The 72,089-nt window shown below is 38.1% G+C and overlaps 5 protein-coding genes and 1 non-coding gene across 13 annotated transcripts; 3 read left to right on the top strand and 3 right to left on the bottom strand.

Moving 5' to 3' along the window:
- Nucleotides 1-14,264: 14,264 nt before the first annotated feature.
- LOC121753155 lies at nucleotides 14,265-16,530 on the bottom strand. The gene is made up of 2 exons (XM_042148352.1): nucleotides 16,275-16,530; nucleotides 14,265-15,806 (listed from the first exon to the last, which is right to left on the bottom strand). Exon 2 carries the CDS (start codon nucleotides 15,794-15,796, stop codon nucleotides 14,468-14,470), a length of 1,329 nt encoding a protein of 442 aa, XP_042004286.1. The 5' UTR covers nucleotides 15,797-15,806; nucleotides 16,275-16,530; the 3' UTR covers nucleotides 14,265-14,467.
- Nucleotides 16,531-16,831: 301 nt separating this feature from the next.
- LOC121751872 lies at nucleotides 16,832-21,574 on the bottom strand. Its single transcript, XM_042146664.1, has 2 exons — nucleotides 19,847-21,574; nucleotides 16,832-18,814 (listed from the first exon to the last, which is right to left on the bottom strand). Exons 1-2 carry the CDS (start codon nucleotides 21,545-21,547, stop codon nucleotides 17,015-17,017), a joined length of 3,501 nt encoding a protein of 1,166 aa, XP_042002598.1. The 5' UTR covers nucleotides 21,548-21,574; the 3' UTR covers nucleotides 16,832-17,014.
- Nucleotides 21,575-21,777: 203 nt separating this feature from the next.
- LOC121753469 lies at nucleotides 21,778-21,884 on the top strand. Its single transcript, XR_006040443.1, has one exon. It is a non-coding gene; the product is annotated as a small nucleolar RNA R71 (small nucleolar RNA).
- A 5,147-nt stretch (nucleotides 21,885-27,031) lies between these two features.
- LOC121750491 (replication protein A 32 kDa subunit A-like) lies at nucleotides 27,032-30,011 on the top strand. The gene is made up of 10 exons (XM_042145028.1): nucleotides 27,032-27,172; nucleotides 27,251-27,361; nucleotides 27,672-27,769; nucleotides 27,858-27,899; nucleotides 27,989-28,066; nucleotides 28,751-28,829; nucleotides 28,928-29,005; nucleotides 29,101-29,180; nucleotides 29,628-29,696; nucleotides 29,779-30,011. The coding sequence occupies exons 1-10, from the start codon at nucleotides 27,089-27,091 to the stop codon at nucleotides 29,858-29,860; spliced, it is 801 nt and encodes a 266-aa protein (XP_042000962.1). The 5' UTR covers nucleotides 27,032-27,088; the 3' UTR covers nucleotides 29,861-30,011.
- A 3,063-nt stretch (nucleotides 30,012-33,074) lies between these two features.
- On the bottom strand, nucleotides 33,075-35,791 carry LOC121750716 (U4/U6.U5 small nuclear ribonucleoprotein 27 kDa protein-like). 8 transcript variants are annotated; one of them, XR_006039925.1, is made up of 3 exons: nucleotides 35,142-35,791; nucleotides 34,835-34,905; nucleotides 33,075-33,476 (listed from the first exon to the last, which is right to left on the bottom strand). XR_006039925.1 is itself a non-coding variant. In XM_042145309.1 (2 exons), exon 1 carries the CDS (start codon nucleotides 35,738-35,740, stop codon nucleotides 35,162-35,164), a length of 579 nt encoding a protein of 192 aa, XP_042001243.1. In that variant the 5' UTR covers nucleotides 35,741-35,791; the 3' UTR covers nucleotides 33,075-33,476; nucleotides 35,142-35,161. The 8 variants fall into 8 exon arrangements, 4 of the variants coding, with proteins under 4 accessions (XP_042001243.1, XP_042001247.1, XP_042001244.1 ...); XR_006039928.1 differs by having other exon boundaries at nucleotides 33,075-33,420; XR_006039926.1 differs by lacking the exon at nucleotides 33,075-33,476 and adding an exon at nucleotides 33,802-34,088.
- A 13,211-nt stretch (nucleotides 35,792-49,002) lies between these two features.
- On the top strand, nucleotides 49,003-52,062 carry LOC121750988 (probable receptor-like serine/threonine-protein kinase At5g57670). Its single transcript, XM_042145693.1, has 6 exons — nucleotides 49,003-49,573; nucleotides 49,664-49,821; nucleotides 49,910-49,989; nucleotides 50,065-50,200; nucleotides 50,305-50,454; nucleotides 51,703-52,062. The coding sequence occupies exons 1-6, from the start codon at nucleotides 49,153-49,155 to the stop codon at nucleotides 51,910-51,912; spliced, it is 1,155 nt and encodes a 384-aa protein (XP_042001627.1). The 5' UTR covers nucleotides 49,003-49,152; the 3' UTR covers nucleotides 51,913-52,062.
- The last annotated feature ends 20,027 nt before the right edge of the window (nucleotides 52,063-72,089 follow it).

Below are 72,089 nucleotides of genomic sequence, written 5' to 3'. Positions count from 1 at the left end.
AATATTATGGAAATGTTTTTGTTTAATTGAATTTTATATTAATTGTGCTCGTCCTTGCGGAAGAGCACAGTTGTGGGTATTGTGCTCTTGCCAGAGAGCAGGCATGAATAGTACCGCCCGGGCCCACAACCGTGCCGCTGGCAAGAGCACGGTTGTGGATGCTCTTATAATTAATATATATAAGAATTGACAGTAATACCCTTTAAATTTAATTAATAATTATATAAATTTAAATATAATACACTTGACACTATTTTAACCACTAGATCTTCTAATCTAATGGTTAAAAATTGATCTCAATTTTAGATTGGTAATTAGTTAGCCATTGATCATATCTCATATTACTATACTTCAATTTTATTATTTTGATTAAGAAATAATTATTTTAATTTGGTAATTTTTTATTTTATCGGGTAATATCATGTTTAAATCGTATAATAATATCATGTTTTAGTCGTTATCGTGTCGTGTTAAGCTAACTTACTATCATGAACAGATGATTGACTTTTTTCCTGGGTGCACGATAACACGCACGAATCCTACACGAACCCGTTGGGTTGGGACACGATAAGAACCCAATGATTTCGGGTTGGGTCGGGTTTGACCTTATTGGGTTGCGTCGATGGGTTGACACGATAACGACCCAACCCGCACGATAATATCCCATATTACTATACTTCAATTTTATTATTTTGATTAAGAAATAATTATTTTAATTTGGTAATTTTTTCCCAACATCAAATCTTCTAATCAGTTAACTTACTCAAAAGTTTGAATATTGCCAGAACAGTAAACTACTTTTTCCGTTTTTTCCGTTCTAAGAAGAATATGCACTTTCTTAAAAAGAAAAAATATGTGTTGTGAAACGGATATATTATTATTACGGTGGAACCTTATAAATTAAGTCAACAATCCAATTATTAATTTACGACAACCAATGCCACTTGGAAAATTGACAACCTATTTTGGAAAATCTGGACTTCAAATTTAATTGGTTGCTTTTACCCAATTTTTTATATTTCTCGTCCCTTAGGTAACTTGTCGCAAAAATCTTTACGTAAGCATCACATTCATTTGACGCAGGTTTAGTATTGTTCGTTTTGATTTATATATTTAGTTTGATTCTAATGTATTAAAAAATATTATTTAAATTTTTAATTTTACAAAATTCATAAAAACAGAGTTCGATTTGCTCGTTTTCTCTATAATTTTAAATAAATTAATAAAATAACAAATCAAATTTTGATTTTTATGAATTTTATGAAATTAAAATTATTAACAACATTTTTAATGTATTAATATCAAATTATATATAAATCAAAACGAACAACATTAAACGTGCATGAAATGAGAATGATGTTCAGTTGTTCACCTAAAGAACTCACATAAGGGATGCAACATATCATTCCTTACTATCACATAGCGAACTAAACAAACATTTAGGAAAATATTCCTTACATATATCATCTAACTTTTTAAACATTTTACATTGAAAATCAATTTACAAATATGAATTAACTTGAAATAAGTTACATACTAATCAATTTAGGAAAAGTTTAATAAATTAAATATCTACAAATTTTAAAAAATATATTATTTTAATTAAATGATGTATAATTATTTTGAATCCAAGTCGATTCATGTGAAAATTTGTTATGAATTTTCCATATCACATTCTTTTGAATTGGTATATAATAATATAATTCAATTCAATTTAAAATTTAAAGATTTTATATACATGTATAATTTATACTATAATTTATCTTTATTTTTTTATTTAATTATATTTTATTATTTTAACTAATATGCCCTACTATCATTTGAAATGAGATACTACATCATACTATTAAAATATATTAAATTGAATATAGATAATGTTGAATAACTAAACCAGATAATACGGAGGATAAATAAACAACGAACAAAACTTAATCCCTTCGTTTCAAAAAAAACCATTAAATATAAGAGCATCTATTCTTAGAGTTTAGTATACTAAAATCGCTTTTCGAGTGAATGAATATTGTAAAAACTCTTATTTTATTTTTAAATGAATAAAATAGATTATTTTTTTGTCATAATATTGTTATGTTTTACATTTAATGGTTGTTTTTACATATTTAAATTTTATAAGAAACGTAACAAGTCAAAGTCTTTGTTTTGGTAGACCGGCTATAGGCGTCGTCCACTTTAAGGTAACACGGTCAGTTTTGAAAAAAAAGTAGAATTTCACAACTCAGATAGGCCTTGACTACCCATAGCGAAAGGTTGCAATGTGAGTCCGCATATTTCTAAGCCTTGTTGAAATAAGATGACATTGGTGTGGTATAGCACTAAACGGATTTAACAGCAAGACATGTATTTATGCTATCTACTGAATGACGATGGCTTGATAGATAATTACTCCCTTCGTCCACGAAAAATAGGACACATTATTAATGACACGAGTTTTAATGTGGAATTGGTAAAGTAAGAGAGAAGGGAAAAAAAATAAGAGAGAAGTAGTGTTAGTGGAATGTGTGGTACATATTATTAGTAAGAGAGAAGGGAAAAAAGTAAGAGAGAAGTAGTATTAGTGGAATATGGGGTACATATTTATAGTAAGAGAGAAGGGCAAAAAGTTAGAGTGAAGTAGTGTTAGTGGAATGTGTGGTCCATATTATTAGTAAGAGAGAAGGGAAAAAAGTAAGAGAGAAGTTGTTGAAAACTTTCATTTTTTAAATGTGCTCTATTTTCCGTAGACGGATGGAGTAGTTCTTAACCAATATATTTAGCATTGAGCATACGTTATTGATTATGTATTACTTTTGATTTATCAAATGGTGCGGGTTTTTTCGCAATCCAATAATCCTGATATCTTGGTAGTGGTGATCAATATCTAGCAGTGTTAGTATTGCTATTGTATCAGATCGCGCGCCTGGTGTGTCTGGTTTGATAATGTCATCAAGAGGAGCTCGAAACAAGGTTTTATTATTCGGAACCTAGCTAGTTGGAATTTAATTATTCCATGAATAATAAATAAGTGTTTCTTGTTGAGTCTACTCTTGGAATTAAAAAGAAGTTAATTAATTACCTACATAGCAAACAACAATTAATTAACTGACATTTATATCTTAAGGGCGGGAAATAAACTTTTAAAATGAGGAATCCTAGATTACTTGTAATTTCAGATTTGGATGAGTAGTGCAATATTATTACTATACTGGCTAATAATAATATTCCTATATAAATTTGTATTAAATTGTTGGTTCAATTTAATTAGAAGAGTTAATTGGGGGAGGCTACATCCAAACCTCCATAGGTCCCTGACTGGCCCAATAATAATAATAAATGTGAGTCTTATTTGACCGAGTCTTCAAATTTAATTAGAAGAGTTAAATTGTTGTATTAAACTCGCAGTGTTGCAAAGTCATTGGCTAATAATAATAAAGCATCTACTTCCTCTTATTTGACTGAGTCTTCAAATTTATGACATTGTAGATTGGGACATGTAAATTCAAAAGCCATTAAAAGATTAGGAAATTTAGATTTACTAAAGGCTAATGAAGTGGATTCCCAAGATAAATGTGAAATTTGTCTTGAAGCAAAAATGACTAAGTTGCCGTTTCACTCGGTTGAACGAAGCACAAAACCCCTTGAATTAATTCACACAGACGTATGTGATTTAAAGATGGTGCAAACTAGAGGTGGTAAAAAGTACTTTATCACTTTCATAGATGATTGCACAAGGTATTGCTACATTTATCTTTTAAGAAGTAAAGATGAAGCAATAGAAGCGTTCAAAAATTATAAGAACGAAATTGAGAATCAACTTGGTTGTAAAATCAAAACGATTTGAAGCGATAGAGGAGGCGAATATGTAGCCCCGTTTGAGGAGTTATGCAACGCAAGTGGTATAATTCATCAAACAACTGCACCATATTCACCACAATCTAATGGTGTTGCAGAACGCAAAAATCGAACTCTAAAAGAGATGATGAATGCACTGCTTCTGACTTCAGGATTACCACATAACATGTGGGGGGAAGCTGTTTTGACAGCCAACTATATCTTGAATAAAATCCCTCTCAAAGGAAAAGATGTTACTCCTTATGAGTTGTGGAAGGGAATGAAGTCATCCTACAAATGCCTCAAAGTGTGGGGGTGTTGGGCTAAGGTGATGGTTCCTCCGCCCAAAGAAGTTACAATCGGACCTAAAACGGTTGATTGCATCTTCATTGGATATGCACTTAATAGTAGTGCATATCGATTTGTTGTTCACAAGTCTGAAATATCGACTATTACTGTAGGAACAACAATTGAGTCAAGGAATGCTGTATTTCTCGAAAATACATTTCCTTGCAAAGACAAGGAAAAAGTCTTAATCAATTCTGAGACGAGAATTGAAGAAGAAGCCACTAGTTCTAAACCAGTGGAGATTGAAGCCACTAGTTCTAAATCAGTGGACGAGGAACCTGAATCGCGCAAACGTGCAATGCCCGATCCAAATGATACATTACTAAGACGTGGTAGTAGGGTCAGAACACCAAAAACATTTGGTCCTTACTACATTGCTTTTATGTTAGATGAAGAACCGACATCTATAAAAGTAGCATTTGATGGCCCAGACGGGCTACATTGGAAAGAAGCTGTTCAAAGCGAAATTGATTCAATTTTGCTAAACCACACTTGGGTGTTGGTAGATCTACCTGAAGGTGCGAAACCTCTAGGTTGCAAATGGGTACTTAAAAGGAAATTTAAGGCCGATGGAACAGTGGATAAGTATAAAGCCCGATTAGTAATAAAGGGTTTTAAACAAAAGGAAGGACATGACTTCTTCGATACCTACTCACCTTTAACAAGGATTACATCTATCCGAGTGCTTCTCGCTATTGCTGCATTGCACAATCTTGAGATTCATCAAATGGATGTAAAGATCGCGTTTCTAAATGGTGAACTAGAAGATGAAATTTATATGGAACAACCCGAAGGGTTTGTAGTACCTGGACAAGAGAGAAAGGTATGCAAGCTCGTAAAGTCTCTATATGGACTAAAACAAGCGCCATTGCAATGGCACTTGAAGTTTGATAATGTGATGTTATCAAATGGGTTTAAAATCAACGAGTGCGACAAATGTGTCTACATCAATAGCACTAATAACGACCATGTTATAGTGTGTCTATACGTTGATGATATGTTAATCTTGGGTAGCAACACTCAAGTAATTAACGATACAAAGGCTATGTTAAAGAGAAACTTTGACATGAAAGACATGGGTCTAGCCGATGTAATTCTTGGAATGAAGATTCTAAGAACGTCTGATGGAATCATCTTAACACAATCACATTATGTTGAGAAGATATTGAATAAATTCAAAGCCTATGATAGCGCGCCGGTTAAGACTCCAATTGAACTCGACGTTCACTTGAGCAAAAACAAAGGCGAGCCAGTTGCACAAGAAGAGTATGCACGGGTCATCGGATGCATTATGTACTTAACTAATTGCACTCGACCTGACATTGCTTGTGCCGTGAACAAGTTGAGTCGTTACACGAGCAATCCAAGCAAAGAGCATTGGAGAGCTCTTGTGAGGGTTTTGAAATATTTAAAACATACTCAAAATCATGGGCTACACTTCTCGAGATACCCCCCGGTACTTGAAGGGTACTGTGATGCAAATTGGATATCCGACAATAGAGACTCACTTTCAACAAGTTGATACGTCTTTACTATTGGGGGTGGTGCTGTATCGTGGAAATCCACAAAACAGACATGTATAGCCCGATCAACAATGGAATCGGAGTTCATTGCCTTAGATAAGGCGGGTGAGGAAGCCGAGTGGCTTAAGAACTTCCTTGAAGATATTCCATGTTGGTCTAAGCCAGTGCCACCAGTGTTGATCCACTGCGATAGCCAAGTGGCTATTGGAAGGGCAAACAATGGTTTCTATAATGGTAAGTCTCGACATATACGTCGACGACATAACACCGTGAGACATTTGATCACAACAGGGGTGATTACAATTGACTATGTGAAGTCAATAGATAATCTAGCGGATCCGCTAACCAAAGGGTTAAACCGTGATCAAATGAATGAGTTGCTAGAGGGAATGAGTTTGAAATCCACAAACTAAGAATTATCATAGTGGTAACCCAACCATGATGACTGGAGATCCCAAGAACTTGGTTCAAAGGGACAACTAAGCTATGAGAGTTCATGAGAAACACTCAACCATATCTATTCCCTAGAAGAGCAATAGAGTGTTGGAGAACTTGCCTAGTGGTAAAGGCTAAGTCTATGACTTTTAATGGTCCTTAAGGATCTCAAAGAGATGGAGTTCTCAAAGAGACCAAGTATGGCAAGGTACTTGACTAAGAATCACCTATGTAAGTGCGAAGTGTGGTCGCTTCATAAAAAACACTTATGAATCCAAAGTGGTGTCCAAGACAGCAATGGACACAAAACGTGAGAACGGATGAGGTTGAGGTGTTTAAGCGTTAACACCATTGTCTCGGTGCACGCCATGGAGGATTAGTTCAAAGCATCGCGCTACTAAGCTGCCTGTGTATCCGATGGTGTCGACTATGGAGGGTTCAAAGCCAACAACTACCTATCCTTATGCTTATATACCTCTCGAGGGTTAAGCTTGTGTCTGCATGCATATGCATTCGGCTATTTCCACTCATGTGGGGGATTGTAAAAATCATGGATTAAATATGTCCGGTCAATGGGTTTTGACCAAACAATAAATGTGACGAGACATTTAATTTTATGAAATTAAATGATATAGCGTCGATCTACATTTTACGTAGATAAATGTAGTATATTCACCTTCTCTAATCCGATTTCCGGTGAGTGAGAAATAGTGGATTAAAGTTGGGCATAATTAGCTTTTAATTAAAGCTTTAAGTTAGAACTTAGAGAATAATTAAGTGACTAATTAAGTTAGCTCTATATCCACATTGGAGAAGTAACACATCTTTTAATGTGTTTAAATTAAGTGACTTTATGTTACTTGATAATTATAATGGATCAAGATGGGTGAAAGAGCCCACACAAGCGCACACGCGCGCCGCCCGCCCGCCCGAGCCCGTGCTCGTGCTCGTGGGCATCGGGCCCGGTCCCGGTCTCGATCTTGGACTTGGACTTGGATCTTGGCAATTGGTCTTTGGGTGGTCTTTGGGCTTGGGTCTAACGTTCAACGTTCGGCAGTTACACTCTCGCAATGATGACAGCCATCATGACTGTTGACCCCCCAGCAGTGGACTGAGCCTATAAATAGGCTAGCCATTCCATGCATCTCTACACAACATTCACAAGCATTTGCATCATAAGCTCTTTTCCTCTCTGCATTGTCTTTCTGTCGAAGCTCTGCCCTCTCCTCCATCCATTTCGCCGGAGCTCTGCTGATAGCGGTGCTGCTTCACCAGAGACGTAGCCGTTTTACCTTTGGGGACGACACGCCAAACCGAGAGCACTACCGGGGTGTATCTCGTCTTGCGGGAAGAGGCCTCCTCGACTCGGCTATCAAACTTCACGGTTTAGTTGTTTCAATTTCTCAGTTGTAATTTCAGTTCAGTTTTCCATTTGTATTCTTTCTTTTAGGTTGTATTACGCCCTACTGTTATCTCTTGTAATCCAGAATCCAACATTGACAAGGTCACAAACCGAGCCCGGCGAGGATGAGGGTGTAAGTCGGCTAATCTGGATGGGTCCGACGCCGGTGTGAGTGGGATAGAAGGCGGTTCACGACGTCGTCTAATTGGGACGAAGGTGGCGAAAGCTAGCCGTAGGCGACGACAGACATACTCATAAATATTTTTAAAAAAATGAATGGGTTAAGGGATGAATGAGTACAGTTGTTCCTTAAATAAGGAATGAAATTAAAAATAGTTAAAAATGATGTGGAGAGGGATGGCTACTGTGAATTCCGTTTTGTACAAGACACTTGAATTAGTCAGCTTCGTCACATTTGGATCTGACCATAATAAGTTAAGGAATACGATCTTATTCTAGTTAATTTATTAAATACTATACTACTCATTATTTATTATAATGTTATTCAAGAGCTCTCAAAATATTGTCATTGTGAAATATTTATCTTTAATTTCAATATTACTAATTGAATTAATTGTTGCAATCATTGGTGAAGTAACTAACTGTAAGAAAAATCAAACAAGCACTAATCGTCAAGGCACCACTCAACACTTTAACAAGTACTATCAGGTATGCCATCAATTTTTTTGTTACCTGTGTTGTCAATATTGTACTTTTCTACTTTTCATAAATTATTTGACTAAATACATATTCTTGACTTCAACTTGTCTATCGATAATAATAATAATAATAATAATAATATTAATAATTTGTCAAATGCAGCAATTCTACGATGCTTTGAGAAAATTTTGTTAATAGCTTTTCAATGTTTCCGTCAAATGAAACTGAATTGACCAATTTATATGTAGGTCACCAAGTGTGACTATTGTTTATTTATAATACTCCCTCCGTCCCGTGCTACTCGCACGTTTGCTTTTCGGCTCGTCACAAAGTCCTTACACTATTTATAATTTAAGTTAGAATTAATGCATTTAATTAATATGTTAGTTTAAGTTAAGAGCTCTTTTATTAAGTGATGTCTCATTACACCTAAAATTCTTTTTTAATTACATAAAAAAATCAATCCCAAATTTACGGCCTAAAATGAAAAGTGCAAGTAGCATGGGACGGAGGGAGTATTATTTTTTCCACTTAAACACAATATGAAGATAACGTGTTGAAAATTGATGAATATACACGACGATGATTCCGATTCATGCGCATACTTTATATTTCGCAATCTGTAACCTCTAAAGTTCAATTAAAATTATATGATTACATCAATAAATAAATGAAGTAATACATCTCACGGCCAATTAACATAAATTAATCATGCCAATTTTGACTAGTTTTAACACTTTGCAAGAATCATATTATATATTATGGAAAAGAACATTAATGTATAGATTAATATATATGGAAAAGAACATTAATGTATAGATTAATATATATAGAAATGGTCAAAGCATAACTTGATGCAAAACTACTCAACAAATTTCAGCCACACATTATCTTAATTCTAAAACAAAATAAAGCATCAAATTTTATAATTTTTACTATTTAAAACTTGACCAAGGGCAATTATGGAAATCACTGTTTAATTACTCCCTCTATCCCACCATAAGTGAGACGCTTTATTTTTGCACTCATTTTAAAAAATAATTAAAGTAAAGAAAATGTAAGATAATGAGAGAATAATATAGAATATATCTACTTAATTCAACTATTTTATAGTATCATCTATACTTGTCTATTAGACTAGCAAAAGACAGAAACTATTGGATAAATAATGGTCTAATAAAATTTAAAAAATATACTAGCTTCCCAAGTCTTGAAAACATAAAATTTTTAAAAAATGCTGGTGAGACGCGTCGCTACTTGGGTCATCTCCTTGACATCGGGCCTTAACTATTTAAGTAAGTAAATGAATAAAGAACTTGAAAGACTTTAATGAAGGAGAGTGAATCAATATATGTTTATAAGCTCCTAGAAACAATCAATAAATTGGTTATGATAGACAACGATCTAGGATATAAAGCAACTCATTTAAAAACTCATACGTTAAGTGCCTGGAAAATTTGAAGCAAGAATAGTGTCTCCCGGGAACACCAAAGAACTCTTATAGGAGTATATGTTATTTGTCGAAGTTATGAGTTCTCTTCAAGAACAAGAGCAAAGAAGGATATCGAGAACATAAAAAAGTTCAGTTCGCAAATATTTTGACAAAAGTAGTAAATTCTAAAGTGTCCAATGAAGTTCTTGGCGAGTTGAGCATCAGAGATGTCATACTCACCTTGAGGAGGAGTGTCTGATGTGAATCAAATTGTAGTCATTTATTGCATTATCTTAACATACTTTTTAATGTGAAAAATAGACTCATTTTGATATATTGTAGGACAAAAGACCAACCTGAAAGAGAGGGAGGAGAAAGGAAAAAAAAGTCTGAATCTGAACAGCAATCGACCCTTCAAGATTAAGTTAAAATACTTCTACAAGACCACCATTGCATTCACCTTCGAACGAGCTTTGCGTGGATACCTCGCACTCCTCAGTCGGAGTCCGGTGGACGAAGATATTGTTGATTTACAAAGACTGCGCATTGCAGTGAAAAACGCGCAGGTCGGGCGAAAATTGCCCAACGGGGCAATTTGGGGGCATATCGCGATACAGAAAAAAACCTGACTGGTGATTTTTTAGCAGAAAAACGCCCGACCGGGAAAATGTTACCGGGCCTGTTTTTTAGCCCTAACTATTTAAATAGCTAGGGCACGACTTTCAAAGCATCTTTTGGCGGTTGGAGGCAATTTTTAGAGAGGGAAATAGGCTTGTTGTCCATTTTTGGGAGAAGAAGAAGAAGCTTGAGGCTAATTCTTCCCTAATCTTGCCTATATGTTAGCATTTACTTGTTTTCTTGTTGTTGCCCACTATGAGTGGCTAGATTTTAGGGATTACTCCTAGTTAGTTAGGGAAGTTTGTAAATATGAATTCATGATTATGTTTTGATTGATTTTCATATTTTGGTTCTTATCTATGTCTTTATTTCAATCTGTGTTGGGTTTTGCTAGCAAACTTAATCAGGTAATGGCCTTATATTAAATGTCTCTTTAACTTGGGGCAGGGAGCTAACATAGATAAGAAAGCCTATGCTAAAACTGATCAGGGGATAGTCCGAGGTGGATCTTGTGTGTTGAACGTTCGTAGAAGCCAATCCTGAGCTTACTATCCGATTGTAGGAGTGAGGGATTGGTGAGTAGAGCCTAGGTGACGTGATCAGCTTATCCTAGGTGTAAAATTCCGCGACTAGTGATCATGAGCTGCGTGAGAGTGTAAAATCAATACGATCCCGATAAATAATGGAAAGTAATTAGACTTAAGGATTCATATGAACAAACAACCGGAAACAAGCTAGAAGTAGTCTTCCCTCTTTATCGTGATTCCCTCAGGGCACCCGCAACGCTGTGCCGTTGCGGTTCCTATGCCGTTCCGGCGGAACGGTTCCGCGGCGGCACGCGTTGCGGGGTGCGTTCCGTCGCCGTTCCGTGCCGTCGCCGTTCCTATGTCGTGCCGCGTTCTGTTCCGGAGGAACGCGGAACGGAACGTTCCGCCACGCGCCGAGGCAACGTGGCAGCCTCCCATTCGACGCGTGCAGCCCACTCGCTGCCCCGCGAGTGGGCTTCGTCCGGTGACGCAATAATTATTTTTTTTAAAAAAATTCGAATTTAATAATTTTTTTTTGCAACGGTAATGAGACCGTTTTTTTTATATCCGTTTTTTATTTTTTTTTAATTTTTATTTTATTTATTTACTCTATAAATACTCCTATTTCATACTCATTTCAATCACAAACACACATCTATTCCTCTCTATTTCCACCCCAATTTTCATCTCAAATCAACTATATTTTCCTTCTCCCAAATTTAATCAAACTAATGGATCCTTATGAACAAATGCGTCAAATATTGGAACAATCACTTGAAGAAGATCGACGACGGGAGGCGGAAGAAGCCGCGCCACCCCAACGACGCTCCCGTACGTACATCCATGACTCGTGCTAATTTAGTATTCAAAAGCGTCACCCGCAAGTGTACGAGTTAAGTAGCACGTGGTAAGCTAAATTATCGATCCACGGAGACTAAAAGCCGGTTTGAATACTATGATGTAACTTTGAACACTATCTAGACTAATAAAATGGGTTTTTGGTTTTCTTAACTAAGATCAAAGAACAAATAAGCTAGTAAGACAATTAACTAAGAAAAACAAACAAACAAAGATAGGTTTTCACACAAATTGGGAAAGTATAGGGAAATGGATCCGTTAGAATGGATCAAGGATTTCATCTATGGGTCATGCTCATCTATTGGGCCTCAAATGCGGTTAGGAAAGTCGGGATAATCGGTTAGACCCCCTCTCGGGTGCATCTAACACGTGGGTCAATCTCTAGTGTAGGAGTCTCGTCCATACAATTCGAGATTGACTCCAAAGCACAACGGACCCAAGCCCTCTCTCTAGCTTATGCATCTCTCGATTACATATAATGCACGGAGTTGTTGATTACACATCTATCCTAATCTTGTATTTCTCAATAACATCAATTAGGTACAAGATTTATCTAATTGGTAGCTAAGCAATTAGATATTAAAAGACCAAGGTTCAACAAAACCAACAAAAGAGATAGATACGCATTCAACCATAGATTCAATCCATACAATCCATTCAAACTTCACCAAATCCCTACTAAAAGCTTAGCTACTCATAGTCAAAGCTAACATAAAAGCAAAAACAAGGAAAACAAAGCTACACATAATAGAAATGATACTAGAACTCCCTATGGTGGAATTGATGGTGGGGGGTCTCCTTCCTCCAATCTCTTGGAAATGGGAAGCTCCTTGACTTCAAATCCTCTCAAAACCTTACTTTCTTGCTAAGATTCGTGGTGTGGGAGTTAGGGTTTGGAAATGAGTGAGAACCCTTTTATATCCGGAGTAAGAAAGAGGCAAAGTTGGCAACAGTGACAAATCGCCCGGTCGGGCGATCTGTAAGTCGGAATATGCCCGGTCGGGCGATCTGGGTAAATCGCGATGAGGCTTCAAACGCCCGGTCGGGCGTTTTGTTGGATGAAAAACGCCCGGTCGGGCGAACTTTCTGTTTTCTTCGGCTTGCGCCCGACCGGGCGTTTTTTATATGAAATTCGCCCGGTCGGGCGAACATTCTGTGGTCAGCCCGTTCGCTCCGTTTTGCCCGTTTTAGACCTGTTCTTGCATCAAAACTCCGACAAACTTGTTAACTCTAAAAAATAGCTGAAAAGTGGGTGAAACATATACTTTATACCTCAAAAGATTCAACAACATGTGTTAATCACCCATCTAAACATCCTAAACTATGAGTTTGTCAACTCCCCCAAACTTAAACATTTGTTAGTCCTCGAACAAGAAGAAAGAAACAAGACATACAAACTCATGCAAGGATGTGGAGTGTCATCATTGCCTCAATAGAAATAAAATACGACAAGTATCAATGGCCTCGGATGCATGTAAAGTATTATGAAATATAGCTTCAAGTTACTATCATGTACTCAACCTTGCCAATTTGCCCTCTCAAGGAGAAAATGCAATGTGCATTTTAGAAATTTCACTCACTCTCAAAGTATATAAACTCTTGACATAACTCTCAAATCATCAAAACATGCATAGTTTACCATAGGCTTGCTCGAAATTTACACTCTCCTCTACTATGGTGTGATTAAAGATATAAGGTCCGAAAGGTCTTTTCAATAGGTTGTAATGTAGGCTCTTTGGATAGGTGAGGCAATTTTCGGCTAAAGTGACTTTAATTCCCAATATCTTGCTCAACTTCACCAACTTTCTTCCCCAATCTAGCTAGTTCTAGGCTTCCCTAGACTCTTCTCATCTACCAACATTCCACTTTTGTTCTTCACCTCTTTTTCAACCTTCACACACCCTTTCCAATAAATGCCAATTATTAACTATTTCTCACTTTCAATTTTCTTTTCTTTTCTCTCTCTTTTTTTTTTCTATTTCTTTTCTTTCTTTTTCTCCATGCTTTGCATGGTAACATCACTATTCTTTCTTTCTTTTTCTTTTGTTTTTCTACCTCAATAAGCTTCTATTTCATTTGCTAATTCCCCCTTTCAAACTTTCATTTCCTTTTGATTTTTCAAAAATAGAACACAAGAAATCCAACCCCATGGTTTGTCAAAGGAAAGGTTATTGGCTCAAAGTGGGCTAACAAAGATTATTAACATGATAACGGGTAAAAGTAGAATTTGGCTAACAAGGATGGCCTAACGTCCTCCCTTATCTCTATGATCACTATGTAGACTCAAAGAAATCGCGAGCAAGTTCTAGAAACATACGACATGTTTGAGATAAATCACACATTTAGGAACAATATAGGCTCAATTCTCACAAGGTCATTTTGGCAAAAGACAAGGCACCATGTAATTCACTTTAGGCAATTTGAAATGAAAAATCACATGTTCTTTAGCCATATCAACAAGGTTTTCGAAAGTTTTTGCACAAAATCATCATTGGCAACTCCTCCATCATGTCTCACACTCGTTCAAATTTCAATTTTTCTCAACCCTACTATCATCCTAGCCAAGGGAGATAATTCAACACAAAAGGAAACAAGAAAAACAAACCTAAAAAGAAAAACAAAGACACAAACACAAGTGGAACAAGGAAACAAAACCACATAAGTTTACATGCCCACATATCATCATCAAATATCATCAAAAGAATAGGGGTACAGGCCGGGGTATCATCATCAAATAAAGAGGGAGAGAGGTAAAAGAGGGAATCCACTAGACACCCCGCAAACTTATTCCAAGCAAAGCTAGGATAAGTTTGAAAGAGAGTGGATCTCCCATGGACCTTCACTGCGGAGGAGGAGGCGGATGCTGCCACTGGCCACGGAATTCATCGAATCGGGCATTGATGTTGGCCCACTGTGCATTGTTGAAATCAGTGAATTGGGTCCAGTTGGTTTCGAACTGGTCCCATCGCGCTTCATTCTGGACCCAATATTCCTGCTGACGCAACTCCATCCGTGTCAACCTCTCATTGATCGAGCCGTAGTCCTCCTCTTGTCGCTCTTGTCGGCTTCGTGTCCTCTGCGTGCTTGTCCCGGCTTCATCTCCCCCTTGGTAGGTCGGTTGATCCTCACCTTCCTCCTCATTTTCTTCTTCATTCTGCTCGTCCCCCATCTCGATCTCGGGAAAGCCCATGTGGGGCGCTTCATCAACACTCGAGCTCGGGCTCACATCCCTAAATTGCAAGTTCCGCGGATTCACCGCCGTGACTTGTTCGTGGACCGCAGCCTTCATCTTCCAGTTTTCCTTGTGGAAAGGACCGTTCACATAGGTGTTGACGGTGTCCGGGAGGGGGTAATGATCTGCTGCCCTCTGTATCAAATATATCTGCCCTCGTTGGTCCACTCCGACCAGCCTTGTTCTTCTCAGAAAGCCGAAGTCCATCAAGTTGTCACCAATATCGGCGACCAAGCCCCTCGTCGACACTCCCAGATGGAGTGCAATAGCTGACACAACCGCACCGACACAGAGTGTGCCGGTTTTCTTCTTCGAAGCCCTCTCAAGATGTTTGATCATGAAGTGGCCCAAATTCAAGGGAGCCTCCTTGTGCAAAATAGTCCATAACAGGAAGAGCTCGTCTCTCTGCACACTCCCATGCTCATGACGAGCGAAGGGGTAACATACACACGCCTTCTGGAGTAAGCGCAAGGCTGGGTTCCTAATGAGAGAACCCTTTGCCCTGTTGGCGGCGAAGTTGTCATCAACGGTAGTGATGGCCTTCCAGAAGTCATTCGCATTGTGACTGAAGTTAAACGGCTCTCTATACACCTCCCCTGAAAATCCAAAGATCTCCTTGAATTGTGCCATCGTCACTGTGTACTCAGCATTCCTCATACGAAACTTGATGGCAACTATCTCCCTCCTGTTCATGATTACCTCAAGGGTAGACAAGAACTCCAGTGTAAGCCTCTGATAGGAAGGGTTCCTCTGTGCCATGAAGAGCCCATTTAGTTGCCCCTCTTCACATAGCTCATTGAAGCACTGCTCAATGCCCAACCGTCGGATTGTGATAGGGCATGGATATCTAGCTACCCGGTAGGGTAGTTGTGAGAGTTCGGCCCATTTCTTCTTCTCTTCGGCATTCAAATTAACTCCAGAGTGGTTGGGCGCCATCGTTCACTACCTAAAAATTGAGAGTATTAGATCAATTCGACAAGAAACCACAAAGATGCATTAATGTAGACACTCTCCCCCAAACATACTCTATACTAAAAGAACTTCTCATTCATACATTTATCGAGACTAGAATCAACCCCCCATTGTGTCACACAATGTCTCTTCCACAACAATAAACCTCAATCATGCTTAACTCAAACATTCCACCAACATGCATCACTTATCTAACATTGCATCTATGTAGACATCAACAAATCAAAGCATGCTAGTTCCCCACACTCAATAACCACAAACCCATGAAGGAAATTGCACAATTCATGCTCAAAGCAACCATTCAAACCAAATTCATCCTCTAACTAGCAATTAGTCAAGAAATCTCCAAACAAACGAAAGACATGCTAGTTTCCAACCCTCGATTCACCAATAATCATCTAAACACCGACATAAGTAAGAGAAGAATGAAAAAAAATCATACCTTTCGGGCTTAGAGTGATAGAAAACGGATTTCTCTCCTTTTTGCTTGTTCTTGAGTAAATCAACCGATTAATCGGTTCAACCCTTGAATTAGATGGATTGGGAGGATGGTATGTGTGTGAAATCAGTGTAAGTGGAAGATTTGAAGGTGGAGGGGCGAGAGAGAGTAGAGAGGAACGAGAGAGAAATGGGGGTAGGGTTTTGAAAGTGTAAAAACTGACCTGGTTTGCGTCTTTAAATCGCGCAAAGAAATCGCCCGGTCGGGCGATTTGCACTTTGAAAATCGCCCGGTCGGGCGAACTTTCTGGACAATCCCGATTTCATCAAACGCCCGGTCGGGCGATTCGTATTTTGTACATCGCCCGGTCGGGCAATCTTGATTTCTGGAAACGCCCGGTCGGGCGATTTGCACTTTGCAAAACGCCCGGTCGGGCAAACTTTCTGGACAATCTCGATTTCTGTAAACACCCGGTCGGGCGATTTGCACTTTGCAAAACGCCCGGTCGGGCGAACTTTCTGGATTCCAAGTCCATTTCGCCATTTCTCCAGTTTTTTTTTTGTCCGCTTTTCACCCATCAAAGCCTATCTCCTGTTCCACTTAAAACACACAAAACACACCAAAAACAAGAACAAAATAAAAACACACCAAAAACACAAAAGCTATAAATTTTACCTACTAGGGGTTGCCTCCCCCATAGCGCAATTGTTTAACGTCATTTGCCCGACGCTTTGCAAGCTCCACTACTCAATCAAGGCAACCACAAAGACCTCGTCTTGTTGCTCCTTGGTAAAGAACCTCTTGAGATTTTGACCATTTGCCTTGAACGTGCTTCCATCGGGTCCTTTGAGCTCCATTGTGCCATTGCTCATGACCTCCTTGATAGTGAAGGGTCCCGACCACTTAGATTTTAGCTTGCCCGGAAAGAGTCTCAACTTGTGGTTGAAAAGCAACACGGCATCCCCCTTGTGGAATTCACGCCTCTCAATCATCTTGTCGTGATACGTTTTCATTCTCTCCTTGTAGATTGAGGAATTAGCATAAGCTTCATTCCTAAATTCATCAAGTAAATTGAGGTGAAGCTTCCTTTCCTTACCGGCCTTGGTGAAGTCCATGTTCATTTGCCTCACCGCCCAATATGATGAGTGCTTCAATTCAACCGGGAGATGGCATGATTTCCCAAAGACCAATTGATAAGGTGACATCCCGATTGGCGTCTTGTAAGCCGTCCTATACGCCCATAGAGCATCGTCAAGCTTGAGAGCCCAATCTCTACGGTTAGCATTGACACTCTTTTGCAATATTTGTTTGATCTCTCTATTGGCCAACTCGGTTTGACCATTAGCTTGTGGATGATAAGGAGTTGTCACCCGATGCTTCACTCCATGCCTTGCTAAGACCGCCTCTAGCCACCTATTGCGAAAATGAGACCCTCCATCACTTATGATAGCCCGAGGTGCGCCGAATCGCGTGAATATGTTCTTTTGAACGAATTTAATCACCACCTTTGAATCATTAGTTTGGGTAGGAATGGCTTCCACCCACCTTGATACATAGTCAACGGCTAGTAGAATGTATTGGAACCCACTAGATGGAGGAAAGGGCCCCATGAAGTCAATGCCCCACACATCAAACAACTCGACTTCAACAATTGTCGTCAATGGCATCTCCTTCTTCTTAGAAACACCCCCCATTCTCTGGCACTCGTTGCATCTTCTCACGTAGTCCTGGCAGTCTTTGGTGATGGTTGGCCAAAATAGACCACTTTGGAGCACTTTCATAGCAGTCCGGTTAGCTCCAAAATGCCCCCCACTAGGTGCGGTGTGGCAATGCATAATAACGGACTCCCACTCCTCTTGAGGGACACATCTTCTAATCACCATGTCGGCACATCTTCTAAAAAGACAAGGCTCGTCCCAAAAATAGAACTTCACGTCGTGGAAGAACTTCTTCTTTTGATAGTCCTCAAGTCCTTCGGGAATCACCTTAGCAACAAGATAGTTCACAATATTGGCATACCATGCCACTTGACCCTTGGCCACATAAAACAAATGCTCATCCGGGAATTCTTCATTGATGACCAACTTCAATTTTTCCTCTTCACTAGCATGCTCCAATCTTGAAAGATGATCCGCCACCACATTCTCACACCCTTTTCTATCTCGGATTTCCAAATCAAATTCTTGAAGGAGCAAGATCCACCTTATAAGCCTTGGTTTTGCATCTTGCTTAACAAATAGATGGCGGATGGCGGCATGGTCAGTAAAGACAATAGTTTTGGCCCCAATTAGGTAAGGGCGGAACTTGTCAAAAGAGTAGACCACCGCAAGCATTTCCTTCTCGGTAGTGGTGTAGTTAGCTTGAGCCGAATCCAATGTCCTACTAGCATAATATATCACCCGGAATATCTTGTCTCTCTTTTGTCCCAAAGCCGAGCCTACCGCCACATCACTTGCATCACACATGATCTCGAAAGGTTGAGACCAATCGGGGGAGATCAAGATTGGGGCACTCACCAACGCCGCCTTGAGCTTCTCAAATGCCTGCGCACATTCAAGAGTGAAATCAAATCTTACATCTTTAGCTAGTAAATGGCAAAGGGGTCTAGCAATATGTGAAAAATCTTTGATGAAACGCCTATAGAACCCCGCATGGCCTAGGAAGCTCCTCACGGCCTTCTCACTACAAGGATGTGGCAATTGCTCAATGGCAACTATCTTGGCTCTATCCACTTCAAGTCCTCCGGCTGAAATTTTGTGTCCCAACACGATCCCATCACGGACCATAAAATGACATTTCTCCCAATTGAGTACTAGATTGGTCTCCTCACATCTCTGCAAAACTTTGGTTAGATTATCCAAGCAACTATCAAATGTCATACCAAAAACAGAGAAGTCATCCATGAAAACCTCCATAATATTCTCAACCATATCATGAAAAATGGACATCATACATCTTTGAAAAGTAGCCGGGGCATTACAAAGCCCAAAAGACATTCTCCTAAATGCATAGACACCATAAGGACACACAAAAGCCGTCTTATGTTGATCCTCGGGAGCTATCAAAATTTGGTTATATCCCGAATAACCATCGAGAAAACAATAATACTCATGTCCGGCTAACCTATCCAACATTTGATCAATAAATGGAAGGGGGAAGTGATCTTTCCTAGTGGCCAAATTTAAAGCGCGATAATCAATGCAAACTCTCCACCCGGACACCACTCTAGTAGCTATCAACTCATCATTTTTCCCTTTCACCACAGTGGTGCCCCCCTTTTTAGACACCACTTGAGTAGGACTCACCCACTCACTGTCGGATATAGCATATATCATACCGGCATCTAACCATTTCAACACTTCTTTTCTAACCACATCTTGCATAATAGGGTTTAGTCGCCTTTGGTTTTGTACCTTAGGCTTATACCCCTCGTCTAAATGAATTCTATGCATGCAAACGGTTGGGCTTATTCCCTTAATATCCGATATGGACCACCCAATGGCTCTCTTATGCTTCCTAAGAACTCTCAACAATTTATCCAACTCGAAACTAGAGAGAGAAGATGATACAATTACCGGAAAAGTGTCATTCCCTCCAAGAAAGGCATATCGCAAGTGTAGTGGAAGTGGCTTCAACTCAAGCTTCTTGTTTTCCCCATCTTTATTGCTATCTTCACTTCCACTCCTAAGAGGTAGAAATTGTGGACGAAGTGATCTAGGGATTTCTTTAGCCGAGTCCAAAGCACCTACAAATTCCAACAACTCGGGGTTAGCATCCAAAACATCAAAAGAATGAGAAGAATACATGGAATGAGAAATGCATCTCTCTAATTGATCATCCAAGTAAGAGGTCGGTGTCACTCCTCCAACACACTCATCCATCACGGTCACAACATTGCAATGTTGTAGGCTTCCTCCCGGTTCCGCATCATGCCTCTTTAAGGCCTCATATATCGAAAATGTCACGCTCTCATCATTGAGACGAAGTGTAAGTTCCCCTTTTGAAACATCGATCATGGCCTTCCCGGTGGCAAGGAACGGTCTTCCCAAAATAAGAGGTACAATTCTATCCTCTTCCATGTCCAACACCACGAAGTCAACGGGGAATATGAACTCATTCACCCTCACCAATATATCTTCTGCTATGCCCGAGGGATATGCCACCGATCTATCCGCCATTTGCAAAGTAATGCTAGTCGATCTCAATTTACCAATATTCAACTTGTTGAAGAAGGACAATGGCATAAGATTAATGCTAGCCCCTAGATCGCACAAGGCATTCCCCACAAAGCAATTTCCAATAGTGCACTCAATAGTGAAGCTTCCCGGATCTTGCATTTTGGCCGGCAACTTCCTTTGAATAATTGCACTGCAACTCTCCGTCAAGTTGACCGTCTCATAGTGCCCCCATTTCCTTTTTTGTGATACCACATCCTTGAGGAACTTTGCATAACTTGGCATTTGTTGAAGTGCTTCAACAAGAGGGATGTTAATTTGAACTTTCCTAAAGATATCCAAAAATCTTGAAAATTGTTCATCCTTCTTTTTCTTTTGCATCATTTGAGGGAAAGGAAGTTTAACTTCCGTGGGCTTAGGAGGAACTATTGTCTCGGCTTGATCTTTTGGTGGGCTCTTCGTTGATGCCTCCACTTCTATTGTCTCTTCTTCTTCGGGTTGCACAATAGCTTCCTTTTCGGGCATAGGGGGGCTCTTATAGCTTGTTCCACTCCTCAAATTGATAGCCTTGCAATCCTTTGGGTTAGGAATGGTGTTGCTTGGGAATTGCCCCGGTTGATGAAGTTGGCCCACGGCTTGGGCAATTTGACTCATTTGATGCTCCAAAGCCCCCATTCTCGTGGTGACCTCCACTACCGCCGTCTCAACCTTATCAATTCTCTTAGTAGATTGTGTCATGATTCCATCGGTCTTCTCCATTAGAGCTTTTAGAAGCTCATGGGTGACATCATCACTTGAAGGTTTAGAATTGGTGGGCACATTAGCGGCCCCACTTGTCGACCCACTAGGTGTAGGGAAACGAGGTGGTGGAGGTGGTTGGATAGCATTGTTTGGATTGCCATAAGAAAGGTTTGGATGTGCATTGAAGGGTGAGCGATAGCCTTGGTAATTACCACCCCCATTGTTAGGGCGATAGTTGTAGAAGTTCCTTTGATTCCCTCCTTGATGCACATAATTGACATCTTCCACGGTATGTAAAGGCTCTCCCATAGGTGCCACTCCCAAACTAAGGCCATCCACCTTTTGATTCAACAACATCATTTGTTGGTTGAGAAGATTGAATGCATCCGAATCCGCAAACCGAAGCCACCGGCATTGAACTATCTCGGCCCGAGCTCCAACCCTTGCTAGTATAGGCAAGCCTTTGAAGCATCTTCTTGCACTCCTCGACCCCCTTGTCCAAGAATGAACCCCCCGAACCAAAGTCTAATTGACTCTTGATAAACTCCGAGCATCCATTGTAGAAGAGGCTCACTTGATGGCCCGGAGATAACCCATGGTTGGGGCATTTCTTTAGCAAGGCGTTGAATCTCTCCCAAGCCTCGAACATAGACTCTTGGCCCTTCATTTTAAAGTGGGAGATCTCTGCTTGGAGGTTGAGAGTGGAGCTTAGAGGGAAGAATCGATCCAAAAACTTTTGGGCTAAGTCGTCCCAACTTGTAACCGAGCCCGGCTCAAGGTTATCAAACCAATCTCTAGCATATCCCGACAATGAGAATGGAAATAGCCTAAGTTTGATTGTATCGTCGGGAACCCCATTAAGCTTAGTTGTATTGGCAATCTCTAAGAATTTAGATAAGTGCCTATTAGGATCCTCCGTGGGCCTTCCCGAGAAAACACGTTGCTCCACAAATTGAATCAATCCTGTCTTCAACTCAAAATTGTTGGCATTCACCCTTGTATCATAGGGTGGATGTGGGATATTGACGTTCCCAAATGCGTCTCTAACCGGAGCCTCTCGCCTCCTTTCCTCCTCTCTTTCCCTTCTCATCTCCGCCATTTCTTGTTGTAGTTGGAGAATGATTTGGTCTTGATTTAATAGAGGTGGAGGTGGAGGGGGAATTCCCTCATTGTTCCCATGTGGATTTTCCATTGGCTCAACTTGATGTTGAGCTCTTGCTCTTCTCCTTCGTCCTCCTCTTCTTCTATTGGCGGCTTCTATCTCTAAATTAATCGGCTCAAGGGGTAAACGACTTGAGCGCGTGAGCATAAAAACCTACACAACACAAGAGAGGAAACAAAGTCAAAATAGAGCTAAACTAGAAAACTAAACTAAATAATTAAAGCAAGTAAAATGTCTAAACTAGTATTCTCTATCTTTTCACAATATCAAACACAAAAGCAAATTTAGTCCCCGGCAACGGCGCCAAAAACTTGACTCGTGCTAATTTAGTATTCAAAAGCGTCACCCGCAAGTGTACGAGTTAAGTAGCACGTGGTAAGCTAAATTATCGATCCACGGAGACTAAAAGCCGGTTTGAATACTATGATGTAACTTTGAACACTATCTAGACTAATAAAATGGGTTTTTGGTTTTCTTAACTAAGATCAAAGAACAAATAAGCTAGTAAGACAATTAACTAAGAAAAACAAACAAACAAAGATAGGTTTTCACACAAATTGGGAAAGTATAGGGAAATGGATCCGTTAGAATGGATCAAGGATTTCATCTATGGGTCATGCTCATCTATTGGGCCTCAAATGCGGTTAGGAAAGTCGGGATAATCGGTTAGACCCCCTCTCGGGTGCATCTAACACGTGGGTCAATCTCTAGTGTAGGAGTCTCGTCCATACAATTCGAGATTGACTCCAAAGCACAACGGACCCAAGCCCTCTCTCTAGCTTATGCATCTCTCGATTACATATAATGCACGGAGTTGTTGATTACACATCTATCCTAATCTTGTATTTCTCAATAACATCAATTAGGTACAAGATTTATCTAATTGGTAGCTAAGCAATTAGATATTAAAAGACCAAGGTTCAACAAAACCAACAAAAGAGATAGATACGCATTCAACCATAGATTCAATCCATACAATCCATTCAAACTTCACCAAATCCCTACTAAAAGCTTAGCTACTCATAGTCAAAGCTAACATAAAAGCAAAAACAAGGAAAACAAAGCTACACATAATAGAAATGATACTAGAACTCCCTATGGTGGAATTGATGGTGGGGGGTCTCCTTCCTCCAATCTCTTGGAAATGGGAAGCTCCTTGACTTCAAATCCTCTCAAAACCTTACTTTCTTGCTAAGATTCGTGGTGTGGGAGTTAGGGTTTGGAAATGAGTGAGAACCCTTTTATATCCGGAGTAAGAAAGAGGCAAAGTTGGCAACAGTGACAAATCGCCCGGTCGGGCGATCTGTAAGTCGGAATATGCCCGGTCGGGCGATCTGGGTAAATCGCGATGAGGCTTCAAACGCCCGGTCGGGCGTTTTGTTGGATGAAAAACGCCCGGTCGGGCGAACTTTCTGTTTTCTTCGGCTTGCGCCCGACCGGGCGTTTTTTATATGAAATTCGCCCGGTCGGGCGAACATTCTGTGGTCAGCCCGTTCGCTCCGTTTTGCCCGTTTTAGACCTGTTCTTGCATCAAAACTCCGACAAACTTGTTAACTCTAAAAAATAGCTGAAAAGTGGGTGAAACATATACTTTATACCTCAAAAGATTCAACAACATGTGTTAATCACCCATCTAAACATCCTAAACTATGAGTTTGTCAATCCATCGTAACCGGGAGGAAGCCGCCGCAAGGTTAGTACGAGACTACTTCTGCGATAACCCGGTTTGGGGAGATACGTACTTCCGTCGCCGTTTCCGCATGGGGAAACCGTTATTTCTCCACATCGCGAATACTTTGGCAGCCCGGGAAGAGTTCTTCCAGGAAGGGTTCGACGCGGTCGGCCGTCCCAGCCACACGACGCTGCAGAAATGTACTGCAGCAATCCGCCAGCTTGCGACTGGACAAACGGCCGACATGTTCGACGAATACCTCCACATCGGAGACAGCACTGGGCGAATGTGATTGCTCAAATTCTGCCAAGGCATCCGGGCAGCCTTCACCGACGAATTTCTCCGAAGGCCAAGCACGACCGATTGTCAGTTCATGCTCAACCTTCACGAAACAGTGCACGGATTCCCCGGGATGCTCGGCAACGTCGATTGCATGCACTGGCAATGGAAGAATTGCCCGGTGGCGTGGAAGGGGTCCTACACGAGCGGCCACAAAGGCACCCACCCAACCGTTATACTTGAGGCCGTTGCCGACTACCGCCTTTGGATCTGGCACGCGTACTTCGGGGTCCCCGGGTCGAACAACGACGTAAACGTGCTCCACCAGTCCGACCTCTTGACCGAAGTTTTGGATGGTAAAGCGCCGGCCATCAACTTCGTCGCCAACAACCGGCTTTATAAAATGGGGTACTATCTCGCCGATGGCATCTACCCGAAGTAGCCTACCTTCGTGAAGACGTGCAGTGGGTCTGCGAACCCAAAACAGACTCTTTTTGCGCAGAAGCAGGAGGCTGCTCGCAAGGATGTGGAGAGGGCGTTCGGGGTTCTCCAAGCGCGCTTCAACATCATCAAAGCCCCGGCTCGTACGTGGTTCATGGAAAACATGGTCGACATCATGTATACGTGCATAATCTTGCACAACATGATTGTCCAAGACGAAGGACCCGAGGCGGGAAATTGGTTCGACGACGAATCCCCCGGAAGCTCAACCGCAAGTAGTCCGCCTCGAAGTGGAGCGCATCCGTCTATACAAGAACGGTTATCTATTCGTGCAAGGACACGCGACTCTAGTGCCCACACCCAACTCCAACATGATCTAATTGAGCACATTTGGGCAAATTTTGGCGGATGAAATTATTAAAATTGTGTACTTTTATTTTTTTAGGATTTTAATTGTGTGCTTTTTATTTTTTTACGTTTAAGTTGTAATTTTTTTTAATGTTGTGTGCTTTTTTAATAAAGTGTGTTTGTTTTTTAAAGTGTGTTTATTTAAATTGAATTGGGTTTAAAATAAAAAAAAATGAAATTGAATGAATAGTAATTTAAGGAACGGTTAAGGAACGGTTAAGGAACGGAGGGTTACAGGTTCCGTTCCTTAGTTAAGGAATAGAGTAAAAAAGTACAGTGGGGCCCTCAAATAGTGGTTTAAGGAACGGTATAGGAACGGTATAGGAACAGCGTTGTGGATGGCCTTACATTTTTCCTTCTCGTTCCGTCCTTCACTCCCCTCTTGATCAAAAACCCAAAATTAAACTATTTTACTGCTTTTTAGTAAGGTTTACTAGTTTTAGCAATTAATCTTCTCCATGTGGGTTCGACACATTTTATACTGAATTGAACTCTGTACACTTGCAGAAGTGGTATTTTTAGAGAATTATTACTCATTCTGTGTACTTAAATTGCACCCTATAAATCACAACAATGTCACATTACGAAATGGATCATATGAGAAATGATAAATCAAGTTTGAACTTTCCTTGTATATTGTACTCCCTCCGTCCCATAAAAATATATATGCATTTGAAATAACATGACAATTAATGCACAATTGGTAAAGTAAGAGAGATGAGGAAAATAGTAGTTAAAGTAATGTTAGTGAATTGTGAGACACACATTATTATTTGTGTTTAATAAGTTTATTTGGTAGACAAGTTGTAAATAAATTGATGTAAATGATAAATTGGGGACAATTTTTCATGAATGGAAATACACATATTTTTATGGAACAAACGGAAATGGAAACTGCACATATTTTTATGGGACGGATGAGGTATTTTGTTTCCTCTATAAATAGAGAATATAGATATATTACCAATATACGCGCTCTGTCCCAACTAAGCTGAGTCAAAACTTTTGGAAATGAAGATTAAGAAATTGTATTGAAAAAGTAGGAGAAATGAATAAAATAGAAAAGATAAATAGAGAGTAAAATATGTGATGAGATAAAATAAGAGTGATTAGATGTTTTATTTTTTTTTAAAAATAAAATAATTCAACTTAGTTCGGACATAAAATAAAATATAACTCAAATTAGTAGAGACAGATGGCTCCCTTCATCCCAGCTATAATGTTATCTACTATATATCTCTCGATTACCATCTAAGATTCACGCCAGTCATCACATGAGAAAATTCCAGTTCTAGTGCTAAATAACACAAATAAAATATAAAATCATATCAACATATGTAACTAAAATATGTAGGCGATTGTAGATTTTTAATTGTAAGAGTTCTAAGTTTATTTAAATAAGATAATTGTGAATTTAAAAAAATTGATGATTAAAATTTTAAAAATTCAAGATGAACTAGAATTTTCCATATTTCATAAACTCAGCAACAATTTCACCAAATTTTATAATATTCTCAATCGTACCATAATTTCAAATTAAGGGGAAGTTGTGTATGACGCCCCATAGTCAATCAATCGTGTCTTTATATAATACTACATTTCATGTCAGTAAATTCATACACATAGCATGCTAAACATTTTAGCTATGAAACAACCGAAAAAATGTTCAAATTTATGATATAATAATAATTTACCATTTTATAAACTACTAAGTTGATTTGAAATTTAGTAAACTTGATGATATTTTGAATAATTTTAATAATAATAATAAGAGTATAAAACCTAGAATCACCAATGGCGCCAAACAATTGGGAAAAAGGCGCGAAACCCTTTGATATAAAATGCCTTTTAACCTTCTAAAATCTCAACACACACAGCAAGAGCAAGAGCAAGATCAAGATCAAGATCGGCAGAGGCGCTAATCTTTAGAGGCGACAAAATGATGTTCGAGAGCAGCCAATTCGACTCCACGCCCGGCTTCGTCTCTTCGCAGACCGCCGATCCATCTCCCTCCTCTGCCAAGGTAAATCTATCAGCACAAATCAAAACCCTACTAAATTCACCTTTTTTATTTATTTCATCATTCTCGATTTTTCCCTAGACTCGAGATGCCCAGCCGATGTATCCGGTAACGGTGAAGCAAATCGTGGAGGCGACTCCATCGGACGGCGACAAGTCGGATATCCTCATCGACGGCATCAGCGTCTACAATGTGCGTTCCTTGGTATCTTAGAATTACTGTTCTCCGATTGTATGATTCAGTTTTGTTGAAATTGCTATTTTGTTTTTTGGTTTCGATATCGATTTATTTAAAGTACTGCAAATTAAATCATCTAATTAAGGAAATCTGCTGATTAATGGTGCTGATGTTCTGAAACGGATCGGTGAGAGAAGATATCATCTAGAAGTTGTGTGCATTTCACGAACCTTAATGAACTGACTCGTAATCACTCAACTGTTATTTGTCTTGCAAGTTGAGAGTAAGTTCATGAAGTGTATTTCTGATACATGTAATTTTTCAGGTGAAATTGGTGGGAATGGTATTTGACAAAACAGCAAAGGTTACTGATGTATCATTCGTGATTGATGATGGTACAGGGCGTATTGGCTGCAAGAGATGGTTGAGTTCTCTTATTTGTTAATCCTTAGTGCTAGCTTTTGTTACCATTGCTTCATAGTTTTTTTATGTTTGTTTGTTATTTGGGCAGGGTTAATGATGCACAGGACACTCAGGAAGTGGAGGAATTAACGTAACTTTTCGTTTGGAAAAACAAACTCTTTTCTTGTGATTGTGATTTTCTTTTAGGTTTGACTAAAAAACCTTTATGCTATGTGGCAGAGATGGGATTTATGTACGAGTTCATGGCCATTTGAGCAGTTATAAAGGGAAAAAGGAAATTGTTCTTTATGCCATCAGGTGATTGGCTACCTGAAAAATTGATTGTTTCTTTATCACTTTGATTGTTTGTAGGAAGAAGTACATTTCTACTTTAGGTGTTATGTGTAGTTGCACACAGGGATGCTTCTCTTGGTACATAGTTTGTACCCCAGAAGCAAGCTTCTCCATTATTTTTATGTCTGAAAGATCGGGATGAATGATGTATAGTAACACTAAACCAACATAAATATTTATTAAGTGGGATATAGTAAATGTGCATGATAAAGCAATTACAGGTATGTACTTTTGCAGGGGTAAAAGGAAAAGGTTTGTTAGCTGGTCGGTTAGTATACATATCGTAATGTTTAGCAAAGGTCACATGCCATGATTGTATTTTCAAACCGTGCTTTCTGGTACAGGACCCATATATTGTAACATTATTTCCTTTCAGTCTTCTCTGATTTGATCATCCATGAGAAATTTTATAGATAAATAGGATTAGCACGGGTTATGGTGTTCTTACCCGATATCAAGGGTTTTGCATGTAGAAGCCAATTAGTAATAATAAAGAGTAAACCTGTAGCCAGTTGAAAGTATTAATCGATGAATGTGATAAACCAACTCCTTGTTTACTGCCTTCCAGAATTGGAGATGCTATTGCTTAACCTTTTTAGTATCTTCAACACATCTTCCCTTCGTTCTTAACTACTCTGTTATGTTCAGGCCCGTGAAAGGTTACAATGAGATCGCATACCATTTCGTTGAATGTGCTCATGCTCACTGTACAAACACCAAATTACAGGTATTTTTACATATGCTTCTAATGCATGAAAGAAGTGATACTGTTTCAATATGTAATCGAAGTGATAATAATCTACCAACTTTTGTGGCTCATCACAGAAGAATGGTTCTGTTACTTTAGCTTCGTCAACTGCCACTACTCCTAACAATGGGCAGCAAGCCATCACGTCAAGTCAAGTTGGTTCCTCACAACATCATTCTTTTCTGTTTGTTCAAGATAATCCCATGCAGCAAACTCATTTCATCGACTACCTATCCCTTTCACCATTTAGGTTTCTCAAGACCACAGCATGGATGGACTAGGGAGCATCGACAAGATGGTTTTGGACTATCTCCAACTGCCCACATCTAAGTAAGTCATGCAGTTTGATTCTCTTTGTCGACATAGGTTAGCCTATTCCTGTTTTGGCTTCAAATTTACGTGTTTTTCCAGGCTCACCACAGAAATAATTATACTCATACTTGGATTGAAAAAATAGAGTTTCAAGTATTGAATATGGGATAGATCAATAATATTACCATATGATACACCAACTTAAAGCATACCCTAGAAATCATGACATTGATCTACTTCCTGTCTGCAATACTGCAGTTTTTGTAATGGTATTGACTCACTGTCCATAGCACTGCAGTTGAAACCTTTACTTCATTCTAGACATTGTTGATCTACTGGATCTACTCGATAACAAGAGCTGGATTTGTAACTTGCAAATGTGTTCATTTTCTCATCCTGGAAGTATTGTACTATGTTCATTTTTCTTGTCTAAGATTGAACTCTCAAATCTGTGTTGTATTTCAGTGCAAAGGAACAGGGCATCCATCGGAATGAAATCGCTCAAAAACTAAAAATCTCCCAGGAAAAGATTGCGTATGCGCCTGTCTCTCTTTCTACACATAAATGAATATTTATAGATGGATTCTTGTTTACTCGTGTGTTTTATCTTTACCAGAGAAACAATGGAATCTCTTGAATCAGAAGGGCTGGTGTACTCAACCATTGACGAATTCCACTACAAGTCAGTCTCAGCATGAGTTTGGATTTGGTCTAAAGCATAGTATTATTCTAAGTTTGTGAAGAACACTTAATTCTAGCTTTTGAAGAATGAAGATTGTTAACTACTGGGACTAGTCTATGATGACGCTTGCTTCTATTATATCTAAATGCTAATTCTCGTTTTAGCAATATTATGTTTTTAATATTTTTTTTATAATGGTTTGTTGTGATTTATCATTTGTCTATGTGATGAAGTAGCAAATAGTAGCTCCGTCCATCTTGCGTTAAGTACGGACATCTCCATTTTCTTTTCTTTGATTCTCTATTATTCCATGAAGTACAAGTGATACATTATGCGGATTGAATTGCTATTGGTAATGACCCTACCCAATAACATTAAACCCGAACTTGATCCTATTAAGGGTTGGATTGTTACCGGGTCAATCTAATAACAATCTAATTCAAAATGACCCAACCCCATAACAATCTAATCTAATGAAATTTAACTTGGTATCTAACCCGAACTTGGCCTGTTATGGGATGCGTTGTTATCGGGTGAACATGAAAATAACCTAATTTAATAAATCTAATCTGAACTCATCCTATTAAAGAAATTCTCCATTCGAATATGAACTCGACTACTTGTTATGTTATCTTCAAATCCGAACACAATTCTCATTTAACACGGACCCGATACAATATACTGCTCCCTCCGTCCCACAATAATAGTTAATCTTATTGTGGCACGAGTTTTAAGAAATGTAAAGAATAGTGGCTTGAAAAGGTTAGTGGGATAAAAAACCCACTTTTTTATATTGGTTTAAAGTAAAATGTGAGTGAAATAAGTTAGTGTAATGTGGGACCTACTTACCATTTATGGTAAAATTGAAGTGTGACTCTTATTGTGGGGGACCGACCAAAATGACAAAGTGTGACTCTTATTATGGGACGGAGGGAGTAATACAAATTGGCATGACACGACAACAAAACAATAACAACAGAAACATTAATTACATGATTAAAACATGATATTAAACGACTAAAACACAATATTATACTTTATTTTTAACATAATTTACACGATGAAAATTGATTTACATACTTTAAACATGATTTAAGCAAACATAGAGAATAAAATTAAATTATAACTTCCTATAAAATAATAATAATTAAATAATATTATTTTTAATCAGGTTACTTGAATCCAACTTAATTCAACCTGAAATTATCGGGTTTCTAAAGGGTCAACTTGAGAAGGATACGAACTCAATAAAACCTGATACAAAATCAATAATTTTAACCATGTTCATATCGGATTTTCATGTCGTGTAAAAAATTGCACCCTCTAGAGCATATATGTTTACACCATATGTCAGGAACTTAATGGTTAAGTTGTTAGGCCGTTTACTAAAAGGTTAGTGCTTCAATCCTCAATTTATTTTCTTTATCCATTATTCCTTTCTTTATTTTATCAAATTATATTACTTCTTATTAAAATAAACTCTTAAATACTTTATAAAATTAAACTTCCAATAGTTTACCTATATTATTTATCATATTCTTTTAATTTGAAATAATATTTTTATATATTGTATGTTTTATTTATTATAAAATACTTCATTTTTTATTTATATTGCATCTATCCAATGTGTACAAAATAAATATTTGAAATATTTATGACATTTAAAATTTTAATTACCTATATATTTTTTAAAATCAATTTATTTATTTTAATATGTCTAATTATTTAATCTAGTAAATATATTTGTACAATATTTACAAAAAAAATTGAATTTTTAAAATTTAGGGGTTTCTGTCACTTTTTAATTTTTATTAATCTAACTGATGAATTAAAGATTGACATATTTACAATTATAAATCCTCAATTTCTAGTAATGTAATGAGGAGTTATAATAGATATTTATCATGCATCTTTTAAAATCAACTAATTATAATAAAAAAATCGATCAAATGGTAAGTAGGTTTCACATTCCACTAACTCATTTCACTCACATTCTATTATAAAACTAATATAAAAAAGTAGACCATATATTCTACTAACTTTTCCAACTCACTGTTCTTCACATTTCGTAAAACCTGTGCCCATACGAAATGTGATATCTATTGTGGGACGGAGGGAGTAGTAATTGATAAGGCTCATTTGATACATAGTCTTTTTGGCATATTTTCATGTTTTAGAGGAGATAATGCACAATTCGTGAACTTAAGTGTGTAGAATGGCTGTTGGATCAATTAAATGATGCAAAGTGGCCAAGTAGATGCAAAAGAGGTGAAAAGCCGTCCAACTGATGAATGTGAGTATCATAAATTGATGGCATTGCAAAGTGTAAGAGAGAATAAGAAGATAGCGTTTTGCTACAGGAGCACAAAATGTCAAATTTGAATGAATGTGCTCTAGGGATTGGAGCTAGGAGCCTTCAAATAAATAGATAAGCATAGCAAAGAAGAAAGAGAGCTCTGCCACATTTTAGATACTCGTGGTTAGTTCCGAGGTGCCTGCGGAGGGAGTTCCTTCAATCCGTTAGCTCGGAGGAGGGAACGCTATAGTTCCTGCCATTTCCACCCGATCTTTAGCTTAGCACATTGTTCCGCCACTCTGATACAATCATTTATCTACTTTTTTTGCACATTTTCGTCCAATTTCGTGTTTATGTTCCCTTCAAAGCATGCTCTATTTTCTTAAGGTCTGCTCATCCATGGTGTTGCAATACTCTATTTAATACAACTTCCACCAACACCGAAATCTAAAAACTCCCAAAAACAGTTGCATTTACATTCAAAGCTGAAATTCACTATTATCATTGGGAATAGAAGATGGGTAGAGGCAGACACAGTATACTTGAGCAGCAACATTAAACGATCATTCAATTCGTTGAAGCTTTTTATCCGACTTATCAAACAATCTTTCACAATTGTTTGTGGCGTAAATTTACCCCGCATTTCGAATAGATCCGTGGTTATGCTTCGAATTAAAAACGAGGATCCCAACATGTTTGATCATCTTGTGAACAAATCTGTGAATTGGTACATCATTCCAGAGAAAGGTAGTTGTGTATGAGCTTGAACTTATGTATGAATAATTCATTCGATAGAGCCATAAGGAGTTTGATAATCTAGGACGTAAAGGAAACTTGTGTTTAGATTAATGAACGGTTAATTTTGCAGACGTATTGGTGTTTTGCAAAGAAAAAACTATATTTTTATCATGCCAAATTGAAAAACCACACTGCATGAAGCTGAAACTACAATAGAATGATCTATTACTATAGAAGTAGGTTTGATTTTGCTGAATTCTGTACTGCTCCAGACATGAAAGCCGACAAATAATAAAAAAAAGTCGAAACTCTTTCATACTCACCATCCCTGTTTAAGGAACCAACATTATCTGAACTAAAATATTATGATGGAAAACTGACTCTCTCACTCATAAGGTAGGACACATCTCAAATTCTGCCCTTGTTTAGGTTGGCACAGACACATCTCACATTCTGGATGAAAGGCAGCGAACCCGAATGCTTACACCCGCTGCTTGGCGACAACACCAAGTGCATGGCCTTTCTCATCCACAAGCCTAAAGCTAAAAAACAAGAACCAACCAGAGCAAGCATAGATCATCACCACCGAATACTCAACCTGATGCATCAACATAGAAAATCGGAATACATTTATCTCAATGTACGTAACGGAATATTGTCACGGAATTTTGGGGCATCAAAATGAATAGAGCAGTCATATGTTCAAGTCCTACTCATAGAGCATTTCCTAACAAGGAATGATAAGAGTTAACAACAAAAGAAAGTAATACTACAAACATTGACCCTTTGTAATAACAATCACCTTCGTAATGAAATACAGATATAGTAGAAACATCAATGTAATAACAATTACGCTGCAAAGGATGAAGAAAAAGTCACACAGGAGCCAACTCAGCCAAGGAGCATTAATGTTACCAACTACAAAACTCAAAGGAGTAATTCTCATAATAGTATCTCTCAAGATAGTATAGAGTAAAGTTACATGAATACGGTGTTAATAACTCAACTAGTTGGAAAGATATGCTAATCACTACATAAAGAACATAGTTGAGTACTTGCAATCTAGTAAAAAAATGGCACAAGCACATTCTCCACTCAGCCCAGTGGAAGTTATACATCAACTGCAATTGTCTCTCTTGATTTTAACATAGAAGGGGTGTTCGAGCGATGGTCAACACGCACTTGTTCTAACTGGCTAACTGCATTAAGACTAAAAGGCACAGTTGTTTCAAGAACACACAGAAACATATAATAATGCTTCAATATGTATGTGATACACATGAAAGTGGAGACAATTTGCCGAGGCTATCCGTGAAGGAAAGAGGGCCTTCTTGTATGGAGTTATAAATTCTTATTTACATTAAGCATTACAACTATTTTCTGCTTAAATGGTTTATGTAATTACAAACTCACTTTCTCTAATAGTATACTCCCTCCGTCCCCGATTAATTGTCACTCTTTTCCATTTCGGTCCGTCCCTAAATAATTGTCACACTTTATTTTTACCATAAATGGTAAGTAGTTCCCACATTCCACTAACTTACTTCACTCACATTTTATTATAAAACCAATATAAAAAGTGGGTCCCACATTCCACTAACTTTTTCAACCAACTTTTCTTTACATTTCTTAAAACCCATGCCCGGTCAAAGAGTGACAATTAATCGGGGACGGAGGGAGTATTTCAGAAACTGTTGTTAAACAAACACCACATTTATCAGCAAAGAAACATGAAAAACACAAAGACAAGCTTCCGCAACAGGGGAGAATACCAACAGTTATCATGATTGAACCCTCTTAACCACCAGGAACAGTACTTGTAAGCAGCCACAAGGTTACAGAAATACGCCGTTTTAGTATACAGCATAGGGAAATTGGAACCACATTAGAATCAGAAATAATTCTAGGAAGTTGCATATAAGCATTTTCCATTAAACAAGTTAATGGAAGTCTTACATCTTCTTCAGTTGTCCGATTTAATCAACGAAATATCTCCTAGTTCAATGAAGGTCATCGCACTCTTCTATCTGCATTACAACTAAATACCTTCAACTACAGTTCCAGAATAATCTAATAGGCAAGTTAATAACCAAAAGCTCACTCAGAATTCACTAGAGAAAGTGCTTGCACAATATCTGCATCAATTGTTCATCTTAAAACACGAAACCACAAACCAATTTAATGTGCTCAGGTATATATTACAATTCAAGCTGACAAACTAGCCCAATCACAATACGAGCATCAATTAAATCGAAACCCTAACCTGCAGGCAATGATCAGTTATCAACGATTACGCTCGGGAGGGAGAGGGCGATTGAATCCGCCGCGGCGGTTCATGTACTGGCGTGGCTGCCGCTTCGTGACTTTCCTCACCGCACCGACGTCGTTTCCTGCCACCGGCTTCCCCTTGGTGGAATCGAACCCCGCTGGAATGCCGAACATCTTCATCATCTCCATCTCATCCTCATCCATCAGATCCAGATCCTTGTTGCCATCATCAATTCCAGCAGAGGCGTTCTCCTTCTGCTTCTTATCCTTCGAAACGGCGTCGTCCTTGTCCTTGAGAACGACGTTGTCCTTGAGGCGCTTACGAGTAGGGGAGGTAGGGGAGCGAGAGCGAGAGCGAGAGCGGTGGTGGCGGTGTCGGTGGCGGTGGCGGTCCCTTTCGTCGGGAGAACGAGTTCGGGAGCGTGTGTGGCGGGATCTGGTTCGGTCGGGCGTGCGAGAGTGGGAGCGTCTGCTGCGGTCGCGGTCACGGTCTCGGTCGCGATCGCGATCGAGGTCACGGTCGTCGCGGATTCTTTTCCGGTCACGATCTCGGTCTCTGTTTCTATCTCTGTCCCTGTCGCGGCGGTCGCTCATGGCGGACGGCGGAGATTTGGGGATTTTGAAAGATTTTGGGTTTTGCGGAGCTAAACCTTGACAACCTAAAAGAGAATTGGCAACTGGGCTCAGCCCAATCCTACACGGGCAAGGTCACAAATAAACTGGTCCACTAACTTTATTGGATTAAGATATTTCGTTAAAGCGGGCTCTAAATTCAGGCCTGGCTCAGTATCAACTCAAATATGGTAAATAGTTACGAATCCTATATTTTTATGGGTAAAGCCATGTGACCATAATGTGGCTGGCCATAAATGACATTTCAGTAAATATAGGTATATTTGGATATTAATAATTTAATTGTCTCATTTAATGTTTAATTCAGCTGACAATACTACCCTTAGTTTTTAATTGTAGTTTCTTTTTAATTTATTTATTCCATTCTTTTTTTAGAGTCATTTGTTACTCAACTTTTTTTACTACTTTGTTTTTATTTTTATTATAGTATAGCATATTTAGGAATAAAGAGGAAGAAATTAGTGAGTAGGCTGTGATGACTATGTGGAATTACATTTCCTTAGTAGTGAGTAGTCTGTGATATAGTAACACCAAGGTTAAATGTATATATATTATATTTAAAATTAATTATAAATTTTAAAATATAGTAAATAATTATATTTGAATTATTTTGACAAATTATTATTATTATTATTGTTATTATTGTTATTATTATTATAGTATCAATTTCACTATAAATTAACAGTAAATTAATCTATAGTATAACTATTTGAATTGCTTTTATATCAATACATTGTTGTATTTACATGTAGTACTAGTTTTACCACCCGTGCTATGCACGGGACAAAAGATTTTTAAATAATAAAGATATATTAATAGCTAAATATATTAAAATAAAGTATATAAAGTAATAATCACTAATAAAGTATATAGAGTAAATATTTCGGATGCCATATAGAGTAAATAATATATAGTATAATTAAATTATTTTATTAAACAAGTGAATTTAAACATAAATACTCACTAATAAAAGAATTGAAATATCAGGAATATATTTATTATGATTCAAATTTAATTATTCAGTACATACTATTAAATAATCTGAATAAATTTTATTACCTCATTTTGAATAATCAAAATATGTACGTGTTTGATTACAAATAAGTGCATGTTGATTACTAAATAATTTTATAATAATTAAAGATTAGAATAGTTAAAATTGATAAAAATAATTAAATTACGTAACTAAAGTGTATTGTTAAATACTCCATATTCTACTACTACATAAGTAAATAAATACTCCATATTCTACTACATAAAGTATTTAATATTTGAGGATAGATTAGTCTTTAAAAAATTGTTACTCTCTATATGCATCAATTTCAACTATTAAGCATTAATTGCACAAAAATTTAATAATATTTTAAGATTATGGCTGGCCATAATATGGCTATTTAGCATCACTCTATTTTTATTATGTTTTAAACATGATTTAAGAATGTTTGTCATAAATTTTTATATTAATTTATCATTTTCAAAATATCTCATTACGGTTAATTTTTCAATAAAAATAATTATAGAATTTGAATATGCATGTTAAATACTTCCTCCGTCTCATAAAGATTTTGGGATGACATGAATTTTAATACATAGTTGGTAAAATATGAGAGAGATAGAAAAAATATTATTGGAGTATGTTTCTGGAGAATGAGGCTCACCTACAATGCAAAAATCTTAGACTTGTTTATTTTATATTTTTCACATATATTTATTATAAAATAAACATAATTAATGTTATTTAATCTCATTAGGGTTAGAAGTGGGTCCAGGGTTTCTCGTATACATACGTTTGCGTAACTGTACAAGTACGTGTAGGTGGAAACAACTTTTAGTAAACAAACCACAACAGTGTTAGGGTGCTAATCATAACGAGAGAGATCGACAAGTTATAGCTCGGCGATCAAGAGATCAGTATTCATCACTGGGGCTTCCTGTTGAGCAGACAAGGGTTTGGCGGGATTTTCTTTGAGAAAAAGTAAATAAATCAAGGATAAAGGGAGTCTTGTTATTTCTTAATGAATTATGAATACAAGGTCTCTTATTTATAAGACTTAAATCCTATGGTTGGTTCAATTCTCGTTTACATTATGGGAATGAACCAACAATGAAAACCCGCATTAAAGTTTATAATGCCGCTCGACTCATTAAAATATTAACTTCAAAATAAAATAACCTAATATGAAGTACTCCCACCTGGTCTTGATAGCGGTCTGGAGCCTTAGTTTTCTCCCACCGGATCCAGTCTCGGTTGGTTGATCTTGTTGGTCAATCTCCTCGGTTTGGGGCTTTTTTATCACTCTTCTTCCACGGTCTCAGTTGTGATGCTCTCGGTATCATCAGCAGGTGGTGGTGTGATCATTTCAAGCTGTATGTGTGCTTACCTTGCTTGTCGTAGTCCGATGATGGTTAAAAATCGTTTGGCAACGAAATATTTTATGAGAGTTTGGCCTAACGAGGATACAAAATGCAAATGCAAAGGCGGAAATTAAAATTATTCAAGCAAAGTAGCATTAGATCTTCCCCCAATTATTCAATGATTGTGTATGTTTTCAGACTTTCTCAACAGATCATGTGATATATATTGGGTCGAGAAGACACAATTTAAATGAACCAAACGTTGTAAACTGGGTCGAAAGAGTGTCTTTTCATCTATCTCAAGGATATCAAGCAAGGCCTAATTTTATAATTAGATGTTAAAATATAAGAATTAAAATAGATAAGATTGGTTTTATGATGACTAGTATTAACACCCGTGCTATGCACGGGTCATGTGATTTTCACTTAATGAATACAAATTCTAAATAATTCAACAAAAATAAGATTAATATAATTAAGTACATTTTTAGAAAAGGAAATGTATTTCTCTTGTCCCACTCTAATTCTTATTCGTTGTAGATTTTGTAGTATATTCTTATTTTGTGAGTTGAGTGGAGAATGAATAATAAGATAAAGAATAATTGGAGATAATGGTGTTTCCAATTAAGAAAATGTGTTATTTTGAATAACACTTTAGTAGATATATAGTACTCCATAAAAATGTTTCAAAAAAACAAAAACAAAAAAACAAATGCTAATTATAGTACTCCGTCAGTCCCATTGAAGATGACTCATTTTTCTTTTTGATTTGTCCCAACTAAGATGACATATTACTAAAATTGGAAACATCTTTTATCTCTACTTTATTATCTCTCTTATTTTGTTCTCTCCACTTAACACACAAAATAAAGTCGCATAAAATCTTGTGTCATCTAAGAAAGCGGTCATCTTCCTTGAGATGTAGACTATTTTTCAAATTTCAAATAAAAACATTACAATCATGCTTTATCCACGGGTATGCTAATGCACAACATGTATACTTAAATACAAACTTAACTTAGAATAATAACAATGAAGCAATAGTTAATGCGCTTCAATTGCCCGAAACAAAATTCTACTCCCTCCGTCCGCCATTAGGAGTCCCACTTCATGGAGGCACGGGTTTTAAGAAATGTTAAGAAATGTGAGTGGAAAAAAGTTGGTGAAATAGGGGTCCCACTTGTATATATTAATTTTAAATGAAATGTGAGTGAAATGAGTTAGTGGAAGGTGGGACCCTATTACCATTTATGGAAAAACGGGACTTCTATTCGCGGACGGAGGAAGTATAATAATACTTGTATCACCAAACGCTTCGTTAAAATCTTTCACCACCAATATCGCAACCTCAAACACAGTCGGTAGGTATAAGTTCTTCCATCTCTACCTCTCTTATAAACAACCTTAAATTTACATCTTGTCTTCTTTCTTGGTCAATCTTTTGCTTTGCTATTAGAGACTTAATACCTAATAGGCTAATACAATAAACACATAGTAATAATTACCTACATAAAAAATATTTTTCATTACATTAACCTAAAATTTAATTAATTGAAAATATGTATACTAAATTAATATGTCAAAAATAGATAAATGTGAAAAAAGTAAAATCATTTCATTCAAGAATTAATGGAAAAAAAGTTGTGCTTGATTGAACAATATTAACATGATTCATAATGTTAATATTCATTTACAACAAAAAAGCGATAATAAATAGTGCCTTCATCTTGAATTAAAGTTGATAAATCCAAATTAGTTCACATTAGATGAATTCTTTTCTTCTATAACAATATCACTTATAGTTATAGGACTCTAAACGGATCCAGCTACATCAACTACAAAAGATTGGTACAATAAAAGATTTACCAGAAAAAAAATTATAAAGAAAATTGATGAAAATAAATTATTATATTGGATTGAACAAAATTTAACCTATTCACAATTTTAATATTATTCACAACAAAAAATTGCTAGTAAATAGTGATATCAATTAATTAGTCTGATTCACATTAGATGAATTCTTTTTACATAACAATATCACATATAATTATCGAACTCTAAATAGATCGAATTACATCAGTTACAAAAAAAAATATGATATAACCCATTCATAATGTCAATATTATTAAAAAATTGCTAATAAATAGTAGTGTCACTAATAATTAGTCTGATTCACATTAGATAAATTCTTACATCTATAAGAACAATGCTCATAATTATTGGACTATAAACAGATCGAACTACATTATCTACGTAAAAATGAGATACATTCAAGAGAAACAACAATCTTTCAATCTTTATGGTAACCCACGTGCATGCACATATGTTTTACTTCAAAATAATTTATTGCTTTAATTTCCTCAAACATGTATAAAAATGAATTTATTTATATAAATTTGTTGGAAATCCCACCAATTTCGACCATATTATCTTTTTGGTCGGCCTTAGAATTTTCATAAATAAATTGAAGTAGCAACAATCAAAGATTAATAAATAATTTCATTTTCCATGATTAATAACGATAAGTATTTTATTAATAGTTATATTCCATAAAACAATACTCTTAATTTGGATCATTTCCTATTCTCATTCTAATAAAATATTAAAAAATCAATAAAAGTATTATTCAATAAAACTATAATACAAACAATATTAATATTGGACCAATCATAAATTCATAGCCATAAAAAATTGAATCAACCCATTAATATGCAAGAAAAAATAAAATGACATACTTGATGAATATGAAATTCATAGGAGTATAAAACATTCCAAAATATCAAACCCCCAATGGAGTAACAGATGCAAGCACGCCTTTCATTTTTCTCTCTCTGTAAAATGTTACAGTACAACTTTCTTGCATCCATTAACCTTAAAATTTTTAAAATAATAGTCTTCCTCCCTCAAGGAATCCGGATGCGGCCCCTCCTGGAATCCCACCATCCTCTACATCTGTAACGCCGCTCCTCCCCGGCAATAGTGTTCTTGGTAATTTGGGCAGTGGTGGTTGAAATTGGAATCTGAATCTTGAAAATAACCAAAATCTTTTTCTTCATCATGTTGATGTGTGTCTTCTCTCATATCTTGTTTCGATTTCTACTCTTAGTCGGACTGAGCTTTTGCCCAAGGAGTGTTTGGATAATGATGCTATGGAAAACTTGAACTGGTATTTGTAGAAGTTTAAAACTTCATTGAGAAGCCAGTTTCTTTACATTGTATTGGACCATATATTTGTCCAATAAAATTTGCCTTTTAATTTAATCAATGCTCTAGCAGCTTTACAATTCAACAGAACCGAGACTTTGGTACTAACCAGAATTATTCGGGACTTTGATACTAAACAAAACTTGTTTTATGCATAAAATTAATTTAATATAATATCAATGACGTTAATGAAGTTTCCCGACTCATCTCACTTTTATTATTATATTTCAAATATTAATTAAGTAGAATTTATATTAACAGATTTTAAAATTGTATTGTTCATGCTAATTTGCCAACATATACACAATAAATTAAATAGTTCATTACTTCATAGCATATATAAATTTGTTGCATTTCAATATTAAACAAACATACGACATTTAATGGAATTCATTATAATAATATTAAAAACATTTAATGGAATTATAAAATAGAATTATCATATTAGAAGACAGGTAAGAGCATTGGAAATATAATTACTGTCAGCTTTTTTTTGGATATAAGGAAGATTTCGTTTTGGTAAATCAATTAAAATAAGGCTTTTTTATAGCTGCTATTCACAATACATAGGTTCTGTTTTCTATGGTGGCATAAATTTTTTTTTGGTATATGACTGCAGTTAAAGGAAATAATTATAGTGCATGCTCATAAAAGTACAAGTCAAAGTTTTCGTGTATTTTATAACGGTTCCCGCCAAAACAGTCCTCAATGGCAATCTTGTTATTTTTAAGACAACTCTTAGTTTATATAGTGATAGATTTCATAAATATAAAATGCATGCATTGGAAAGAGGGAAAGGCGATGGAATCCAGCGTTGAAACTAGGGCTGGGAAAAAATATCGAAAAAATGATATATCGCTCGTATCGTATTGAAAAATATTGAAAAATTATCGAATTTTCGATATATCGTAATTTTCGATACGATACGATACCGTATCGTAAGTTTTCGATACGATAACGATATGAATTTCCTTATATCGCGATATATCGTTTTATATCGAATATACGATATATATCGATATTTTCGATATATCGTTTTATATCGAATATACGATATATATCGTATATATCGAAACATATTGAAATTCAATACATATTAAAATTTAAAATTATAAATATATATAAATCCATTTAATTGTACTTGGTTGTGTTGTATTTTGATTATTGAGATAAGAACACTATTAATTTTTGACTAAAGTCCCAAAATGGTCCTTAACATATTGCGTTTTTTTGATTTTGGTCCAAAACATTATCTTTTGAATTATTCGATCCCTCACATTTGAAATCGGATCACATTTGGTCCATTTTGGACGGTTCCGTCAAATTTTTTACGGTTTTAATTACCGGGTCACAATTCCGTCACTAACTGGGAGAAACTGATCCGTCACAAATCTGACACTAATCTGTCATTAATCCGATACTAATCCGTCACTAATACGCTAATTAGCCTAATTAACCCAATTACTTACCAAAAACTCTGTTGTTTAAAATAAGAAAATAGAAAGATAAAATGATGATAGGCAATTGGCAAAGACAAGCTTCACAAATTCACAACCATTCATATAATTTTGAATATATTATGCAAAGAAAGCAAAATTTCCAAGTTCAGAAATCAACTGCATATTTTTCTACGGTAAGCACTCAAAATTATGTTGGCTCCAACCTATCTAAATATTTGTATATGAATTTAAAGATGTAAATTGATGGGTTAATAAATTTTGGGGAAAATAACTGCTGATGAAGGTTCTCAAACCGAGGGATTTAAAGAGGTGAGCAATTGATGAACGTGTACAGCTTCTAGTATAAGATGAACAGAAAATGGTGGTGGGAGAGAGATGAATCGTAGAGATGGTACTGGGGTTACAGTTGAATCGAAGATGATGGTGAGAGAGAGAAGAATTGTAGAGATGGAGAGAGATGAATCGCAGGTGATGGTGGGAGAGAGATGAATCGCGTAGATGGAGAAGGGAAGCGTGATTTTACAAATGAGAATTACGTGCTAGGGCAACAAATTTCAGGGATATGGAAGTAATTCTATATTACTAATCTGGTTGGAATTTCTAGACTGTTAAATAAAACCACCACTTTATTGGGTTATATTAACAAGGTAAAACATGAAAATGAAGATGGGCATGACCGGGCCAGAGTAATTCTATATCACTAATGACGGATTAGTGACGAGTTAGTGACGAGTCAGTGTCTCCCGGTTAGTGACGAATTAGTGACGGATTTATGACCCGATAATTAAACCCGTCAAAAATTTGACGGAACCGTCCAAAATGGACCAAATGTGATCCGATTTTAAATGTGAGGAACCGAATAATTTCAAAAGATAATGTTTTGGACCAAAATAAAAAAAACGCAATATGTTAAGTACCATTTTAGGACTTTAGTCTTAATTTTATTGTGTTGAAGTTTTATTAATTTTTGTGTGAATTTTAAGTTTTGAAATACAGGTATTCGATACGATATCGATATTTCAATATATCGTACCGAAATTCGATATATCGATATATCAAATTTCGGTACGATATATCGATACGATAACGATATTGATATTATCCATATCGAAAGTTCGATATATCGAAATTCGCTATATCGAAACTTTCGATACGATAACGATATGAAATTCTTTCATATCGATATTTTCGATACGATATACGATACAACGTTTTCGGTACGATATCTCGTATCGACCCACCCCTAGTTGAAACACATAGAGCATACAGTGAGAGAAGCATGCCTCCTGTGCTTTAAAAAATTAAAGGATCTAATTATGTTTGTTTATATTTTTGAGATATACTATCATCAAACGTCTCAAAATTAACGAACGTTCAACTATTGCTTCTTGTGTTTCGATTTATGTGATACAAGAATAAAAAACCAAAGAAGTTAAGAATACATGATTTATGCATAACTCAATAGTAACATATTTGTAAATTGTAAAAAGTATGGGATGAAGAAAACTTTATAATCAAATAATAAGCCTAAAACTACTTGATTGATATTTAAAGTTGTAAAAGCAAAAGGAGGCATGCAAATATTTGAATTACTTGTAGACTAAAATCCCAAAATGGTCCTTAATATGCGTTTTTTTATTTTGGTCCAAAATATTATCTTTTGAATTATTCGGTCCCTCACATTTGAAATCGGATCACATTAGGTCCATTTTGGACGGTTCCGTCAATTTTTTGACGGCTTTAATTACCGGGTCACAAGTCCGTCACTAATCCGTCACAAATCACCTAAAAACTTATTACTTGGATTTTATCGTCATATTTTGATTCGTTAAACCTTATAAACGTACGTAACATTTTGTATAATTCTAAGCTAGAAATCATCCAAAATTATTGGTAAATTTGCTAGAAACTCCATAGTATTTTTTTGATTGATCGATCAAAACATAAAACAATCAAAAGATCATGCAAATTCAAGTCAAATTCAAATCAAGAGCCAAATAAAATGAGTTTTGATTTTACAAAAACATCAAATTTAAAAATCACCTAACAATAACTCCAACCGCCATTAGTTTCATCACGCCTTGTAGCACAAAAACTGGTGGTGGCCGTGGAGATGGTGGCCGTGGTGCTCTGCCGTCTCCTTGTCGATCAAGCAGGGGATGTTGATCGGACCTTTCTGATCGAAACCGTACTCCTCCTCCGACGCCTTGAGCATCTGCGTGAACAGCGGGTGGTTCACTGATACGACCCTTTGTCGTATCCCTTTCTCCGGCGTCCTAGCGTAGGATCGGCGGAGGCGAAGATCTGGCTGTGCACGGAAGTCCTCTCCGTCGGGCAGCGCAGAATCTAAGTTACAGATAATTCTCCGGCGTCCTGCAACAGGATCGGCGGTGGCTCTAGTTCTTGCTGTGCGCGGAACTCCTCCGTCGGGCAGCGATGGAACTAGTGTTTGATTAATTCACGTTGGGTGTGGGCAAATAATATATTTTCATTCATGATCCTTCAAATGATTACATTCTTCCCTATTTATAATACTAAATCCTAACTTACCGAACAAGAAAATAATATATGAAAAGATACTATGAATCATAAGATAACTAAATAAAAGATATGGAATATATGGAAAGATATCGTATCAACTCCCCCACGGTTAAAAACCACCTTGTCCTCAAGGTGAGAACCACGAAGCTACGAAGAGAGTTGAAAGCCGACTTTGGCGAGACATCTCCTCCTGGATCAAACACACGCCAAATAGGCAAACGTCTCCCGACATAGTAATCCTCATCAACGTCCTGAACATATGTGAAGACAACTGGTTTTGCCGGCATGTTTAGCCCGATATTAAATGTCTTTGTGGCTAGCAAGCACTTCATAACTCCTCCATGTGCCAGCTCCTTATCATTATCCGTCAGCATATTCATAGCATTCCAGAGAACATTGACAATGCGCAGTTTCAAATCCTCAACTTGGAGATCCAATGCTTCCGTGTGCATAGCAAGAAATTCCCAATTTCGTTTACTAAAACGGACACAAATACCAGGGTCGAAAGCACACAAACGAATCAACGTGATCCTCTTAATTATATCATCTTCTTGAATACCAATCCCTGCTTCAAATTGCTCCCCTAGTTTACTCACTCCATCATCTGCTGACAAGTAACCAATGTCACTTCCAACATCAGCATCCACTTCTGCTTCACATTCTATATCCTCTTCATGGAAAGCTTCCCGCAGCTGTGTCACCTTCTCCTTGTGCTTTTTCGACTGCTCGTGATTCTTCCATTGTTTATCACTCCTGAACTTCTTGCTACATGCTACACAGTAGAATTCGTTCTTCTTTTCCTCCAAGGCATCTTCGCTCTCATCCTCCTCCTCGACCTCCTCTACTTTAGCCCACTCAGGTTCCTCATAATTCCTAGCCTTCTCAGCTCTCTGTCTCTCGAACTCTTTCTGCCTCTGTTTCTCCTCCTCTCTCTTTCTCTCCATCTCCAATTCCTTATGTGTTGGAACACGAAGATCATCAATCTTCCCATCATATGCCCCGGCGAGCACTTGCCGCGGCGTATTGTCGGTCTTGACGATCGCTTGTAGGGGCTCGTCTGGATAAGGAGAACAAACCTTGAGACTGGAAATATTGGGCAGACCACGCTGCTTCCCCGAATCAATAAACTTGCTGGACTGTTGAGGCGGGTGCGTGGCAACGGCAGATAACGGAGCTGTGCGGTGACTCAGACGTCGCTCAGACATCGAAGGCAGCAAGGTCTGAGGGCAGCGATTGTTGGGCGGATCCCCACGACTAGGCGGACCCAGTGGCTGATCATAATCCGAATATCCACGCGATGGTTCCCAACAAGAGGGCTGCCACGACTGTGGTGGGTCGTAACAAGTGGCTGGCCGATTAAACTGCTGATCATACCCGCCTATTTGTTGACAATGTTGTTGATATCTTGGAGGGTCCCAACATGAACCCCTGTCATTTCTCCCCTCGCGACGATATCGATCTCTCTGCCTATCAAAATTGTGTCGCACATCTTCCAAAAATTCGTGCCACGTGACGCAGTCAATATTTGCACAATAATTAAACACCCACTCCGAAGCCGGGGGGTTGAACAACATAACCGCGTAGTGAAGGCGCTGAGCATCGGGTATCCTCATATGATTAAAATAATACTGAACCCTGGGGATCCAGTTTGTCGCGTCGCTACCATCAAACCGAGGCGGCTTCATAGAGATCTGATTCTTATCAAACCCCGCAGCAGTCGATTGATAACGCTGGGGTGGATCCCAACACGACGTCTCGAATTGCTGCGGAAAACCACCGCCATGTGTACGAGCGAATCGATTTCCCGGTGCATCCCAGGCCGACGCACCCCTGGTCCTCTCTCCGCGACGTCTCCTGTCGTCCATAGACATATCGCGCATGCAAAAATTAGGGTGTCTGGCACGACCCCCTTTCTCGCTCGCTTTCGTTCGCCTAAATTCCTCATACTCCGCTTCATCTCCATCCTCCAACCCTAGAGGGGGTTCCGTCTCCCTCGGCACGATCGGATCCAGATACTCGAAGCGCCGATCCGCCTCCTCCCTCCATAGATCAAATTTATCCAACTTATCCAGTAATCGATCCAACTTCCCATTCATGTAATCGTCATGCATCGACTCGTCGTTCGGACGAATCTCCAAGTCTCCGTCATCTAACTGCGGGCGATGAGGGACCCCAAAATTGCGACGTTCAACGGGTAGTTGACGGCGCGGCACACCAGGTGTGAATGAGTCAGGGCGTGAAGAACCCCAGCCCATTGTACTGTTGTTAAAACGTCTCATGAGCACACACGATGAAAGCACCAGATGATACGACCCTTTGTCGTATCCCTTTCTCCGGCGTCCTAGCGTAGGATCGGCGGAGGCGAAGATCTGGCTGTGCGCAGAAGTCCTCTCCGTCGGGCAGCGCAGAATCTAAGTTACAGATAATTCTCCGGCGTCCTGCAACAGGATCGGCGGTGGCTCTAGTTCTTGCTGTGCGCGGAACTCCTCCGTCGGGCAGCGATGGAACTAGTGTTTGATTAATTCACGTTGGGTGTGGGCAAATAATATATTTTCATTCATGATCCTTCAAATGATTACATTCTTCCCTATTTATAATACTAAATCCTAACTTACCGAACAAGAAAATAATATATGAAAAGATACTATGAATCATAAGATAACTAAATAAAAGATATGGAATATATGGAAAGATATCGTATCATTCACGTACATCACCGGAATCACAAACCGCTGCTGCTCGCCGCCATGCCCCACCATCACCGCCAGATACCCCTTCGGAATGCTCCGCCGCCCGTCGTGGTGGTGGAAGTGAATGTGCGGCATGTTTTCGAGATTCAGTTTAACCAAATCGATGTGAAATTGATTCAATCTAACCAAATCGATGTGAAATTGATGCGCAAAATTAAATGCAGAGACGAATCGACGGATGCTAGATAGAGAAAGGCCAGGGATCGGAGGCGGAGACGGCGAGTTTGAAGGTGGTTAGGGTGGAATCGGTGAGAGATCTAGGGATGTTGCTCATGGTAGATGATTGCTCTTGAACTGAAACGCATGAATTGGATTGAGAATTTTAAGCTTTAATTTTGCTTATATAGATAGAGAGAGAGAGATTGTGTAGGGTTTGTTTCTGGTTTTGGATTCTGAGTTTATACGCCAAGAATCATACTATTGTTTCTCTCTCATTAGTGACGGATTTGTGACGGATTTGTGACGGATCAGTTTCTCCCAGTTAGTGACGGATTAGTGACGGATTAGTGACCCGGTAATTAAAACCGTCAAAAAATTGACGGAACCATCTAAAATGAACTAAATGAGATCCGATTTCAAATGTGAGGGACCGAATAATTCAAAAGATAATGTTTTGGACCAAAATAAAAAAACGCAATATGTTAAGGATCATTTTGGGACTTTAGTCTTACTTGTATATGGCAATTGAAATTTTGAAAAGTGTATTTCACTCAAAGGCATTTGTAAGCATTATGAATTCCATAGTCCAAACCGAACTCACCAATTTAATGCTGCAAATGTGATTTGCTCCATGAAAATTCCTTGTCAATACAACTGTAAATGGGGGCACATCATTTTTCTAATAATTTTCCCAAAAGCTTAGGGCTTGGGAGTATTTTTTCTTGGCCAACCACTCCAATCATTTAGTTTTTGGTTACTATTACTAAACATATATACAATCCACATAGACACAACACACACTTATATTTGATTCTTTTCCCCAACCCAAGTAGAATTAGTAGTACTTGTGTTCCTGTCCTGTTATGAAACAAAGAAACACATTCTTTTCTTCCCTACCAAAAGCATGAGATACATTCGGACAGGGAGCTTGAAGAGGCTCTTCTCCCTCAAACGCCACGCCTTCGAGGAAGACTTGCAAGACGAGAAGCCCCCGGAGAGTCTCCAGAAGCCCACGTGGAAATGCTACTCGTACGACGAAATCTCCTCCGCCACCAACGCCTTCTCCGCGGATAACATGGTGGGGAAGGGCGGGTTCGCAGAGGTCTACAGAGGAGTTCTTCAAAACGGGCAGGCAATCGCGGTGAAGCGCCTGACCAAGGCCCCAAACGACGAGCGGAAAGAGAAGGAGTTCTTGACCGAAATCGGAACCTTAGCACACGTTTCCCATCCCAACGTCACGCCCCTCCTCGGCTGCTGCATCGACAACGGCCTTTACCTCATTTTCCACTTCTCCTCCAAAGGCTCTGTTGCTTCTCTTCTTCATGGTAAGAAGTACTACTATACAACTCTTTTTTTTTTTTTTTTAAATAAAAATAAAAATTCTTACAACTTTTCCTTGTGTAACTACTAATTAGATGAGAAACTGCCTGCATTGGACTGGACAACAAGGTACAAAATTGCAATTGGAACTGCAAAAGGGATACACTATTTACACAACAATTGTCCAAGGAGAATAATTCACAGAGACATTAAGTCTTCCAATATTTTACTAGATGAAGATTTTGAGCCACAGGTGTAGTAACTAACCACTAACCAACCATTTTGTTACCAAAAAAACAAAACAAAAACTAAAATATTGATTCATGACCCCTCTGTTTCAGATATCAGATTTCGGGCTAGCAAAATGGCTTCCGTCGCAATGGAGCCATCACTCCATTGCTCCAATAGAAGGAACATTTGGGTGCAAATAAATTAATTGCAAAAATTGAAAGCAAGTGTAGTATAATCAATTAAAGTTGTGGGTTGTTGTTGGTAGGCATTTGGCACCGGAGTATTTCATGCACGGAGTTGTGGACGAGAAGACAGACGTGTTTGCGTTCGGTGTATTCTTGCTAGAGCTTGTTTCTGGCAAGAGGCCTGTTGATAGTTCCCACCAAAGCTTGCATAGCTGGGTGGGTAACTATCATTTCTCAAACCTTAATACTACGTCGTTTTGTTTTGTTTTGTTTTATTTTGTTTTATCGTACTTATTTGTTATTCTCTGATGGTGAGCTAGGCCAAGCCTATACTGAGCCGAGGAGATTTGAAAGAGGTCATTGATCCGAGGCTCGGTGACGACTACAACATCGTCCACCTCAGCCGGCTCGCCTTTGCAGCCTCTCTCTGCATACGCGCGTCTCCAATTTGGCGCCCCACCATTACTGAGGTAATGAAATGTGTTTTCCTCGGCAATTTCAAGCTTTATTTACGCGATGAAATGACAAAGGTTTTCTATTTAACTCCGTCCAACTCTAAGTGAACCATTTTCCTTTTTGGGACGTCCCACTCTAAATGACACATTTCTAAAATAGAAACATAATTTTCTCTACCTTTTCCATCTCTTGTTTTATTCTCTCCATTTAACTCACAAAACAACACTACATAAAATCTCGTGCCGAAATAGAAATGTTCCACTAATGAAGCATCACTAGTATTTTTTAATTGAATTTGATCCTTGTCTTTGAAATTTGAATATCATAGCAAGTAGCATTAGTTTTTTTTCATTGTGATAACTTTATTAAAGGCTTAGAAAAATTAAGCATGAGAATTGTAGTGACAGATAAATTGTAGCCTAATTCCGTGCCATTTAGATGTGTTGAAATTAGAGAAAATGACATTAATTAATAAATCAATTAATTTGGCACGCCTGCTTAATTTAATCGTTTTAGAACTCTGTTCAAGATCTCTGCCGACTATGAATTTTTGGTATCATCCAAAGATTTGATTATTATCTAAAAGTAAAACTTTTAACATCATATGACTAATGCATGCATCACCTATATTTATGTGAATTAATTTATCTTCTTTTGATGTCCGTGTCTCACCTAACTAAAATCTTTATGCTTTTATTAGGCAATAATATGCAATTTGCAGGTTAAAACCTTAATTAAAGGGTCTACTTAATTTTGTTAAGTAGTTTAATTTCACTCAAGAAAAGGTAAAGAATCAACCCAATTTTGTTTGGACAAGAACAATTCCATCTACAGTATATGAATACAATACCAATTTCATGATTAATCAATTGTTCTAACGATAACACTGTCTGCTCCATTTGATACGATCCAGCAATGCTATCAGTTTTGTCTTAACCTTTGTTTCCATTTATGTGTCTGACTTGTGTAAACTTTTTCAGATACCTTCTATGATATTGATGAGAATATATTCTACTTAATTATTGTTACAAATAAATCATACTCCCTCCGTCCCAAAAAATGACCATTTCCTTGGGCGGCGCAACATTTTATGTAACTTTATTTTGTGTGTTAATTGGAGAGAGTAGAGAGAAAACAAAGTAGAGATAAAAGTGTTTTTGTTGTTAGTAATGAGTCATTTTGGTTGGGACAAATGAAAAAAGAAAGTGAGTCATCTTCAGTGGGGCGGAGTAAATAAAATTTAGTGCTGCCAATGTGGACAGGTGGTGGAGGTTATATCATCGGAGGAGGAAATCGACCCCGAGAAATGGAAAATTCCGGAGGAAGAAGAAGACCGTGAAGAGTTCTGGGGGTTCGAGGATCTTGAGTGCGAATGTGAATATGAATGCAACACCTCTTCATCTTCAAACTCCCAACACGACGACTCGATCTCAACAGGGAGTTCGTACAATAGGAGGAACAAGTGTTATTAGATTCAAGTTGTGAATATGAAAATAAAATGTAAGAAATGTAGCTAGTATTGTTACATGTAACAAGATCATATATGTTTTTATTTTTTTTTTCTTCTTGTTGTAGACACTATTAAGTCTATAATGTAGCTATGCTATGGCAATTTTGATCAATCGAATCTTTGGGCAATTTTCATCCCACAAATATTCAAAAAAATTTGAATTAAATTGGAAGTTATGAATGTTGTGAATGTGAAGGTGTGGGGTAGTGATAGGACTACACAAGACATGCCAACTAGTGTGTGTGTGAGTGAGGATAAGTTGTAATAATAATGGAAAGAGGGCAACCAGTTCCAGCATTATATGTCGGGATTCAGGAAATGAAAAAGGGAATTATTTAATGATAATTGTAATGGCTTGAAAAATACTCATTGGGGAGGGAGGAATATATTCTCATTGAAATGCTCTAACGTGATGGGAGATTGACTCAATCTAAAGCTTTCTTAATTTTGTTACCGGAGTGATTAGCTTTTAATTTGACTGTGTAAAGAAAGTGGGGTTTGATTAATTCAAAAGAGAAACATGCTATTTTATGTTTTTGGATTGTTTATAGTGCCAATTACTCTATTCTAGGCGAGAATAATGCAATTTGGTGGAGCCTAGGCATATTAGATTTATGATATCTAAATGTGCCACACTCGCGCCACAAAAAATAGTCTCATTTATGGACGACACAGTTTTAATAAAAAATTAGTAAAGTAAGAAAGATGAGAAGAACAAAAGGATAAAGTAAGAGAAATAAGAAGAAAAAATAGGTAAAATATGAGAGAGGAGAAAAAGTGAGAAAAAGTATGAGAGAGAAACTTTCTATTCAGTTTTATACATATGTTAATTGAGTTTTATAGTATAGTATGTAACATGAATTCTTTCTTTTTATATTAATTTTATAGTAGTAATAAAATATGAGTGAAATGAAATGGTTGAATTTGAAGTTTATATACCAAAATTAATAGTATAAATAAAATAAATATGTAATAATGAAAACATTAAAATACTACTCATATGTCCCAATTTAAATGACATATTTCTTAAAATATAACCATCACTCTTTCTAATTGATATTTCTAACTTTTAATCTCTATCCACGTGACTCACAAAAGACTATCTAAAATAAAACCAGCCTTTTATTAGATTACTTCTTCCATTTAGTATCAGAAACCTTCAATCGGCTCGTCATCTAGGGTTGAGAGCTAGGAATTTCTTGAGGGAGTCACTATTGGAAAAATACAAATTTTAATTACCCATCCTCAATTTGTTGTCACTTCTTTTATTATCCCTAAAAATTGAGTCACTTGTTTTATGCATTCGTTTCGAAAGAGTCTACATTATTATCGCTTCTACTCTACTATTTACCCACTCTAACTATTTTTTACGACTTTTTTTAAAACGAGTGCAAAAAAAAATGACTCAACTTTCTTAGAATAGAAAGAGAATGATTTTCCGAGAGGTTACATTTCCCCCCAACTTCCATAACAAAGGCCTAACTTGATTAAACTCATTAAAATCAATTCCAATTCCAATTTCAACTTCAAACCTCCGTATGTTCCTAATAATATTTGATTTCGACACGCACCAAAATATCAAAACTATCTTGAATTTAACTTTCCACAAATGATTAATTTTTTGGCGTTGCCTACACTATTAGAACTGGAGTTTAATGTAGCTGGTGATGAATCGACTTAATGTATGTCACAAACGTGACAAACTATAATATTCAATTAATATATGTATCAAACTTTCATAGCAGTGATGAATCGACTTAATGTATGTCACAAACGTGACAAACTATAATATTCAATTAATATATGTTTCAGACTTTCATAGCATGGACCCTTTTTTCTTATTTTTCATCAAGCATTTGTCGAATTTCGGAACTTGGAATTATTACTTGCTTATTTATGTTTTAAAAGCTCATTAAGTTTTATTCAAGCATGTCAATATAATTATATAAATAATTAGTTCCAAATTTTATGTGCACCTTTTCAACCCTTAGTTTGGTTTGAGTTCACGTGAAATACGTGATATCTAATTGGTCTATCAATGATATGCAATATTACCTTAATTAAATTCAAATTTTAAGAAACTTATTTTCACAAAGTTAATTCTTAAATTATGCACAATTTTTATTTGATGCAAAATAACAATTTTTTTTATATAATATATCTACGCGACACAACCAAAATGCGATATTTTTAATTCGGTTAGTATTGCAATCTACATACCAAGTCGTGACACAACCAAAATTCATTTTTTATATATATAATTCGTTTTGAACTTAACACTGCAAATCGGTGTCATAATAATTGTGTTGTTAATTATGCAAAAATTGGCAATACATTCACATTCTTATAACATTAATAAATGACCATTTCAAAACCCTGCACAAAATTAGTGAGAGTTCATGCATTAATCGATTAATTGTTCTTTCTTATAAATACTTAGGTTGTTTCACAAGACACTTAGTTAAATACTTGAAGAGACAAGAAATGAGAACCACAAAATAGTTGAGATAATATTTGCAATAATAAATTAGGCGAAGTGAACCTTTGTTGAATTATAATTATAATCCAAGACCTATGTGTTAATAAAATCTAACAAACCAAAATGCAATTAATATTAATGGAGTAAAAGTTTTTGCAAACTTGAGGAGAAGCATGCAGTGTGAACAGCTGTCTCCTTGACAAAGCAGTTTCAACTACACCTGCTATAGATAATGAGTATATTCACACATTTGAGTGGTCCTAAACAATTTCCAAAAAGTGTATAGCATATTTAAATTTCAATAAAACTTATATGCATTCGTCCATACATATAATTTCCCCATAGTTCAAAACAATCTCCAATTGAATCTCCAACTTTTATATTCGTTATAGTTAAGTATCTTAATTTGTGTTTAATTGCAGTACTTACTTCAACTATGAACCTAATTATAACATAATACAAAGTTAAAATGATCCAATTGACCAAATTGAAGCTTTAGAGAGATCCTATTTAATAGAATCTTATGGGTTTCATCCTAAAACCAATTAATGATCGGAGGAATGGTCATGATATTTATACACTAGTTTCAATTTTCTATTGACACATATTTGTATATTATTTTTTAGTTTGGGATATATGGAGAGTATTTTTTAGTTTTAATTGCCAATACTCTCCCTCAAATCCTTCAAGGTGAACTTTGGAAGGGTTGGCCTTTTTTTGACTAGTTGGATTTTTCAGATCGGTTGGACTACTAGCCAAATTTAAAGCCCAGATATACTGCTGGGTCAGTTAATTTTTTGTCCAAAGTTCGGTGACCAGCTCTGATACCATGATAGAATTCCATAGGTTCCATCCTAACATCAATTGGTGATAGGAGGAGTGACCATGAGATTTATATATACTGGTTTCAGTTTTCTATTGACACTGATATAATGAAAACTGACACTGATATGAAATAGTTATATATTACTCCCCCCGTCTCATAAAAATATGGGCAATGGGTATGACACGAGAGTTAAGATAAAATTGATAAAGTAAGAGAGTGGAGGAGAATGATGGTTAAAGTAATGTTAATAGATAGTGAGACCTACATTATTAAATTGATATAACTTTTCAAAAATAGAATGCATATATTTTTGTGGGACAGACAAGAATGAAAAGTGCACATAATTTTATGGGACGTAACGAAGAGAGTATTTTTTAGTTTGAGATAGTTTAATTGCCAACACTAATGAATATGAAAATTAAGTTTCTAACCACATAAACAACACATAGTACAAAATAGGACCTACTTATGCATTAACCCCATTTTTTTATCAATAATTAAAACAGGGGCATGTGACTGGTAGTTAATGAACAGATAGATGGGTTTAATCATAGGATTGATCCATTGTTAATGAATGCACCAAATGCCTCTCAATTAGCAGAAACGATGAAGTTAAGTATTTAATTCCCTCTCAAAGAAAATTCAACTAAAGAGAAGAGTTGGTTGAACTCCTTCAACAGATAAATTACGGCAGTTAGGTTATCAATTCTTGAACTTTGAATACCCTTTTTTTTGTTAATTATCGAATAATCGAAATGAGTTTAGTTGGTTTCTTGGTTGGTTGTTTAATTTGTTTACCATAATCAATTCCATTTTCCATGATGTGATTATATATATTTGATTAAATACATCAAACACATCTACAATTCCTGCAATTTCTTCACAGTAAACACAAGCATTAATAAATTACAGGTGTTGATTTAGTAGGTTCCACAAAATTAATGTACGATTTGAAAATATACACAAGAAATTAAAAAAAAATGCAATTAATATAACAATCAATTTATTACAATATGCTTAATACTCTGTGATGATTGGGCGAATTTTTGATGGTAATAAATGCAGGTAATAAATATAGATCACGACACAGAAAGTTACGTGGTTCGATTTACTGAAGTAAATCTACGTCCACGGGAAGAAAGGAGGGCAAATTTGTATTGCTTGATCTGGATTACAGCTTACAACACTGACTTGCTATATGAGATTCGATATCTAGAGACCCTTCTTGTCTATCTGATCTAAGTTCTATTTATACATGTGAACCAAGATCGTGGCTTCCAGGTTGACAACTGCTTCATACCACTAAATAGATCGTGGGTGTGGTGGAGGTCGTGGAGGTCCTGCATGGGTCCACTATCCAAGATCGTGGCTTGCAGGTTGACAACTGCTTCATACCACTAAATAGATCGTGGGTGTAGTGGAGGTCGTGGAGGTCCTGCATGGGTCCACTATCTCCTTGTTCGGTCGAATACTGAGACCGAACTGCTGAACTTTGCCGATCAGCTTTGGCCGATCTGAGAGTAGAGCTTGATTGGTTCTTTTGCCGATCTGAGAGTAGAGCTTGATTGGTTGGCTTTTACCGAGCTGTAGCCTGCGACCGAACTCTTTGGTTGTGCCGAACCGAACTGAACTCTTTGGTTGTGCCGAACTGATACTCTTTCTTGGGTTTCGGGCTAATGGGCCGTCACTGCTATTGGGCTCGCCATTAGGGTTTAGTTGTTTAGTTCGTACCCCATCACTACCCCCCCCGAAAAGCGAAGTGAATCACTTCGGCATTTTGGATGAGTGTAAGGGGGAGGCTGACGTCAGGGGACGTGCCATGCGCGTGTTGTATGCCGAACAAGACTTAATAAATGAAATTTTTTTTCATTTCGCTTCTATCACTGCGTACTTACAGTTCAGCGATTTTATTTCGCTTCTATCACTGTGTACTTACAGTTCAGCGATTTTTTATTTCATTTATTGTACTCGTCCTCGGTCTTATGAAGTAAACTTCTGTGACCGGACTCGTCCTCGGTCTTATGAAGTAAACTTCTTTGACCGGACTCGTCTTTGGTCTTATGAAGTGAACTTCTTTGACCGGACTCGTCCTTGGTCTTATGAAGTAAACTTCTTTGACCGGACTTAGTCCTCGGTCTTATGAAATAAACTTCTTTGACCGGACTCGTCTTTGGTCTTATGAAGTAAACTTCTTTGACCGGACTCGTCTTTGGTCTTATGAAGTAAACTTCTTTGACCGGACTTGGTTTGTGTCCTAATTTGGCGAGTTTTATCGCTTGGATCAGACTTTCCCTTTGTTAACCGAAGTGGTCTTATGAAGTAAAATCTTCTTTGACCGGACTTGGTTTGTGTCCTAATTTGGCGAGTTTTATCGCTCGGATCGGACTTTCCCTTTGTCCTAATTTGGCGAGTTTTATCGCTCGGATCGGACTTTCCCTTTGTCCTAATTTGGCGAGTTTTATCGCTCGGATCGGACTTTCCCTTTTTGCAGTTCGTTTCAGACGAACTGCTTGTTTCTTAAGCTGAATTGTGGAGTCTTGTATCTTCCTGAGAAGCTTGGACTCACAATTGTCTTTAATACATGTTCTAAAAAAGGGATCAGCCTTTAAAGAACAAGATACCTCAGTAACATTTGTAAGAGACGACACGCACATAGAGAGACAACGCACATAAAGACAAATAAAAAAGACGAAAAAGGTTTTAAACAAGTAAAAAACAAAGAAAGCACATACCCCTAGGACCGAACTAGACACAAGACTGACTGACCGGACTGTCTCTTACAAATGGAACTTCTTGATGTTGGAAATGTGCCATGTTCGGGGTACTTGTTCTCCTGACATGTGAGTCAATTTATAAGACCCTTTGCCGAGGACTTCTGACACCCGATATGGACCTTCCCATGTGGGTTCGAGTTTGCCCAGCTTTTCTGCTCGGCTTACTTCATTGTTTCTCAAGACGAGATCTCCCACTTGTAATTGCAGCTTTTTCACCCTTTGGTTATAATACCGGGCTACTTGCTCCTTGTACTTGGCTGCTTTTATGCAGGCCAATTCTCTTCTTTCTTCGGCAAGATCTAGTTCGGCTCTCAGTCCGTCCTCATTCAGTTCTGCTGAGAAATTAAGAGTTCGGGGACTGGGTATGCCGATCTCAACCGGAATCACGGCTTCAGTGCCGTACACCAGACTGTACGGAGTTTCACCGTCTGAGGTTTTTGGTGTAGTTCGGTAAGACCATAGGACTTGAGGAAGATTTTCTACCCATTGTCCTTTGGCTTGTTCTAACCGAGCTTTTAACCCTTTCACCAGAATACGGTTTGTTACTTCCGTTTGTCCGTTTGCTTGTGGGTGAGAGACCGAAGTGAACCGCTGTTGAATATTCAGCTCTTGGCACCAATTCTTGAATGTCTTGTCGGTGAACTGAGTCCCATTATCCGAAATGAGGATATGGGGTATGCCAAATCGGCAAACTATGTTCTTCCAGACAAAATCCAATGCCTTCGAGTTCGTTATCGTAGCTAATGGTTCAGCCTCCACCCACTTCGTGAAGTAATCCACGGCAACGATAAGGAATTTCATTTGCCGAGGAGCTTGTGGTAGTGGTCCTACTATGTCTATGCCCCATTGCATAAAAGGCCAAGGGCTTTGCATAGCACATAGATCGGTCTGCGGCATCCTTGGGATATTTGCATGGATTTGGCACTTCGTACATGTCTTGACGAGCTGCACTGCTTCTTGTACCAAAGTTGGCCAATAATATCCCCATCTCAGAACTTTTTTAGCTAAAGCTCTAGCTCCGATGTGGCTACCGCAAGATCCTTCATGAACTTCTCTAAGGATGTAGTCCGTCTCTTCTGGTCCTACACATCGCAATAACGGTTGAAGGTAGGACTTTCTGTATAGGACTCCTTCATGAAGTTCATACCGAAGTGCTCGGCATGTGATTTTCCGAGCTTCTCTCTTATCCTCGGGCAGTTGTCCTTGATCTAGATACTGTAAGATCGGCGTCATCCAGTTCGGCGAGCTGGTTACTGAATGTACCTCAGCTTCATCAATGCTTCGGTGTAGTAATTCCTCCACCTTTGAGCTCGGATATGAGGCCAACTTACTTAAAGTATCTGCTCGGCTGTTTTCCGCTCTGGGAATGCGGATTATCCGAAAATAAGAGAAACTTCGGCTAATGCTTTGCGCTTTGTCCAAGTATTTTTTCATCCTCTCATCTCGGGCTTCACTTGTACCCAGCATGTGATTCATTATGACTTGTGAATCACAATGGATTTTGAGAGATTTGACAAATAGACTTTGCGCTAATTGAAGTCCGGCAAGGAGGGCTTCGTATTCGGCTTCGTTATTAGTAGTTGGGAATAAGAACCGAAGTGAATAAGTTACCTCGTGTCCGTCGGGAGCGATAAGTAGAATACCAGCTCCACTTCCCGTCTTATTCGAAGCTCCATCTACGAATCCACTCCAGCAGTCCGGCGGCTCTACTTCGGATTCCTGGGGCTGTGTTAGTTCGTCATTGGCAGGATTTTTCTGTTCGGCAATAACAGGGATTGCTTGATCGAACTTTGCCTCTGCAAGAAAATCTGCCAAGGCTTGTCCCTTGATGGCTTTCCGAGGTAGATATTCTATTGAGTGTTCTCCCAGCTCTATGGCCCACTTGGCAATTCTGCCTGATGCTTCAGGCTTAGTCAAAACTTGCCGAAGTGGAAGATCGGTTAAGACGCATACCTTGTGAGCATAGAAATATGGCCGCAGTCTCCTTGCTGCATTTACTAATGCCAGAGCAATTTTTTCCAGAGGTTGATACCTTGTTTCTGGACCTCTTAATGCTCGGCTTGTAAAGTAGATGGGAAGCTGCTTTAGGCCTTCTTCTCGTACAAGCACCGCGCTAATGGTTTGATCTGATGCCGCTAAGTATAAGAATATCACTTCGGCATCTGTTGGAGCAGAGAGAATAGGAAGCTCGGCTAAATAACTTTTGAGCTCGTCAAAAGCCTTTTTCTGCTCGACTCCCCACTCAAACTTTGGTGCCTTCTTCAACACATTGAAGAACGGCATTTGCTTTTCGGCTGCTTGGGAAAGGAATCTATTCAGTGCGGCTAGACATCCAGTTAGCCTTTGCACATCATGTATGGACTTCGGCGTTGCCATGTTCTGAACAACTTGAACTTTTAGCGGATTTGCCTTGAGTCCTTCCTTTGAAACCCAACAACCTAGAAACTTTCCCGAATCTACCAAAAAGGTACATTTTTGGGGATTGAGTTTGAGGTTGGCTTTTCGGAGCACGTCGAGAGTGGACTTGAGATTGTCTTCGTACTCCGAAGTGCTTCTGCTTTTAACGACTATGTCGTCAACATACACTTCAACCTCCTTTCCGATTAGGTGCCGAAATAGCCTGTCAACCATCCTTTGATATGTGGCTCCGGTATTCTTTAAACCGAATGGCATCTTTTTGTAAGCAAAAATGCCGAAGTCAGTAATGAAAGCCGTTTTTGAAGCATCACTCTCATCCATTAAAACTTGGTGATATCCTTTGTATAAATCAAGAAAACAAAAAATTTCGAAGCCTATCAAAGCTTCTACTTTTTTATCTATGTTCGGAAGGGGATAGCAATCTTTAGGACAGTGCTTGTTTAGATCGGTAAAATCTATGCACATCCGCCATCCTCCCTCTTTTTTCTTGATCATCACAGGGTTGGCCACCCTAGAAGGATATTTCACTTCAAAGTTCGGGTGATATCATCCGAGAATGGAGTCTTCAGCGCTCCATACATGGCGAACCCGACATCTCTTCGGTATGGTGGAGATGGAGTTCTCCTGTGGTTCCGGTAACGAGGAGGAAGAGGAACATGTCGGTGGTGAGGATTCTTTCTCCGGGGAGATGCGACACTACTGCGGTAGTGACTTTCATGTCTGGATGGAGAGGGAGAATCCGCCGTTTTCGTCTCCGGCTTTTGGCCTGTTTGCAGGAATGTTAAGAATTCATCCTGCTTCTCGCCCAAAAACAACTTGACAGCCTCGTTCAAATCGGGCTGCTGGGAAGACTCGGTGCGACGACTTCTGGAGTGGCTTGTTCCTTCACCGTGAGAACTGGAGACAGATTTCTCACGAGGCTGTTTTCCAGACCTACGGGCTGGACTAGCTTCGTCATGGTTATCACGGACGGAAGCACGGGTATTATGTGATCTGGTATGCATTTTTTTGGTGGAAGAGGATCAAAAACTCGCTTTTATCACAGATTTGGTTCTCTGGTTCCCACAGACGGCGCCAGTGATGATTGGGCGAATTTTTGATGGTAATAAATGCAGGTAATAAATATAGATCACGACACAGAAAGTTACGTGGTTCGATTTACTGAAGTAAATCTACGTCCACGGGAAGAAAGGAGGGCAAATTTGTATTGCTTGATCTGGATTACAGCTTACAACACTGACTTGCTATATGAGATTCGATATCTAGAGACCCTTCTTGTCTATCTGATCTAAGTTCTATTTATACATGTGAACCAAGATCGTGGCTTCCAGGTTGACAACTGCTTCATACCACTAAATAGATCGTGGGTGTGGTGGAGGTCGTGGAGGTCCTGCATGGGTCCACTATCCAAGATCGTGGCTTGCAGGTTGACAACTGCTTCATACCACTAAATAGATCGTGGGTGTAGTGGAGGTCGTGGAGGTCCTGCATGGGTCCACTATCTCCTTGTTCGGTCGAATACTGAGACCGAACTGCTGAACTTTGCCGATCAGCTTTGGCCGATCTGAGAGTAGAGCTTGATTGGTTCTTTTGCCGATCTGAGAGTAGAGCTTGATTGGTTGACTTTTACCGAGCTGTAGGCTGCGACCGAACTCTTTGGTTGTGCCGAACCGAACTGAACTCTTTGGTTGTGCCGAACTGATACTCTTTCTTGGGTTTTGGGCTAATGGGCCGTCACTGCTATTGGGCTCGCCATTAGGGTTTAGTTGTTTAGTTCGTACCCCATCACTCTGCATTGTGCAGCCCACTGATTCGATGCCAACCTTACGTATATGAAGTGAAAATTTTGATGAATAACAATAATTAAAAAATAAAAATAAATAATTCAAGGGACAGCAAAAGAAAGTTTAAGATTCTTGATTATTTTAAGTTACATACATAAATTGTTGGTTAAGGCTAACTACTCCATACAAAGAAGACGACAAATTAAAACTAAACTTTTTTGCTTTTGACTTCACAAGTACTCAATATTCACCGTATAGAAAAATTCATAAAAATTAAGATAATGAATAAGAATCTCAGTAGTTGTAGTTCAAGGACAGATGGAAGAAGGAAGTTGAACATTTAAGTTTGTCTTTACATCACCAGAAAGCAAACTAAAAGCAAATATATTTGATATCCCTATCAATAATTAGTTGCAATTATGAGTTAATACAATAGGGATTAGTATTTAATTTGATGGGTTTCACTATGTTTGATTAAATTGTAATGATGATGGTGGATTGGTGGTCATACTATTTGCAATGATAAACTTAAGGGGCAAAGCATTTTGATTTGTAGCCGTAACTTAGAAGTAGACAACTCCATCATTGCAATCAACCATTTACACCTGAAATTAATCGAAAGGGATGACTATATTATTTAATTTGCAGACTACAAATAGAATTAATTGAGAGCAAATGATGATTCATTGAATTTATTTTAAATAATCACGCGAATTAAATTTAATGACGTATACGAATACCACACCACATCCTAAGCGGATAAGGAAACTTTGGTTTAAGCCGAAGGCTGTTTAAGGTGTTAAGAAATGCATTATGGCCCAGCCCAAAATGTGATAATTCAAAGCCTTTAAAAATTTGGTTATTTGATTTATAGGATTAGTTTTTATATTTCTTACTCTCTTGTTTTACGAAAAATAGTCTCATTGGTCATTTTAGAATGTCCCCAAAAAATAGACCCATTTCTAAAAATAGAAAGTTTCCCTTTCATTTCCACGTTTTCCCCTTAATCTCTCTTACTTTATCTATTTTTCCCCTTCTATCTTACTTTACCCATTTCTCAATAAAATAAGTGATGTCCAGAGAGAGATCTTTCTTCTTTTGTGCTAGACGAGTAATGGAATTCCAATTTAATGGAGGAGAATAGAATCATTCTAAATGAGGGAGTGATGCATAATGGTTGTGCGTCGTTACTAATGAAAAGCACAACCCTTATCCGTCTTTCTTTAATGACGCACAAGGGTTATGCGTCGTTCAAAGAAGCATAATGGTTATGCGTCGTACCATAATGACGCATAACCCTTATGAGTCTTTCAGTCGGCTTTTAACCCTTAGAAGCCAGACGCAGCGCACAGAACACCCTTTCAATTCCTCTCTCGGCGATTTCCGGCGACTTCAGGCGATTTCCGGCGATTACTCCATAAGATCCGGTAATTTGTTCATCAATTTAGCTACATTCATCATTATTCATGTTTATTTTGCTTTCATTTGTTAGTTTTACCCAATTTATAAAATTAGGGCTTGTAGGAAAAATGTCCATAATTGTCGTTCTTTTAAATGTTTTTGATGCAGAAATCATGCAAGTATTTGTGAGTTTATATTGGGGTGGTAGAGTAGTTCAACTACCACACATGGGTATTGGTTATGAACCACCTCGTGCGAGGAGCTCCATCATATTAAATTCATGTGTTTCCTATTCTGAATTGGTAGCAATGATCTGTGATGCGATGAGAATAGATATGAACCAATACACAATTGAATTATTATGGAGACAATGTATAGTCTTTGCTTCCGGTATGAGTTATACATGTTCTGTGATTTGCAATAATAAAAGTGTAATGTTTATGTTGAACAATGCTCAAAATTCAAGTGGTTGTATTGAATTATTTGTTGAGTATTCACCGCTGAGGAGTGCAGAAATCCCACCAGTTGTTGATTACGGTATTGGATCATCTGCGAGGTTTGAACAAATGAATTTTGACTATGGTATTGGATCATCTGCGAGGGTGGAACAAATGAGCTTTGATCAGAGAGATGTTGTAGATGTTGCAGATGATCTTGATGAGCCAAGGCCACTATCTGAGACAGAGCCAGACCCCGATCTCAGTGATGGTGATGATGCTGATGGTAGTTCTGATGATGAGATAGTACCATGTAAACCTGTTATGCAAGGTGAACAACCACTTCCGGAATACAATCCTAGTGGGTTAGATTCTTTCGTGAATTACCAAGTCGTCCGTCTGGAGTATCGGATGATGTTGGTGGTAATGAACACAACCTTTTGTATTGGAATGAGAATGAGCCGCATCGGATTGTGTTGGGAACAAAATTTGATTCCAAGCTACACGTGAAGACTACTATAACTATGTGGAGTTTGTGGAATGAAAAACAGTTTAACAGTGAAGCCTGCAACACCGGTGTTAACAGTGGACGAGACTCACCCCGAGGAAGATTTAAAGGTAAGTTGCTTGTTGCTTGTGGTTTTGATACTAACAAGACATGCTTGCCTATTGCATATGCTATGGTGGATGAAGAAACCAACGACAGTTGGTCGTGGTTTATGGATCATGTCAGAACTCATGTGGTGAAATACGAGAGGGAGGTGTGCATTATATCAGATAGGCATAAAGGAATCTTGAATGCAATGGAGTCTGAAATCATGACAAGGGCCCCGCAGATACACCACAAATTTTGTTTGCTTCATGTGAGGGCAAATGTGTTGAAGAAGCACAAGGGCCCCAATGTGAAGGCCATTATATGGAAGTTGTGGGTCAGTTCTCAGGAACGTAAATTTGCCAGAAGACGTCGAGCACTACATGATGTAAACAGTGGTGCGGTTCGAATGCTCAATAAGATTACAAAAGAATGTTGGTCACTGTGCTACGATGGTGGACTTAGGTGGGGGGTGGCCACAACAAACATGTCGGAGTGCTACAATAACGTCTTGAGGGGTGTGAGAGAGTTGCCGATTAGAGCGTTGGTTGATTTGACATTTTGGAGGACGGTAAAATGGTGGGTGGAGAAGAAGACAACAATAGAACACACCGAAGGTGAATTAACCCCATGTGCGAGGGACAGACTTGCTAAGAATGACTCAAAGGGGCGAAAACATTACATCACTGTCATTGACCGAGATACAGGGAAGTATCATGTCCGAACTCGAGGAAGAATAGAAAAATGAGTGTCAAAGGGCAACAATGTTCAAATAGTCAGGTATTTGGAATCGAGTTGCAGTTGTGGTAAGTGGCAGATGTGGAGAATCCCTTGTTCGCATGCTTGTGCGGTTGCTAGAGACAGAGGTCATGTTATGATTGACCTCATAGATGAGAAGTACTACCTAGGTACATGGAGATCACAGTACTATGGTCAAGTTTCATTTGATGCACCAAGACATGAAGAGTACTGGGTTGAACCTTCATGGAAATTGTGCATCACCCCTCAGCAGTTGATTCCTAGAACGCGTGGCCGAGTTAGAAGAAGGAGGATACTTAATCAAATGGATGTCCGTGAGGAAGATGAACCGAGAGCTCCCCGCCGTTGCAGAAATTGCGGGATAGAGGGGCATGACAGCAGAAATTGCGGAGCCGGTGCCGTTCAGTAAAGTCGTGGTATATTTTTGCATTTGCGTTGTGTATTGGAGATATGTTATGTTTTGTATTGATATTTTTTGTTGAATTGCAGGAACTGCTACCAATAGAGGGCACGACGTCGAGGATGAATGTTGTTGATATTTGTGTTTGGGGCATATGTGACAGATACTATGTTTATGTATCAAGCTTTGTGATATGTTATTATGATTTTTATTATGACAGTTCTTATGATTGTTATTATGACAATTATTATGATTTTGATAAACAAATATAAACAACATACGCCCGACAGTACCAACATACGACCACAACCTGTTTCAACCCATAAAAAATGTTCAAAAATCAACATACGACCAAAACCTATTTAGATGAAGGGGTAAACTTGGATGGAGCATTCCCCTTGTTCTTCCTTGTGGAAAATCCCCTGAATACATTATGCATAGCCCTCCCAATCGTACTTGATGAACTCTTCAAAGTTGGTTGTGAGGATCCCTCGGTCGGTGGTCGGAATATTACTTCATCATCTTCTTCCCCACCCTCTTCTTCCCCCACAGGATCCACAAATTGATAATTCTGAAAGTATGGATCACGTCCTGGTTGAGCTGCATCCCAATCAGACCCACCGCCGAAGAACGAATCACATGATGCTCGTGCTCCCCATTGGGAGTGCTCGTGGCTGGCACCACTCAACTGAGACCATCCTGGGGGATCGTACTCTGGACTCAAGGGCTCTGGTACCGCATACTCAGGTTGCGGCTGCTGCTGCTGCGACAACCTATGCTGTTGTGTAATCCCGTGCCCACCCGTGCGGACACCCGACAGTCCATGACGAAGAGAAGTTGGTGGGCGTGGCGGCATGACCACATTTCGCCGTTGCGAAGTTGGATAATCCATCACATCAGTATGGTCCGTCGTACGAAGGGCCTCAGCAGCCATTTCCCGAATCTGCCGTAACCGAGGGTCTGTGTCATGCTCAAAGGTCAAATGCCATATCCCCTGAAGGGTTTCAACCTAGATAACACAAATACAAAATCATTACTGACAATCTATACAAACTTCAAACTAAATACATTTTATATACAAAAACATAACATACCAATTTCTTCATAGAAGAGGCTGACTCGTTCATCCCAACAGTTGACTGTGTCGCAGGTTGAACTAGGTTCGACACTGTGATCCTATTGTACCATGCTATATAGCCCGGATTAATGCGACCATCCATGGTCACCGTGGCATGGTCAAAAGTTGCTTGGAACCTGTCGTGTCTCTAGTCCCATTCATCAATGAAGAATTTATGTACCTTAGCCCAATCGGCGCCCTTCCTCCCACGGCGGTGACTTTTACACAGATGTCTGGCATTATGTAGCATCCTATCACAATACTGAGGAATGCGCTGGTAGCGGTTAAATTGTCAGCAAACGCGTCCAGCCTCATGTGCCTCGACAAATGACCAGCAGACCAAATACGTGTAGCACAAGAAGGATTCAGTCTCATCAATGCAGTAATCGGGTAGGATACAATCTGCATACGGTGTCCACAGAAACTACAAAAAAATAATATGAAAAACACAATTGTAAATTCATTAACTAAGATAACAAAAATAAATTTCACCTGGCCCGGACGAATCAGTGATAATTGATCACGATAATGAGCTACTGAATGTCAGGGAGCATTTCCAATTTCAGTAACTCCGTGCCACCTACAAATAATTTTAATGTCAAAAGTTACCAAAAAAATACATAATTAAGTGAGTTAATGTAAAAAATATATTACTTGGTTCCACACGGGGTATACGGCGTGTGCATAGGCGATATCAAGAAGGCTGACATTCTTTCCCACGCCCAAGCTGCAAGAGTACCATAGGTCCACCCACATCTCTTCTCTGCCTGCCTACAGAAGCCTCGCACAAATAATGATACAGATATGCTAAAGCAACACTACCCCAACTGATATTAGCCACTTCTTCCGGATCGTCAAAGGCATTTAACCACATAAAGGGGACCTTGCACCCTATGGTGTCCGGTAAAATAAGTCCCCTTAACAAGATCAGAGCATGTATACATGCTCTTTGGATGTATGCATAAGCATGCAGCCCATCACCCAACGTCATCGTCGCTTGGTGGATCAGAGATGTCATCAACAAATCACCGTGTTTCGTTTCTGTCTCTGCTCTCAAACCCCACAGGCTTTGCACATCCTGTAAGGTTACGGTAACTTCACCAACTGGAAGGTGGAAACAGTGTGTCTCAGGCCTCCAGCGCTCTATCAAGGCAGTTATAAGCTCATTGTCCATCCTCATCTGCCTTCCACATTCAACCACGCCTCTGAACCCCCATACATCAAGCCAATACATCACATTTTCATGTATTGGCAATGCCCAAACCTTACTCTCCGTCCTACGAACTCTCAACACATTTGCTGTGCCATTCGCCAACAATGAGGCTGAAATGTGGTCGTTTTGATGAAATAGTAATGATGGATCCTCAGGTCCATAACATAACTGTTGTTCGGAACTTGCAGATGCCATCTACTTCAAAACATTCACCCAAGATTCAATTTTTTCATAAACACTCAAATCTAACTAAATTGCAACTTCAATTGACAACGACAAGCTATATTCCAATTTGGAGACTCCATCAAGATTCAAATTAGGCAACAAAAGGGGCGCAATTACAAAAACTTAATCAATTGCTTCTACCCATTTAATTATATGCATATGAAATACACAAATTACGCAAAATCGACCAACAAATCCATCAATTTCATCATAAACCCTAATTTTGCTAAATTATATGCATATGAAATACACAAATTACGGAAAATCGAACAAAAATTCCATAATTTTCATCATAATCCCTAATTTCATCATAATCCCTAATTATAGGCAACAAAACAACCAAAATCGACCAAAAATCCGTCAATTTCATCATAAACCCTAATTTGGCTAAATTACGGATAACCTACACAAATTAAGCAATAAAGGATGTATTTAGCCAAATTGAAGAACAATCACCGGAATATGGTTGCAAAATGGTGGAAATCGTCGGAAATTGCTGGGAATCGTCAGAAATTGTTGTAGTTCGTCGCTGGTTCCGCGTCGGTGCTTCTTCTCTGTTTGCGTCTGAGATGCTTCTGCCTTCTGCTTGTTTTAAAACCCGACGGACGACGCATAAGCGTTATGCGTCGCTAACGAAAGACGCATCAGCATTATGCGTCGCTAATGAAAGACGCATAAGCATTATGCGTTGCTAACGAAAGACGCACAACCGTTATGCGTCGCTAAATTAAGACGCACAATGCTTATGCGTCACTAAATAACGACGCATAATTCTTATGCGTCTTTCTATTAACGGCGCACAACCGTTGTGCGTCACTCCCTGAGTCGGAAGACAACTACAACTCTTAATTAAAATGGAATTCAATTAACGTGCTTTCACAAAAAAAAGAATTTTTCCTGTCCAGAGACTATTTTTATATACAAATGAAGTACTCCATTAATCTTCTTTCAAAAAAGTAAATGTCATACTTTTCTTTTTAATTTTCCAAAAAAAGATATCAATTTTCCTTCTTAGAAAAACTTCTTTTTCACATTAATATACTCCACATGCACTACAAAAATATACTTTTCTCTTCAATTAACATACAAAATAAAACACCGATTCTTGCTAGGCAAAGTATGTAGATCATTGGGTTTCACATTTCTCAAGTTTTTAGGTTGAGTTCAGTTCGAAGTAGCGTTGTTTTGGGAGGAGGCGATGAAATTGGCAAGCTAATGCTCTTCAAAATGAGTGGAATTGGGGTCGGAGGCAACAAATTTATTGAATATGTGTAATTTTTCAAGTTGTTAGGTTTTCTTACTTCTAATCAATCTGACTGTAAATTGTGGAATGCAAAATTAAGAAAGTAACTTTTTATTCAATTTTCGAATTTGGATGGAAGATAGTATAGGAGACGGTTGGATTAATTCCACTTTGTCAATTTGAATGGAAGAAAGTGGTGTATGTAACTGCACAAATAATTTTAATTATTCAGGTACTACTTTACAAAGACGGGATTCGATTAAAAAAGTTATGTTTCATTAGGATAATTTGCACTGCACTGAATGAATACTTATTACATGTAAACTGTACAATTTCAGCAATTTTTGTTGCTTGTCCATGTTGGTTGAAGGGAAACGTCATGAACTGACTACGACATTGATTTTGCTTCAGGAAATACTAAGAAACCATCGAATAAATCTCCTTCTAATAAGTATGTTAATTACAATGATACAACCAAAGTCATGTAAAAAGAAACGAGGTGGTATAGGTACGATTGGGTCTCTGATGGAGGCAATTCCTGCTCATGTGAAGTACTTAGATAGGCTAGTGCGCATCTCAGATCGATCATGTTTAAGGATGGGTAGAAACACTTTTGGTCGATTATGTCGTATCCAGCGTGACCGGGTAGGTTTAGTAGACCAGAAATTTGTCACCGTTGAGGAACAAGTTTCTATGTTTCTATGCATTCTATCCAACCATAAGGAGACACGAGTTGTCGATTTTGATTTCATGCGATCTTCTCAAACTATGTCGAAATACATGCATACAGTGTTTCGTGTGGTGCTTACTCTCCATGATTTGTTTTTGGTGAAACCTACTCCAATTGATGATGATTGCACTAATTCAAAGTGGAAGTGGTTCAATGTTTATTAAACAAGTCATTTGTTTTCTTTCTGTGTTGTATTTTTGCTATTCTAATGCACACGATCATTACACCTCTTCTTGACGATGATACAGGGTTGTCTAGGGGCATTGGATGGGACATATATCAACGTACGGGTCCCTATTGCCGACGCACCCCGATATTGAAATAGGAAAGGACAGATCACGACAAACACACTTGCCGTATTTGATCGACATCTTCGTTTTGTTTATGTCTTGCCCGGTTGGGAGAGATCTGCAGGTTACTCAAGGATATTACGTGATGCACTTAGCAAGCCACTTGGACGTAAAATACCCAAAGGTAATACATAAACCAAAGTTCATAATGATGGCGGGTGAGAGAGTTTGCATTTAATTGAATTGGAGATTAAGGTGTGGTTTGTTGAACTATTTCTATATTTGTAGGTTGCTACTACCTTTGTGACAACGGTTACGGAAATAGTGAGGGTTCGTCACACCGTTCAAAAGAGTTCGATGTCATCTTAAGGAGTGGGGTCCTGGAGCCAAGAACCCCAAACCCATGAAGAACTTTTCAACTTGAAGCACACCAAAGCTAGGAATGTAATCGAGGGGTCCTTTGCAGTGTTGAAGATGCGTTGGAGAATTCTTCGCAGCCCCAACTTCTACCCAATAGACATTCAAGCTGGTTTAATTATCGCTTTCTTCTTGCTTCAAAATTTTACACCGAGTCAAATGTAGGTAGATCCTATCGATGAATTGTTGGGTGGTCAAAACGAAGATGGCTATGCGAGTGACAATGATGAAACGTAATGTGAATCTTGTTGATTCAAGAAACATATGTGCTCGGATTTGTTCTTGCAAAACCACCCAATAACCAAAACAAGAAATATGACAATAAAAAGATGGAAAAGAAGAAGAAGATGATATGTGTTATGATTTAAATTAAAGCTCAAGAAAGATAAACCCAATTACTACTTTCACAAATAAAAATCTAATGGCTTCACCAACTAGTAACACAAGAACTAGCAAGTATACCTTAACAAATAATCTAAGCCCGATAATAGATTAAATGCAACCACAAGGGATTTTGGATAAATCTTCAATGATGAAGATGGGTACTCACAATGGAGTCTTTGTTCTTCAATAATGTTCAAAGTCTTTTGATTAAAACCCTAGACTTGGGTATTTATACAAGAGGATAAAAGTACTAAATAAAAGAGACAAAAATAGTTCAAAACCGCAGGTCGCACAAAATGCCGGGGTCGGGCGTTTTTCCTCCCAAGGCTGGGCAAACTCTCCGGAGCCGAGCGTTTTTCTTGTAAAAAACACCCGGGTCGGGCAAACTTGCTGGAATCCTCCAATACCATTGTCTTCATCTTCGAAAGGCCTTCGTGTGAGTATCTTGCACGCCCCAATCGGAGTCCGTATGAGAGAGTTATGACCATTATACGAAAGTCGGGCATTGAAGAGCGGATGACTTCAAAAGAAATGCCCGGACGGGCGTTGCTTTCCCCGGGTCGGGTGTCGCTTCTATTCCTTCCTCCCACGAGGCCTTCAGCACCATCTTCAGCTTCTGGTTGTCCCTTACTCGAGCACTCTCTTCGGAG

Source organism: Salvia splendens, chromosome 10 (genome assembly GCF_004379255.2).
Source record: "Salvia splendens isolate huo1 chromosome 10, SspV2, whole genome shotgun sequence".
NCBI lineage: Eukaryota > Viridiplantae > Streptophyta > Magnoliopsida > Lamiales > Lamiaceae > Salvia > Salvia splendens.
This window is presented reverse-complemented; position numbering and strand designations above follow the sequence as displayed.

Excerpts from the sequence above, each read along its gene's own strand:
- LOC121753155 (XM_042148352.1), bottom strand. The coding sequence starts at position 15,796 with ATGGCGCCCAACCACTCTGGAGTTAATTTGAATGCCGAAGAGAAGAAG.
- LOC121751872 (XM_042146664.1), bottom strand. The coding sequence starts at position 21,547 with ATGATGTTGTTGAATCAAAAGGTGGATGGCCTTAGTTTGGGAGTGGCA. Across the intron at positions 18,815-19,846 it reads GAGGGAATGACACTTTTCCG|GCATTTGAGAAGCTCAAGGC; the intron begins GTAATTGTATCA and ends GAATGTGCGCAG.
- LOC121750491 (XM_042145028.1), top strand. The coding sequence starts at position 27,089 with ATGATGTTCGAGAGCAGCCAATTCGACTCCACGCCCGGCTTCGTCTCT. Across the intron at positions 28,830-28,927 it reads GTACAAACACCAAATTACAG|AAGAATGGTTCTGTTACTTT; the intron begins GTATTTTTACAT and ends GGCTCATCACAG. Across the intron at positions 29,006-29,100 it reads AAGCCATCACGTCAAGTCAA|GTTTCTCAAGACCACAGCAT; the intron begins GTTGGTTCCTCA and ends TTCACCATTTAG.
- LOC121750716 (XM_042145309.1), bottom strand. The coding sequence starts at position 35,740 with ATGAGCGACCGCCGCGACAGGGACAGAGATAGAAACAGAGACCGAGAT.
- LOC121750988 (XM_042145693.1), top strand. The coding sequence starts at position 49,153 with ATGAGATACATTCGGACAGGGAGCTTGAAGAGGCTCTTCTCCCTCAAA. Across the intron at positions 49,574-49,663 it reads TGTTGCTTCTCTTCTTCATG|ATGAGAAACTGCCTGCATTG; the intron begins GTAAGAAGTACT and ends ACTACTAATTAG. Across the intron at positions 49,990-50,064 it reads CCAATAGAAGGAACATTTGG|GCATTTGGCACCGGAGTATT; the intron begins GTGCAAATAAAT and ends TGTTGTTGGTAG.